The sequence below is a fragment of the Schistocerca americana genome, unplaced genomic scaffold (genome assembly GCF_021461395.2).
Source record: "Schistocerca americana isolate TAMUIC-IGC-003095 unplaced genomic scaffold, iqSchAmer2.1 HiC_scaffold_35, whole genome shotgun sequence".
Classification (NCBI taxonomy): Eukaryota; Metazoa; Arthropoda; class Insecta; order Orthoptera; family Acrididae; genus Schistocerca; species Schistocerca americana.
The window spans coordinates 1815300-1887388 of record NW_025726071.1 but is presented as its reverse complement, the minus strand read 5'-3'; positions in this window follow the sequence as shown (position 1 = coordinate 1887388).

The following is a 72089-nucleotide window of genomic DNA, read 5'->3' as shown; positions in this document are numbered from 1 at the left end:
GTAAACCAGAAGTGAAGCATCGGAAACTATTACTAGTGGCACAGGAATGGTTCAAAACATAGCCAGTAGGAAGAGACAGTCTTCTTGTACTTAAGTCGGCATTGTACCTTTTGTATTTAATACCGATGCAATTTCTGTGATTCATCGTCGATAAGAAGGTCCAAGGGATTCAGCAAACCTGAAGTGAGGCATCGGAAACTATAACTAGTGTCACAGGAATGGCTCAAAACATAGTCAGTAAGAAGAGTCAGTCTTCTTGTACTTAAGTCGGCATTGTGCCTTTTGTATTTAATTCCGATGAAATTTCTGTGTTCCATCGTCAATAAGAAGGTCCAAGCGATACAGTTAGCCTGAAGTGAGGAATCGGAAGCAATAACTAGTGTCACAGGAATTGTTCAAACATAGACAGTAAGAAGAGTCAGTATCCTTGTACTTAAATAGGCATTGTGCCTTTTGTATTTAATTCCGATGCAATTTCTGTGTTTCATCGTCAATAAGAACGTCAGAGGGATACAGTAAACCTGAAGTGAAGCATCGGAATCTATAACTAGTGTCACAGGAATGGTTCAAAACATAGACAGTAAGATGAGTCAGTCTACAAGTACATAAGTCGGCATTGTGGCTTTTCTATTTAATTCCGATGCAATTTCTGTGATTCATCGTCAGTAAGAAGATCCAAGGGATACAGTAAACCTGACGTGAAGCATCGGAATCTATAACTAGTGTCACAGGAATGGTTGAAAACATAGACAATAGAAAGGGTCAGTCTTCTTGTACTTAAGTCGGCATTGTCCAGTTTGTATTTAATTCTGATGCAATTTGTGTGTTTTAACGTCTATAAGAAGGTCAGAGAGATACAGTAAACCTGAAGTGAAGCATCGGAATATATAACAATTGTCACAGGGGTGGTTCAAAACATAGACATTAGGAAGAGTCGGTCTTCTTGTACTTACGTCGGCATTTTGCCTTTTGTATTTAATTCCGATGCAATTTCTGTGTTTCATGGGCAATAAGAAGGTCCAAGTGATACAGTATACCTGAAGTGAGACATCGGAATCCATAACTAGTGTCACAGTAATGGTTCCAAACATAGACAGTAAGAAGAGTCAGTCTTCTTGTACTTAAGTCGGCATTGTGCCTTTTCTATTTAATTACGATGCAATTTCTGTGTTTCGTCGTCAATAAGAACGTCAGAGGGATACAGTAAAACCGAAGAGAAGCATTGGAAACAATAAGTGGTGTCACAGGAATGGTTCAAAACATAGTCAGTAAGAAGAGTCAGTCTTCTTGTACTTAAGTCCGCATTGTGCCTTTCGTATTCAATTCCGACGAAATTTAGGTGTTTCATCATCAATAAGAAGGTCCAAGGGATACAGTAAATCTCAAGTGAAGCATCGGAATCTATAACTAGTGTAGCAGGAATGGTTCAAAACATAGTCAGTAAGAAGAGTCAGTCTATATGTACTTAAGTCAGCATTGTGCCTTTTGTATTTAATTCCGATGCATTTTCTGTGTTTCATCGTCAATAAGAAGGTCAGAGGGATACAGTAAGCCTGAAGTGAAGCATCGGAATCTATAACTAGTGTCACAGGAATAATTCAAAACATAGTCAGTAAGAAGAGTCAGTCTTCTTGTACTTAAGTCGGCATTGTGCCTTTCGTATTCAATTCCAACGCAATTTCGGTGTTTCATCGTCAATAAGAAGGTCCAAGGGATACAGTAATCCAGAAGTGAAGCTTCGGAATCTATAACTAGTGTCACAGGATTGGTTCAAAACATTGACAGTAAGAAGAGTCAGTCTTCCTGTACTTAAGTCGGCATTGTGCCTTTTCTATTTAATTCCGGTGCAATGTCTGTGTTTCGTCGTCAATAAGAAGGTACAAGTAATACAGTAAACCTGAAGTGAAGCATCGGAATCTTAAACCGGTCTCACAAGAAAGGTTCAAAACATAGAGATTAAGAGGAGTCAGTCTTCTTGTACTTAAGTCGGCATTGTGCATTTAGTATTTAATTCCGATGCAATTTCTGTGATTCATCGTCAATACGAAGGTTAGAGGGATACAGTAAACCTGAAGTGAAGCATAGGAATCTATATCTAGTGTCACTGGAATGGTTCAAAACGTAGACAGTAAGTAGAGTCAGTCTTCTTGTACTTAAGTCGGCATTGTGCCATTTCTATTTAATTCCGATGCAATATCTGTGTTTTATCTTCAATAGGAAGGTCAGAGGGATATAGTAAACCTGAAGTGAAGCATCGGAATCTATAACTAGTGTCACAGGAAAGGTTCAAATCATAGACAGTAGGAAGAGTCAGTCTTCTTGTACTTAAGTCGGCATTGTGCCTTTTCTATTTAATTCCGATGCAATTTCTGTGTTTCATCGTCAATAGGAAGTTCCATGGGATACAGTAACTTATAGTGAAGCATCGGAATCTAAAACTCGTCTCACAGGAAATGTTCACAACATAGTCAGTAAGAAGAGTCAGTCTTCATGTACTTAAGTCGGCATTGTGCCTTTTGTATATATTTCCGATGCAATTTCTGTGTTTCATCGTCAATAAGAAGGTCAGAAGGATACAGTAAACCTGAAGTGAAGCATCAGAATCTATAACTAGTGTCACAGGAATGGTTCAAAGCATAGACAGTAGGAAGGGTCAGTCTACTTGTACTTAAGTCTGCATTGTGCCTCTTCTATTTAATTCCGATGCAATTTCTGTGTTTCGTCGTCAATAAGAATGTCCAAGGGATATCGAAAAGCCTGAAGTGAAGCATCGGAATCTATAACTAGTGTCACAGGAATAGTTCACGCATAGACAGTAAGAAGAGTCAGTCTTCTTGTACTTCAGCCGGCATTGTGCTTTTTGTATGTAATTCCGATGCAATTTCTGTGTTTCATCGTCAATAAGAAGGTCCAAGGGATACAGTAAACCTGAAGTGAAGCATCGGAATCTATATCTAGTGTCACAGGAATGATTCAAAACATAGACAGTAAGTAGAGTCAGTCTTCTTGTACTTAAGTCGGCATTGTGCCATTTCCATTTAATTCCGATGCAATTTCTGTGTTTCATCTTCAATAGGAAGGTCAGAGGGATATAGTAAACCTGAAGTGAAGCATCGGAATCTATAACTAGTGTCACAGGAAAGGTTCAAAACATAGACAGTAGGAAGAGTCAGTCTTCTTGTACTTAAGAAGGCATTGTGCCTTTTCTATGTAATTCCGATGCAATTTCTGTGTTCCTTCGTCAATAAGAAGGTCCAAGGGATACAGTAAACCTGAAGTGAAGCATCGGAATCTATAACTAGTGTCACTGGAATGGTTCAAAACATAGACAGTAAGATGAGTCAGTCTTCTTGTACATTAGTCGGCATTGTGCCTTTTGTATTTAATTCCGATGCAATTTCTGTGTTTCATCGTCAATAAGAAGGTGCAAGGGATACAGTAAACCTGAAGTGAAGCATCGGAATCTATAACTAGTGACACAGGAATGGCTCAAAACATAGACAGTAATAAGAGTCAGACTTCATGTACTTAAGTCGGCATTGCGCCCTTTGTATTTAATTCCTGATGGAATTTCTGTGTTTCATCGTCAATAAGAAAGTCAGAGGGATACAGTAAACCTGAAGTGAAGCATCGGAATCTATAACTAGTGTCACAGGAATGGTTCAAAACATAGTGAGTAGGAAGAGTCAGTCTTCTTGTACTTAAGTCGTCATTGTGCCTTTTGTATTTAATTCCGATGCAATTTCTGTGTTTCATCGTCAATAATGAGGTCAGAGAGATACAGGAAGCCTGAAGTGAAGCATCGGAATCTATAACTAGTGTCACAGGAATGGTTCAAAACATAGTCAGTAAGAAGAGTCAGTCTTCTTGTAAATAATTCGGCATTGTGCCTTTTTATTTAATTCCGATGCAATTTCTGTGTTTCATTGTCAATAAGAAGGTCCAAGGGATACAGTAAACCTGAAGTGAAGCATCGGAATATATAACTAGTGTCACAGTAATGGTTAAAAAATAGACAGTAAGAAGGGACAGTCTTCTTGTACTTAAGTCGGCTTTGTGCATTTTGTATTTCATTCCGATGCAATTTCTGTGTTTCATCGTCAATAAGAAGGTCCAAGGGATACAGTAAACATATAGTGAAGCATCGGAATCTAAAACTGGTCCCACAGGAAATGTTCACAACATAGTCAGTAAGAAGAGTCAGTCTTCTTGTACATAATTCGGCATTGTGCCTTTTTATTTAATTCCGATGCAATTTCTGTGTTTTATCGTCAATAAGAAGGTCCAAGGGATACAGTAAACCTGAAGTGAAGCATCGGAATCTACAACTAGTGTCACAGGAATGGTTCAAAACATAGAGAGTAGGAAGGGTCAGTCTTCTTTTACTTAAGTCGTCATTGTGCCTTTTTTATTTAATTCCGATGCAATTTCTGTGTTTCATCGTCAATAAGGAGGTCAGAGGGATACAGTAAGCCAGAAGTGAAGCATCGGAATCTATAACTAGTGTCACAGGAATGGTTCAAAACATAGTCAGTAAATAGAGTCAGTCTTCTTGCACATAATTCGGCATTGTGCCTTTTTATTTAATTCCGATGCAATTTCTGTGTTTCATCGTCAACAAGAAGGTCAGAGGGATACAGTATACCTGAAGTGGAGCATCGGAATCTATAACTAGTGTCACAGGAATGGATTAAAACATAGACAGTAGGAAGAGTCAGTCTTCTTGTACTTGATCGGCATTGTGCCTTTTGTATTTAATTCCGATGCAATTTCTGTGTTCCATCGTCAATAAGAAGGTTAGAGGGATACAGTAAACCAGAAGTGAAGCATCGGAAACTATTACTAGTGGCACAGGAATGGTTCAAAACATAGCCAGTAGGAAGAGACAGTCTTCTTGTACTTAAGTCGGCATTGTGCCTTTTTTATTTAATACCGATACAATTTCTGTGATTCATCGTCAATAAGAAGGTCCAAGGGATTCAGCAAACCTGAAGTGAGGCATCGGAAACTATAACTAGTGTCACAGGAATGGCTCAAAACATAGTCAGTAAGAAGAGTCAGTCTTCTTGTACTTAAGTCGGCATTGTGCCTTTTGTATTTAATTCCGATGAAATTTCTGTGTTCCATCGTCAATAAGAAGGTCCAAGCGATACAGTTAGCCTGAAGTGAGGAATCGGAATCAATAACTAGTGTCACAGGAATTGTTCAAACATAGACAGTAAGAAGAGTCAGTATCCTTGTACTTAAATAGGCATTGTGCCTTTTGTATTTAATTCCGATGCAATTTCTGTGTTTCATCGTCAATAAGAAGGTCAGACGGATACAGTAAACCTGAAGTGAAGCATCGCAATGTATAACTAGTGTCACAGGAATGGTTCAAAACATAGACAGTAGGAAGAGGTAGTCTTCTTGTACTTGAGTCGGCATTGTGGCTTTTGTATTTATTTTAGATGCAATTTCTGTGTTTCATCGTCAATAAGAAGGTCCAAGGGATACAGTAAACATATAGTGAAGCATCGGAATAAAAACTGGTCACACAGGAAATGTTCAAAACATAGTCAATAAGAAGAGTCAGTCTTCTTGTACTTAAGTCGGCATTGTGCTTTTCCATTTAATTCCGATGCAATTTATGTGTTTCATCGTCAATAAGTAGGTCAGAGGGATACAGTAAACCTGAAGTGAAGCATCAGAATCTATAACTAGTGTCACAGGAATGGTTCAAAACATAGACAGTAAGAAGAGTAAGTCCACTTGTACTTATGTCGGCATTGTGCCTTTTGTATTTAATTCCAATGCAATTTCTGTGTTTCATCCTCAATAAGAAGGTCAGAGGGATACAGTAAACCTGAAGTAAAGCATCGGAATCTATAACTAGTGTCACAGGAATAGTTCAAATCAAAGACAGCTGGATGCGTCAGTCTTCTTGTACTTAAGTTGGCATTGTGCCTTTTGTATTTAATTCCGATGCAATTTCTGTGTTTCATCGTCAATAAGAAGGTCAAAGGGATACAGTAAACCTGAAGTGAGGCATCGGAAACTCTAACTAGTGTCACAGGAATGGTTCAAAACATAGTCACTAAGAAGAGTCAGTCTTCTTTTATTTAAGTCGGCGTTGTGCCTTTTGTATTTATTTCCGATGCAATTTCTGTGTTTCATCGTCAATAAGAACGTCAGAGGGATACAGTAAACCTGAGGTGATGCTTCGGAATCTATAACTAGTGTCACAGGAATGGTTCAAAACATAGACAGTAAGAAGTGTCAGTCTTCTTGTACTTAAGTCAGCATTGTGCCTTTTCTATTCAATTCCGATGTAATTTCCGTGTTTCATCGTCAATAAGAAGGTCAGACGGATACAGTAAACCTGAAGTGAGGCATCGGAAATTATAACTAGTGTCACAGGAATGGTTCAAAACATAGTCAGTAAGAAGAGTCAGTCTTTTTGTACTTAAGTCGGCATTGTGCCTTTTGTACTTAATTCCGATGCAATTTCTGTGTTCCATCGTCAATAAGAAGGTCCAAGGGATACAGTACACCTGAAGTGAGGCATCGGAATCTATAACTAGTGTCACAGAGATTGTTCAAATAATAGACAGTAAGAAGAGTCAGTCTTCTGGTTCTTAAGTCAGCATTGTGCCTTTTCTATTTAATTCCGATGTAATTTCTGTGTTTCATCGTCAATAAGAAGGTCAGAGGCATACAGTAAACCTGATGTGAAGCTTCAGAATCTATAACTAGTGTCACAGGAATGGTTCAAAACATAGACAGTGGGAAGAGTCAGTCTTCTTGTAATTGAGTCGGCATTGTGCCTTTTGTATTTAATTCCAATGCAATTTCTGTGTTTCATCGTCAATAAGAAGGTCCAAGGGACACAGTAAACCTGAAGTGAGGCATCGGAAACTCTAACTAGTGTCACAGGAATGGTTCCAAACATAGTCACTAAGAAGAGTCAGTCTTCTTATATTTAAGTCGGCGTTGTGCCTTTTGTATTTATTTCCGATGCAATTTCTGTGTTTCATCGTCAATAAGAAGGTCAGAGGGATACAGTAAACCTGAAGTGAGGCATCGGAATCTATAACTAGTGTCACAGGAATTGTTCAAACATAGACAGTAAGAAGAGTCAGTCTTCTTGTACTTAAGTCGGCATTGTGCCTCTTGTATTTAATTCCGATGCAATTTCTGTGATTCATCGTAATTAAGAAGGTCCAAGGGATACAGCAGACCTGAAGTGAAGCATCGTAGTCTATAACTAGTGTCACAGGAATGGTTCAAGACATAGACAGTAAGAAGAGACAGTTTTCTTGTACTTAAGTCAGCATTGTGCTTTTTCTATTCAATTCCGATATAATTTCTGTGTTTCATCGTCAATAAGAAGGTGCAAGCGATACAGTAAGCCTGAAGTGAGGCATCGGAATCAATAACTAGTGTCACAGGAATTCTTCAAAAATAGACAGTAAGAAGAGTCAGTCTCCTTGTACTTAAATCGGCATTATGCATTTTGTATTTGATTCCGAGGCAATTTCTGTGTTTCATCGTCAATAAGAATGTCCAAGGGATACAGTAAACCTGAAGTGAAGCTTCGGAATCTATAACTAGTGTCACAGGAATGGTTCAAAACATAGCCAGTAAGAAGTGTCAGTCTTCTTGTACTTAAGTCAGCATTGTGCCCTTTCTATTCAATTCCGATGTAATTTCTGTGTTTCATAGTCAATAAGAAGGTCAGAGGGATACAGTAAACCTGAAGAGAAGCATCGGAATCTATAACTAGTGTCACAGGAATGGTTCAAAGCATAGACAGTAGGAAGAGTCAGTCTTCTTGTACTTAAGTCGGCATTGGGCCTTTTGTATTTAATTCCGATGCAATTTCTGTGTTTCATCGTCAATAAGAAGGTCAGAGGGATACAGTAAACCAGAAGTGAGGCATCGGAAGTTATAACTAGTGTCACAGGAATGGTTCAAAACATAGTCAGTAAGAAGAGTCAGTCTTCTTGTACTTAAGTCAGCATTGTGCCTTTTGTATTTAATTCCGATGCAATTTCTGTGTTCCATCGTCAATAAGAAGGTCCAAGGGATACGGTACACCTGAAGTGAGGCATCGGAATCTATAACTAGTGTCACGGGAATTGTTCAAAACATAGACAGTAAGAAGAGTCAGTCTTCTGGTTCTTAAGTCAGCATTGTGCCTTTTCTATTTAATTCCGATGTAATTTCTGTGTTTCATCGTCAACAAGAAGGTCAGAGGCATACAGTAAACCTGATTTGAAGCATCGGAATCTATAACTAGTGTCACAGGAATGGTTCAAATCATAGACAGTAGGAAGAGTCAGTCTTCTTGTAATTGAGTCGGCATTGTGCCTTTTGTATTTAATTCCAATGCAATTTCTGTGTTTTTTCGTCAATAATAAGGTCAGAGGGATACAGTAAACCTGAAGTGAAGCATCGGAATCTATAAGTAGTGTCACAGGTATGGTTCAAAACATAGACAGTAAGAAGAGTCAGTCTTCTTGTACTTAAGTCAGCATTGTGCCTTTTCTATTCCATTCCGATGTAATTTCTGTGTTTCATCGTCAATAGGAAGGTCAGAGGTATACAGTAAACCTGAATGAAGCATCGGAATCTATAACTAATGTCACAGGAATGGTTCAATACATAGACTGTAGGAAGGTTCAGTCTTCTAGTACTTGAGTCGGCATTGTGCCATATGTATTTAATTCCAATGCAATTTCTGTGATTCATCGTCAATAAGAAGGTCAGAGGGATACAGTAAACCTGAAGTGAGGCATCGGAATCTATAACTAGTGTCACAGGAATTGCTCACACATAGACAGTAAGAAGAGTCAGTCTTCTTGTAGTTAAGTCCGCATTGAGCCTCTTGTATTTAATTCCGATGCAATTTCTGTGTTCCTTCGTCAATAAGTAGGTCTAAGGGATACAGTACATCTAAAGTGAGGTATCGGAATCCATAACTAGTGTCACAGGAATTGTTCAAACATAGACAGTAAGAAGAGTCAGTCTTCTAGTACTGAAGTCGGCATTGTGCCTTTTGTATTTAATTCCGATGCAATTTCTGTGTTTGATCGTCAATAAGAAGGTCCAAGCGATACAGTAAACCTGTAGTGAAGCATCGGAATCTGTAACTTGTGTCATAGGAATGGTTCAAAACATAGACAGTAAGAAGAGTCAGTCTTCTTGTAGTTAAGTCAGCATTGTGCCTTTTCTATTTAATTCCGATGTAATTTCTGTGTTTGATCGTCAATAAGAAGGTCAGAGGGATACAGTAAACATGAAGTGAAACATCGGTATCTATAACTAGTGTCACAGGAATGGTTCAAAACATAGACAGTAGGAAGAGTCAGTCTTCTAGTACTTAAGTCGGCATTGTGCCTTTTGTATTTAATTCCGATGCAATTTCTGTGTTTCATCGTCGATAAGAAGGTCCAAGGGATACAGTAAACCTGAAGTGAGGCAGCGGAAACTATAACTAGTATCACAGGAATGGTTCAAACATAGTCAGTAAGAAGAGTCAGTCTTCTTGTACTTAAGTCGGCAATGTGCCTCTTGTATTTAATTCCGACGCAATTTCTGTGTTCCATCGTCAATAAGAAGGTCCAAGGGATACAGTAAACCTGAAGTGAGGCATCGGAATCTATAACTAGTGTCACAGGAATGGTTCCAAACATAGACAGTAGGAAGAATCAGTGTACTTGTACTTAAGTCGGCATTGTGCCTTTTCTATTTAATTCCGATGCAATTTCTGTGTTTCATCGTCAATAAGAAGGTGAGAGGGATACAGTAAACCTGAAGTGAAGCATCGGAATCTATAACTAGTGTCACAGGAATAGTTCAAATCCCAGACAGTAGGAAGCGTCAATCTTCTTGTACTTAAGTTGGCATTGTGCCTTTTGTATTTAATTCCGATGCAATGTCTGTGTTTCATCGTCAATAAGAAGGTCCAAGGGATACAGTAAAACTGAAGTGAGGCATCGGAAACTCTAACTAGTGTCACAGGAATTGTTCAAACATAGACAGTAAGAAGAGTCAGTCTTCTTGTACTTTAGTCGGCATTGTGCCTTTTGCATTTAATTCCGATGCAATTTCTGTGTTTCATCGTCAATAAGGAGGTCCAAGGGATACAGTAAACCTGAAGTGAAGCATCGGAATCTATAACTAGTGTCACAGGAATGGTTCAAAACATACACAGTAAGAAGGGACAGTTTTCTTGTACTTAAACAAGCATTGTGCTTTTTCTACTCAATTCCGATATAATTTCTGTGTTTCATCGTCAATAAGCAGGTCAGAGGAATACACCTGAAGTGAAGCATTGGAATCTATAACTAGTGTCACAGGAATGGTTCAAAACATAGACAGTAGGAAGAGTCAGTCTCCTTGTAGTTAAGTCCGCATTGAACCTTTTATAATTAATTCCGATGCAATTTCTGTGTTTCATCGTCAATAAGAAGGTCCAACGGATTCAGTAAACCTGAAGTGAGGCATCGGGAACTATAACTAGTGTCACAGGAATGGTTCAAAAATAGTCAGTAAGAAGAGTCAGTCTCCTTGTACTTAAGTCGGCATTGTGCCTCTTGTATTTAATTCCGATGCAATTTCTGTGTTCCTTCGTCAATAAGTACGTCTAAGGGATACAGTACACCTAAAGTGAGGCATCGGAATCCATAACTAGTGTCACAGGAATTGTTCAAACATAGACAGTAAGAAGAGTCAGTCTTCTAGTACTTAAGTCGGCATTGTGCCTTTTGTATTTAATTCCGATGCAATTTCTGTGTTTCATCGTCAATAAGAAGGTCCAAACGATACAGTAAACCTGTAGTGAAGCATCGGAATCTGTAACAAGAGTCATAGGAATGGTTCAAAACATAGACAGTAAGAAGAGTCAGTCTTCTTGTAGTTAAGTCAGCATCGTGCCTTTTCTATTTAATTCCGATGTAATTTCTGTGTTTGATCGTCAATAAGAAGGACAGAGGGATACAGTAAACCTGAAGTGAAACATCGGAATCTATAACTAGTGTCACAGGAATGGTTCAAATCATAGACAGTAGGAAGAGTCAGTCTTCTTGTACTTGAGTCGGCATTGTGCCTTTTGTATTTAATTCCGATGCAATTTCTGTGTTTCATCGTCAATAAGAAGGTCCAAGGGATACAGTAAACCTGAAGTGAAGCATCGGAATCTACAACTAGTGTCACAGGAATGGTTCAGAACATAGACAGTAAGAAGGGACAGTTTTCTTGTACTTAAACAAGCATTGTGCTTTTTCTATTCAATTCCGATATAATTTCTGTGTTTCATCGTCAGTAAGCAGGTCAGAGGAATACACCTGAAGTGAAGCATTGGAATCTATAACTAGTGTCACAGGAATGGTTCAAAACATAGACAGTAGGAAGAGTCAGTCTGTTTGTACTTGAGTCGGCATTGTGCCTTTCGTATTTATATCCAATGCAATTTCTGTGTTTCATCGTCAATAAGTAGGTCCAAAGGGTACAGTAAACACATAGTGAAGCATCGGAATCTAAAACTGGTCTCACAGGAAATGTTCACAACATGGTCAGTAAGAAGTGTCAGTCTTCTTGTACTTAAGTCGGCATTGTGCCTTTTCTATCTATTTCCGATGCAATTTCTGTGTTTCATCGTCAATAAGAAGGTCAGAGGGATACAGTAAAACTGAAGTGAAGCATCGGAATCTATAACTAGTGTCACAGGAATGTTTCAAAACATAGACAGTTGGAAGAGTCAGTCTTCTTGTACTTGAGTCGGCATTGTGCCATCTGTATTTAATTCCGAAGCAATTTCTGTGTTTCATCGTCAATAAGAAGGTTAGAGGGATTCAGTAAACCTGAAGTGAAGCATCGGAATCTATAACAAGTGTCACAGGAATGATTCAATACATAGACAGTAGGAAGAGTCAGTCTTCTTGTACTTATGTCGGCATTGTGCCTTTTCTATTTAAATCCGATGTAATTTCAGTGTTTCATCGTCAATAAGAAGGTCAGAGGGATACAGTAAGCCTGAAGAGAAGCATCGGAATCTATAACTAGTGTCACAAAAATGGTTCAAAGCATAGACAGTAGGAAGAGTCAGTCTTCTTGTACTTAAGTCGGCATTGTGCCTTTTGTATTGAATTCCGATGAAATTTCTGTGTTTCATCGTCAATAAGAAGGTCAGAGGGATACAGTAAACCTGAAGTGAGGCATAGGAAATTATAACTAGTGTCACAGGAATGGTTCAAAACATAGTCAGTAAGAAGAGTCAGTCTTCTTGTACTTAAGTCGGCATTGTGCCTTTTGTATTTACTTCCGATGCAATTTCTGTGTTCCATCGTCAATAAGAAGGTCCAAGGGATACAGTAAACTTGAGGTGAGGCATCGGAATCTATAACTAGTGTCACAGGAAATGTTCAAAACATAGACAGTAAGAAGAGTCAGTATTCTGGTTCTTAAGTCAGCATTGTGCTTTTTCTATTTAATTCCGATGTAATTTCTGTGTTTCATCGTCAATAAGAAGGTCAGAGGCATACAGTAAACCTGAAGGGGAAGCATCGGAGTCTATGACTAGTGTGACAGGAGTAGTTCAAGTCATAGACAGTAGGAAGAGTCAGTCTTCTTGTAATTGAGTCGGCATTGTGCCTTTTGTATTTAATTCCAATGCAATTTCTGTGTTTCATCGTCAATAAGAAGGTCAGAGGGATACAGTAAACCTGAAGTGAAGCATCGGAATCTATAACTAGTGTCACAGGTATGGTTCAAAACATAGTCAGTAAGAAGAGTCAGTCTTCTTGTACTTAAGGCAGCATTGTGCCTTTTCTATTCCATTCCGATGTAATTTCTGTGTTTCATCGTCAATAAGAAGGTTAGAGGGATACAGTAAACCTGAAGTGAAGCATCGGAATCTATAACTAGTGTCACAAGAATGGTTCAATACATGGACTGTAGGAAGGTTCAGTCTTCTAGTACTTGAGTCGGCATTGTGCCATATGTATTTAATTCCAATGCAATTTCTGTGTTTCATCGTCAATAAGAAGTTCAGAGGGATACAGTAAACCTGAAGTCAGGATTGGAATCTATAACTAGTGTCACAGGAATTGCTCAAACATAGACAGTAAGAAGAGTCAGTCTTCTTGTACTTATGTCGGCATTGTGCCTTTTGTATATAATTCCGATGCAATTTCTGTGTTTCATCGTCAATAAGAAGGTCCAAGGGATACAGTAAACCTGAAGTGAAGCATCGGAATCTATAACTAGTGTCACAGGAATGGTTCAAAACATAGACAGTTATAAGAGTCAGTCTTCTTGTAGATAAGTCAGCATTGTGCCTTCTCTATTTAATTCCGATGTAATTTCTTTGTTTCATCGTCAATAAGAGGGTCAGAGGGATACAGGAAACCTGAAGTGAAGCATCGGAATCTGTAACTGGTGTCACTGGAATGATTCAAAACATAGACAGTAGGAAGAGTCAGTCTTCCTGTACTTTAGACGGCATTGTGCCTTTTGTATTTAATTCCGATGCAATTTCTGTGATTCATCGTCAATAAGATGGTCAGAGGGATACAGTAAACCTGCAGTGAAGCATCGGAATCTATAACTAGTGTCACAGGAATGGTTCAAAACATAGACAGTAGGAAGAGTCAGTCTTCTTGTACTTAAGTCGGCATTGTGCCTCTTGTATTTAATTCCGATGCAATTTCTGTGTTCCTTCGTCAATAAGTAGGTCTAAGGGATACAGTACACCTAAAGTGAGGCATCGGAATCCATAACTAATGTCACAGGAATTGTTCAAACATACACAGTAAGAAGAGTCAGTCTTCTAGTACTTAAGTCGGCATTGTGCCATTTGTATTTAATTCCGATGCAATTTCTGTGTTTCATCGTCAATAAGAAGGTCCAAGCGATACAGTAAACCTGTAGTGAAGCATCGGAATCTGTAACTAGTGTCACAGGAATGGTTCAAATCATAGACTGTAGGAAGAGTCTGTCCTCTTGTACTTAAGTCGGCATTGTGCCTTTTCTATTTAATTCCGATGCAATTTCTGTGTTTCTTCGTCGATAAGAAGGTTCAAGGGATACAGTAAACCTGAAGTGAGGCAGCGGAAACTATAACTAGTATCACAGGAATGGTTCAAACATAGTCAGTAAGAAGAGTCAGTCTTCTTGTACTTAAGTCGGCATTGTGCCTCTCGTATTTAATTCCGATGCAATTTCTGTGTTCCATCGTCAATAAGACGGTCCAAGGGATACAGTAAACCTGAAGTGAGGCATCGGAATCTATAACTAGTATCGCAGGAATGGTTCAAACATAGTCAGTAAGAAGAGTCAGTCTTCTTGTACTTCAGTCGGCATTGTGCCTTTTGTATTTAATTCCGATGCAATATCTGTGTTTCACCGTCAATAAGAAGGTCAGAGGCATACAGTAAACCTGAAGGGGAAGCATCGGAATCTATAACTAGTGTCACAGGAATGGTTCAAATCATAGACAGTAGGAAGAGTCAGTCTTCTTGCAATTGAGTCGGCATTGTTCCTTTTGTAGTTAATTCCGATGCAATTTCTATGTTTCATCGTCAATAAGAAGGTCCAACGGATACAGTAAACCTGAAGTGAGGCATCGGGAACTATAACTAGTGTCACAGGAATGGTTCAAAAATAGTCAGTAAGAAGAGTCAGTCTCCTTGTACTTAAGTCGGCATTGTGCCTCTTGTATTTAATTCCGATGCAATTTCTGTGTTCCTTCGTCAATACGTAGGTCTAAGTAATACAGTACACCTAAAGTGAGGCATCGGAATCCATAACTAGTGTCACAGGAATTGTTCAAACATAGACAGTAAGAAGAGTCAGTCTTCTAGTACTTAAGTCGGCATTGTGCCTTTTGTATTTAATTCCGATGCAATTTCTGTGTTTCATCGTCAATAAGAAGGTCCAAGCGATACAGTAAACCTGTAGTGAAGCATCGGAATCTATAACTAGAGTCATAGGAATGGTTCAAAACATAGACAGTAGGAAGAGTCTGTCCTCTTGTACTTAAGTCGGCATTGTGCCTTTTCTATTTAATTCCGATGCAATTTCTGTGTTTCATCGTCGATAAGAAGGTCCAAGGGATACAGTAAACCTGAAGTGAGGCAGCGGAAACTATAACTAGTATCACAGGAATGGTTCAAACATAGTCAGTAAGAAGAGTCAGTCTTCTTTTACTTAAGTCGGCATTGTGCCTCTCGTATTTAATTCCGATGCAATTTCTGTGTTCCATCGTCAATAAGAAGGTCCAAGGGATACAGTAAACCTGAAGTGAGGCATCGGAATCTATAACTAGTATCGCAGGAATGGTTCAAACACAGTCAGTAAGAAGAGGCAGTCTTCTTGTACTTCAGTCGGCATTGTGCCTTTTGTATTTAAATCCAATGCAATTTCTGTGTTTCACGTCAATAAGAAGGTCATAGGGATACAGTAAACCTGAAGTGAGGCATCGGAATCTATAACTAGTATCGCAGGAATGGTTCAAACATAGTCAGTAAGAAGAGTCAGCCTTCTTGTACTTAAGTCGGCATTGTGCCTTTTCTATCTATTTCCGATGCAATTTCTGTGTTTCATCGTCAATAAGAGGGTCAGAGGGATACAGTAAACCTTAAGGGGAAGCATCGGAATCTATAACTAGTGTCACAGGAATGGTTCAAATCATAGACAGTAGGAATAGTCAGTCTTCTCGTAATTGAGTCGGCATTGTGCCTTTTGTATTTAATTCCAATGCAATTTCTGTGTTTCCCGTCAATAAGGTCAGAGGGATACAGTAAACCTGATGTGAAGCATCGGAATCTATAACTAGTGTCACAGGAATGGTTCAATACATGGACTGTAGGAAGGTTCAGTCTTCTAGTACTTGAGTCGGCATTGTGCCATATGTATTTAATTCCTATGCAATTTCTGTGTTTCATCGTCAATAAGAAGGTCAGAGGGATACAGTAAACCAGAAGTGAGGCATCGGAATCTATAACTAGTGTCGCAGGAATTGCTCAAACATAGACAGTAAGAAGAGTCAGTCTTCTTGTACTTAAGTCGGCATTGTGCCTTTTGTATATAATTCGGATGCAATATCTGTGTTTCATCGTTAATAAGAAGGTCCATGCGATACAGTAAACCTGTAGTGAAGCATCGGAATCTATAACTAGAGTCATAGGAGTGGTTCAAAACATAGACAGTAAGAAGAGTCAGTCTTCTTGTAGTTAAGTCAGCATTGTGCCTTTTCTATTTAATTCCGATGTAATTTCTGTGTTTCATCGTCAATAAGAAGGTCAGAGGGATACAGTAAACCTGAAGTGAAACATCGGAATCTATAACTAGTGTCACAGGAATGGTTCAAAACATAGAGAGTAGGAAGAGTCTGTCCTCTTGTACTTAAGTCGGCATTGTGCCTTTTGTATTTAATTCCGATGCAATTTCTGTGTTTCATCGTCGATAAGAAGGTCCAAGGGATACAGTAAACCTGAAGTGAGGCAGCGGAAACTATAACTAGTATCACAGGAATGGTTCAAACATAGTCAGTAAGAAGAGTCAGTCTTCTTGTACTTAAGCCGGCATTGTGCCTCTCGTATTTAATTCCGATGCAATTTCTGTGTTCCATCGTCAATAAGAAGGTCCAAGGGATACAGTAAACCTGAAGTGAGGCAACGGAATCTATAACTAGTATCGCAGGAATGGTTCAAACATAGTCAGTAAGAAGAGTCAGTCTTCTTGTACTACAGTCGGCATTGTGCCTTTTGTATTTAATTCCGATGCAATTTCTGTGTTTCATCGTCAATAAGATGGTCAGAGGCATACAGTAAACCTGTAGGGGCAGCATCGGAATCTATAACTAGTGTCACAGGAATGGTTCAAATCATAGACAGTAGGAAGAGCCAGTCTTCTTGTAATTGAGTCGGCATTGTGCCTTTTGTATTTAATTCCAATGCAATTTCTGTGTTTCATCGTCAATAAGAAGGTCCAAGGGATACAGTAAACCTGAAGTGAAGCATCGGAATCTATAACTAGTGTCACAGGAATGGTTCAAAGCATAGACAGTTAAAAGAGTCAGTCTTCTTGTAGATATGTCAGCATTGTGCCTTCTCTATTTAATTCCGATGTAATTTCTGTGTTTCATTGTCAATAAGAGGGTCAGAGGGATACAGGAAACCTGAAGTGAAGCATCGGAATCTGTAACTAGTGCCACAGGAATGATTCAAAACTTAGACAGTAGGAAGAGTCAGTGTTCTTGTACTTTAGACGGCATTGTGCCTTTTGTATTTAATTCCGATGCAATTTCTGTGATTCATCGTCAATAAGAACGTCAGAGGGATACAGTAAAATCTGCAGTGAAGCATCGGAATCAATAACTAGTGTCACAGGAATGGTTCAAAACATAGACAGTAGGAAGAGTCAGTCTTCTTGTAGTTAAGTTGGCATTGAGCCTTTTGTAATTAATTCCGATGCAATTTCTGTGTTTCATCGTCAATATGAAGGTCCAACGGATACAGAAAACCTGAAGTGAGGCATCGGGAACTATAACTAGTGTCACAGGAATGGTTCAAAAATAGTCAGTAAGAAAAGTCAGTCTCCTTGTACTTATGTCGGCATTGTGCCTCTTGTATTTAATTCCGATGCAATTTATGTGTTCCTTCGTCAATAAGTAGGTCTAAGGGATACAGTACATCTAAAGTGAGGCATCGGAATCCATAACTAGTGTCACAGGAATTGTTCAAACATAGACAGTAAGAAGAGTCAGTCTTCTAGTACTTAAGTCGGCATTGTGCCTTTTGTATTTAATTCCGATGCAATTTCTGTGTTTCATCGTCAATAAGAAGGTCCAAGCGATACAGTAAACCAGTAGTGAAGCATCGGAATCTATAACTAGAATCATAGGAATGGTTCAAGCATAGACAGTCGGAAGAGTCTGTCCTCTTGTACTTACGTCGGCATTGTGCCTTTTCTATTTAATTCCGATGCAATTTCTGTGTTTCATCGTCAATAAGAAGGTCCAAGGGATACAGTAAACCTGAAGTGAAGCATCGGAATCTATAACTAGTGTCACAGGAATGGTTCAAACATAGTCAGCAAGAAGAGTCAGTCTTCTTGTACTTAAGTCGGCATTGTGCCTCTCGTATTTAATTCCGATGCAATTTCTGTGTTCCATCGTCAATAAGAAGGTCCAAGGGATACAGTTACCCTGAAGTGAGGCATCGGAATCTATAACTAGCATCGCAGGAATGGTTCAAACATAGTCAGTAAGAAGAGTCAGTCTTCTTGTACTTCAGTCGGCATTGTGCCTTTTGTATTTAATTCCGATGCAATTTCTGTGTTACATCGACAATAAGAAGGTCAGAGGGATACAGTAAACCTGAAGTGAAGCATCGGAACCTATAAGTGGTGTCACAGGAATGGTTCAAACATAGTCAGCAAGAAGAGTCAGTCTTCTTGTACTTAAGTCGGCATTGTGCCTCTCGTATTTAATTCCGATGCAATTTCTGTGTTCCATCGTCAATAAGAAGGTCCAAGGGATACAGTTACCCTGAAGTGAGGCATCGGAATCTATAACTAGTATCGCAGGAATGGTTCAAACATAGTCAGTAAGAAGAGTCAGTCTTCTTGTACTTAAGTCGGCATTGTGCCTTTTGTATTTAATTCCGATGCAATTTCTGTGTTTCATCGTCAATAAGAAGGTCCAAGCGATACAGTAAACCAGTAGTGAAGCATCGGAATCTATAACTAGAATCATAGGAATGGTTCAAGCATAGACAGTCGGAAGAGTCTGTCCTCTTGTACTTACGTCGGCATTGTGCCTTTTCTATTTAATTCCGATGCAATTTCTGTGTTTCATCGTCAATAAGAAGGTCCAAGGGATACAGTAAACCTGAAGTGAAGCATCGGAATCTATAACTAGTGTCACAGGAATGGTTCAAACATAGACAGTAAGAAGAGTCAGTGTTCTTGTACTTAAATCGGTATTGTGGCATTTGTATTTAATTCAGATGAAACTTCTGTGTTTCATCGTCAATAAGAAGGTCCACCTGATACAGTTAACCTGAAGTGAAGCATCGCAATCTATAACTAGTGTCACAGGAATGGTTCAAAACATAGACAGTAAGATGAGTCAGTCTTCTTGTACATAAGTCGGTATTGTGCCGTTTCTATTTAATTCCGACGCAATTTTAGTGATTCATCGTCAATAAGAAGGTACAAGGAATACAGTAAACCTGAAGTGAAGCTTCGGAATCTATAACTGGTGTCACAGGAATGGTTCAAAGCATAGACTGTAAGAAGAGTCAGTCTTCATGTACTTAAGACGGCGTTGTGCCTTTTCTATTTAATTCCGATGCAATTTCTGTGTTTCATCTTCAATTGGAAGGTCAGAGGGATACAGTAAACCTGACGTGAAGCATCGGAATCTATAACTAGTGTCACAGGAATGGTTCAAAACATAGACAGTAAGAAGAGTAACTCATCTTGTACCTAAGTCGGCTTTGTGCCTTTTCTATTTAATTCCGATGCAATTTCTGTGTTTCATCGTCAATAAGACGGTCCAAGGGTTGCAGTAAAACTGAAGTGAGGCATCGGAAACTATAACTAGTGTCACAGGTTTAGTGCAAAACATAGTCAGTAAGAAGATTCAGTCTACTTGTGCTTAAGTCGGCATTGTGCCTTTTGTATTTAATTCCGATGCGATTTCTGTGTTTTATCGTCAATAAGAAGGTCCAAGGGGTACAGTAAACCTGAAGTGAGGCATCGTAATCTATAACTAGAGTCACAGGAATAGTTCAAACATAGACAGTAAGAAGAGTCAGTCAACTTGTACTTAAGTCGGCATTGTGCCTATTGTATTTAATTCCGATGCAATTTCTGTGTTTTATCGTCAATACGATGGTCCAAGGGATACAGTAAACCTGAAGTGAAGCATCGGAATCTATAACTAGTGTCACAGGAATGGTTCAAAACATAGACAGTAAGGAGAGTCGGTCTTCTTGTACTTAAGTGAGCATTGTGCCTTTTCTATTTAATTCCGATGTAATTTCTGTGTTTCATCGTCAATAAGAAGGTCAGAAAAATACAGTAAACCTGAAGTGAAGCATCGGAATCTATAACTAATGTCACAGGAATGGTTCAAAACATAGACGGTAGGAGGAGTCAGTCTTCTTGTACTTGAGTCGGCATTGTGCCTTTTGTATTTAATTCCAATGCAATTTCTGTGTTTCATCGTCAATAAGAAGGTCAGAGGGATACAGTAAACCTGAAGTGAAGCATCGGAATCTATAACTAGTATCACAGGAATGATTCAAATCATAGACAGTAGGAGGAGACAGTCTTCTTGTACCTTAGTCGGAATTGTGCCTTTTCTATTTAATTCCGATGCAATATCTGTGTTCCATCGTCAATAAGAAGGTCCAAGGGATACAGTAAACCTGAAGTGCGGCATCGGAATCTATAACTAGTGTCACAGGAATGGTTCAAAACGTAGTCAGTAAGAAGAGTCGGTCTCTTTGTACTGAAGTCCTCAGTGTGCCTTTTGTAATTAATTCCGATGCAATTTTTGTGTTTCATCGTCAATACGAAGGTCCAACGGATACAATAAACCTGAAGTGAGGCATCGGAAACTATAACTAGTGTAACAGGAATGGTTCAAAACATAGTCAGTTAGAAGAGTCAGTCTTCTTGTACTTAAGTCGGCATTGTGCCTATTGTATTTAATTCAGATGCTACTTCTGTGTTTCATCGTCAATAAGAAGGTCCAACTGATACAGTAAACCTGAAGTGAAGCATCAGAATCTATAACTAGTGTCACAGTAATGGTTCAAAACATAGACAGCAAGAAAAGTCAGTCTTCTTGTACTTAAGTCGGCATTTTGCCTTTTGTATTTAATTCCGATGCAATTTCTGTGTTTCATCGTCAACAAGAAGGTCCAACGGATACAGTAAACCTGAAGTGAGGCATCTGAATCTATAACTAATGTCACAGGAATGGTTCAAACCATAGTCACTAAGAAGAGGCAGTCTTCTTGTACTTAAGTCGGCATTGTGCCTTTTGTAATTAATTCCGATGCAATTTCTGTGTTTATTTTGTCAATAAGAAGGACCAAGGGATACAGTAATCCTGAAGTGAAGCATCGGAATCTATTAGTAGTGTCACAGGAATGATTCAAACCATAGACTGTAGGAAGAGTCAGTCTTCTCGTACTTAAGACGGCATTGAGCCTTTTCTACTTAATTCAAATGCAATTTCTGTGTTTCATCGTCAATAAGCAGGTCAGAGGGATACAGTAAACCTGAAGTCAAGAATCGGAATCTGTAATTAGTGTCACAGGAATGATTCAAAACATAGACAGTAAGAAGAGTCAGTCTTCTTGTACTTAAGTCGGCATTGTGCCTTTTGCATTTAATTCCGATGCTACTTCTGTGTTTTATCGTCAATAAGAAAGTCGAACTGATACAGTAAACCCGAAGTGAAGCATCGGAATCTATAACTAGTGTCACAGTAATGGTTCAAAACATAGACAGTAGGAAGAGTCAGTCTTCTTGTACTTAAGTCGGCATTGTGCCTTTTCTATTTAATTCCGATGCAATTTCTGTGTTTCATCGTCAATAAGAAGGTCAGAGGGATACAGTAAACATGAAGTGAAGCATCGGAATCTATAACTAGTGTCACAGGAATGGTTCAAAACATAGACAGTAAGATGAGTCAGTATCCTTGTACATAAGTCGGCATTGTGCCTTTTCTATTTAATTCCGATGTAATTTCTGTGTTTCATCGTCAATAAGAGGGTCAGAGGGATACAGTAAACCTGAAGTGAAGCATCGGAATCTATAACTAGTGTCACAGGAATGATTCAAAACATGGACAGTACGAAGAGTCAGTCTTCTTGTACTTTAGTCGGCATTGTGCCTTTTGTATTTAGTTCCGATGCAATTTCTTTGTTTCATCGTCAATAAGAAGGTCAGAGGGATACAGTAAACCTGCAGTGAAGCATCGGAATCTATATCTAGTGTCGCAGGAATGGTTCAAAACATAGACTGTAGGATGCGTCAGTCTTCTTGTTCTTAAGTCGGCATTGTGCCTTTTGTATTTAATTCCGATGCATTTTCTGTGTTTCATCGTCAATAAGAAGGTCCAACGGATACAGTAAACCTGAAGTGAGGCATCGGATTCTATAACTAATGTCACAGGAATGGTTCAAACCATAGTCACTAAGAAGAGTCAGTCTTCTTGTACTTAAGTCGGCATTGTGCCTTTTGTAATTAATTCCGATGCAATTTCTGTGTTTATTTTTTCAATAAAAAGGTCCAAGGAATACAGTAAACCTGAAGTGAAGCATCGGAATCTATAACTAGTGTCACAGGAATGGTTCAAAACATAGACAGTAAGAAGAGTCAGCCTTTTTGTACTTACGTCGGCATTGTGCCTTTCCTATTTAATTCCGATGCAATTTCTGTGTTTCATCGTCAATAAAACAGTCCAAGGGTTACAGTAAACCTGAAGTGGGGCTTCGGAAACTATAACTAGTGTCACAGGAATGGTGCAAAACATAGTCAGTAAGAAGAGTCAGTCTACTTGTACTTAAGTCGGCATTGTGCCTTTGTATTTAATTCCGATGCAATTTCTGTGTTTCATCGTCAATAAGAAGGTCCAAGGGATACAGTAAACCTGAAGTGAAGCATCGGAATCTATAACTAGTGTCACAGGAATGGTTCAAAACATAGACAGTAAGAAGAGTCGGTCTTCTTGTACTTAGGTGAGCATTGTGCCTCTTCTATTTAATTTCGATTTAATTTCAGTGTTTCATCGTCAATACGATGGTCCAAGGGATACAGTAAACCTGAAGTGAAGCATCGGAATCTATAACTAGTGTCACAGGAATGGTTCAAAACATAGACAGTAAGAAGAGTCGGTCTTCTTGTACTTAGGTGAGCATTGTGCCTCTTCTATTTAATTTCGATTTAATTTCTGTGTTCCAACGTCAATAAGAGGGTCAGGAAGATACAGTAAACCTGAAGTGAAGCATCGGAATCTATAACTAAAGTCACAGGAATGGTTCAAGGCATAGACAGTAGGAGGAGTCAGTCTTCTTGTACTTGAGTCGGCATTGTGCCTTTTGTATTTAATTCCAATGCAATTTCTGTGTTTCATCGTCAATAAGAAGGTCAGAGGGATACAGTAAACCTGAAGTGAAGCATCGGAATTTATAACTAGTATCACAGGAATGATTCAAAACATAGACAGTAGGAAGAGTCAGTCTTCTTGTAACTTAATCGGCATTGTGCCTTTTGCTATTTAATTCCGATGCAACATCTGTGTTCCATCGTCAATAAGAAGGTCCAAGGGATACAGTAAACCTGAAGTGAGGCATCGGAATCTATAACTAGTGTCACAGGAATAGTTCAAAACGTAGTCAGTAAGAAGAGTCAACTTCTTGTTCTTAAGTCCTCAGTGTGCCTTTTGTATTTAATTCCGATGCAATTTCTGTGTTTCAGCGTCAATTAGAAGGTCCAAGGGATACAGTAAACCTGAATTGAGGCATCGGAATCTATAACTAGTGTCACAGGAATGGTTGAAAACATAGTCAGTAGGAAGAGTCAGTCTTCTTGTACTTAAGTCGGCATTGTGCCTTCTCTATTTAATTCCGATGCAATTTCTGTGTTTCATCGTCAATAAGAAGATCCAGGGGATACAGTAAACCTGAAGTGAGGCATCGGAATCTATAAGTAGCGTCACAGGAATTGTTCAAATATCGACAGTAAGAAGAGTCAGTCTTCTTGAACTTAAGTCTGCATTGTGCCTTTTGTATTTAATTCCGATGCAATTTCTGTGTTTTATCGTCAGTACGAAGGTCCACGGGATACAGTAATCCTGAAGTGAAGCATCGGAATCAATAACTAGTGTCTCAGGAATGGTTCAAATCATAGACAGTAAGAAGAGTCAGTCTTCTTGTACTTAAGTCAGCATTGTGCTTTTTCTATTTAATTCCGATGTAATTTCTGTGTTTCATCGTCAATAAGAAGGTTAGAGGGATACAGTAAACCTGAAGTGAACCATCGAAATCTATAACTAGTGTCACAGGAATGGTTCAAAACATAGACAGGAGGAAGAGTCAGTCTTCTTGTACTTAAGTCGTCATTGTGCCTTTTGTATTTAATTCCGATGCAATTTCTGTGTTTCATCGTCAATAAGAAGGTCAGAGGGATACAGTAAACCTGAAGTGAAGCATCGGAATCTATAACTAGTATCACAGGAATGATTCAAGACATAGACAGTAGGAAGAGTCAGTCTTCTTGTACCTCAGTCGGCATTGTGCCTTTTCTATTTAATTCCGATGAAATATCTGTGTTGCATCGTCAATAAGAAGGTCCAAGGGATACAGTAAACCTGAAGTGAGGCATCGAAATCTATAACTAGTGTCACAGGAATGGTTCAAAACGTAGTCAGTAAGAAGAGTCAGTCTTCTTGTACTGAAGTCCTCAGTGTGCCTTTTGTATTTAAATCCGATTTAATTTCTGTGTTTCATCGTCAATAAGACGGTCCAAGGGATACAGTAAACCTGAAGTGTGGCATCGGAATCTATAACTAGTGTCTTAGGAATTGTTCAAACATCGACAGTGAGAAGAGTCAGTCTTCTTGTACTTAAGGCGGCATTGTGCCTTTTGTATTTAATTCCGATGCAATTTCTGTGTTTTATCGTCAGTAAGAAGGACCATGGGATACAGTAAACCTGAAGTGGAGCATCGGAATCAATAACTAGTGTCACAGGAATGGTTCAAAACATAGACAGTAAGAAGAGTCAGTCTTCTTGTACTTAAGTCAGCATTGTGCTTTTTCTATTTAATTCCGATGTAATATCTGTGATTCATCGTCAATAAGAAGGTCAGAGGGATACTGTAAAGCTGAAGTCAAGCATCGGAATCTGTAATTAGTGCCACAGGAATGATTCAAAACACAGACAGTAACAAGAGTCAGTCTTCTTGTACTTAAGTCGGCATTGTGCCTTTTGTATTTAATTCCGATGCTACTTCTGTGTTTCATCGTCAATAAGAAGGTCCAACTGTTACAGTAAACCTGAAGTGAAGCATGGGAATCTATAACTAGTGTCACAGTAATGGTTCAAAACATAGACAGTAAGAAAAGTCAGTCTTCTTGTACTTAAGTCGGCATTGTGCCTTTTGTATTTAATTCCGATGCAATTTCTGTGTTTCATCGTCAATAAGAAGGTCAGAGGGATACAGTAAACAAGAAGTGTAGCATCGGAATCTGTAACTAGTGTCACAGAAATGGTTGAAAACATAGACAGTAAGATGAGTCAGTCTTCTTGTACATAAGTCGGCATTGTGCCTTTTCTATTTAATTCCGATGTAATTTCTGTGTTTCATCGCCAATAAGAGGGTCAGAGGGATACAGTAAACCTGAAGTGAAGCATCGGAATCTATAACTAGTGTCACAGGAATGATTCAAAACATGGACAGTAGGAAGACCTCCCGACTTAGCAGCATTAGTGGCAGAACAACTGAGAGAAAATTTGGAATACATTTCACATAAATTTTCTCAGCATGTTATATTCTTAGGTGGAGTTTTCAATTTACCAGATATAGACTGGGACACTCAGACGTTTAGGACGGGTGGTAGGGACAGAGCATCGAGTGACATTATACTGAGTGCATTATCCGAAAATTACCTCGAGCAATTAAACAGAGAACCGACTCGTGGAGATAACATCTTGGACCTACTGATAACAAACAGACCCGAACTTTTCGAATCTGTATGTACAGAACAGGGCATCAGTGATCATAAGGCCGTTGCAGCATCCCTGAATATGGAAGTTAATAGGAATATAAAAAAAGGGAGGAAGGTTTATCTGTTTAGCAAGAGTAATAGAAGGCAGATTTCAGACTACCTAACAGATCAAAACGAAAATTTCTGTTCCTACACTGGCAATGTTGAGTGTTTATGGAATAAGTTCAAGGCAATCGTAAAATGCGTTTTAGACTGGTACGTGCCGAGTAAAACTGTGAGGGACGGGAAAAACCCACCGTGGTACAACAACAAAGTTAGGAAACTACTGCGAAAGCAAAGAGAGCTCCACTCCAAGTTTAAACGCAGCCAAAACCTCTCAGACAAACTGAAGCTAAACGATGTCAAAGTTAGCGTAAGGAGGGCTATGCGTGAAGCGTTCATTGAATTCGAAAGTGAAATTCTATGAACCGACTTGACAGAAAATCCTAGGAAGTTCTGGTCTTACGTTAAATCAGTAAGTGGCTCGAAACAGCATATCCAGACACTACGGGATGATGATGGCATTGAAACAGAGGATGACACGCGTAAAGCTGAAATACTAAACACCTTTTTCCAAAGCTGTTTCACAGAGGAAGACCGCACTGCAATTCCTTCTCTAAATCCTCGCACAAACGAAAAAATGGCTGACATCGAAATAAGTGTCCAAGGAATAGAAAAGCAACTGGAATCACTCAATAGAGGAAAGTCCGCTGGACCTGACGGGATACCAATTCGATTCTACACAGAGTACGCGAAAGAACTTGCCCCCCTTCTAACAGCCGTGTACCGCAAGTCTCTAGAGGATCGGAGGGTTCCAAATGATTGGAAAAGAGCACAGATAGTCCCAGTCTTCAAGAAGGGTCGTCGAGCAGATGCGCAAAACTATAGACCTATATCTCTTACGTCGATCTCTTGTAGAATTTTAGAACATGTTTTTTGCTCGCGTATCATGTTATTTCTGGAAACCCAGAATCTACTATGTAGGAATCAACATGGATTCCGAAAACAGCGATCGTGTGAGACCCAACTCGTCTTATTTGTTCATGAGACCCAGAAAATATTAGATACAGGCTCCCAGGTAGATGCTATTTTTCTTGACTTCCGGAAGGCGTTCGATACAGTTCCGCACTGTCGCCTGATAAACAAAGTAAGAGCCTACGGAATATTAGACCAGCTGTGTGGCTGGATTGAAGAGTTTTTAGCAAACAGAACACAGCATGTTGTTATCAATGGAGAGACGTCTACAGACGTTAAAGTAACCTCTGGCGTGCCACAGGGGAGTGTTATGGGACCATTGCTTTTCACAATATATATAAATGACTTAGTAGATAGTGTCGGAAGTTCCATGCGGCTTTTCGCGGATGATGCTGTAGTATACAGAGAAGTTGCAGCATTAGAAAATTGTAGAGAAATACAGGAAGATCTGCAGCGGATAGGCACTTGGTGCAGGGAGTGGCAACTGACCCTTAACATAGACAAATGTAATGTATTGCGAATACATAGAAAGAAGGATCCTTTATTGTATGATTATATGATAGCGGAACAAACACTGGTAGCAGTTACTTCTGTAAAATATCTGGGAGTATGCGTACGGAACGATTTGTAGTGGAATGATCATATAAAACTAATTGTTGGTAAGGCGGGTACCAGGTTGAGATTCATTGGGAGAGTGCTTAGAAAATGTAGTCCATCTACAAAGGAGGTGGCTTACAAAACACTCGTTCGACCTATACTAGAGTATTGCTCATCAGTGTGGGATCCGTACCAGGTCGGGTTGACGGAGGAGATAGAGAAGATCCAAAGAAGAGCGGCGCGTTTCGTCACTGGGTTATTTGTTAACCGTGATAGCGTTACGGAGATGTTTAATAAACTCAAGTGGCAGACTCTGCAAGAGAGGCGCTCTGCATCGCGGTGTAGCTTGCTCGCCAGGTTTCGAGAGGGTGCGTTTCTGGATGAGGTATCGAATATATTGCTTCCCCCTACTTATACTTCCCGAGGAGATCACGAATGTAAAATTAGAGAGATTAGAGCGCGCACGGAGGCGTTCAGACAGTCGTTCATCCCGCGAACCATACGCGACTGGAACTGGAAAGGGAGGTAATGACAGTGGCACGTAAAGTGCCCTCCGCCACACACCGTGGGTGGCTTGCGGAGTATCAATGTAGATGTAGATGTAGATGTAGAAGAGTCAGTCTTCTTGTACTTTAGTCGGCATTGTGCCTTTTGTATTTAATTCCGATGCAATTTCTGTGTTTCATCGTCAATAAGAAGGTCAGAGGGATACAGTAAACCTGAAGTGAGGCATCGGAATCGATAACTAGTGTCACAGGAATGGTTCAAACCATAGTCAGTAAGAAGAGTCAGTCTTCTTGTACTTAAGTCGGCATTGTGCCTTCTGTATTTAATTCCGATGCAATTTCTGTGTTCCATCGTCAATAAGAAGGTCAAAGGAATACAGTAAACTGGAAGTGAAGCACCGGAATCTATAACTAGTGTCACAGGAATGGTTCAAACCATAGACAGTAAGAAGAGCCATACTTCTTGTACTTGAGTCGGCATTGTGCCTTTTGTATTTAATTCCGATGCAATTTCTGTGTTTCAACGTCAATAAGACGGTCAGAAGGGATACAGTAAACCTGAAGTGAAGCATCGGAATCAATAACTAGTGTCACAAGAATGGTTCAAAACATCGACAGTAGAAAGAGTCAGTCTTCTTGTACTTAAGTCGGCATTGTGCCTTTTGTATCTAATTCCGATGCAATTTCAGTGTTTCATCGTCAATAAGAAGGTCAGAAGGATACAGTAAAACAGAAGTGAAGCATCGGAATCTATAACTAGTGTCACAGGAATGGTTCAAAACATAGACAGTAAGAAGAGTCAGTCTTTTTGTACTTACGTCGGCATTGTGCCTTTCCTATTTAATTCCGATGCAATTTCTGTGTTTCATCGTCAATAAGACGGTCCAAGGGATACAGTAAACCTGAAGTGAGGCTTCGGAAACGATAACCAGTGTCACAGGAATGGTGCAAAACATAGTCAGTAAGAAGAGTCAGTCTACTTGTACTTAAGTCGGCATTGTGCCTTTTGTATTTAATTCCGATGCAATTTCTGTGTTTCGTCGTCAATAAGAAGGTCCAAGGGATACAGTAAACCTTAAGTGAGGCATCGGAATCTATAACTAGTGTCACAGGAATTGTTCAAACATAGATAGTAAGACGAGTCAGTCTTCTTGTACTTAAGTCGGCATTGTGCCTTTTCTATTTAATTCCGATGCAATTTCTGTGTTTCAACGTCCATAAGAAGGTCAGAAAGATACAGTAAACCTGAAGTGAAGCATCGGAATCTATAACTAAAGTCACAGGAATGGTTTAAAGCATAGACAGTAGGAGGAGTCAGTCTTCTTGTACTTGAGTCGGCATTGTGCCTTTAGTATTTAATTCCAATGCAATTTCTGTGTTTCATCGTCAATAAGAAGGTCAGAGGGATACAGTAAACCTGAAGTGAAGCATCGGAATCTATAACTAATATCACAGGAATGATTCAAAACATAGACAGTAGGAAGAGTCAGTCTTCTTGTACCATAATCGTCATTGTGCCTTTTGCTATTTAATTCCGATGCAATATCTGTGTTCCATCGTCAATAAGAAGGTCCAAGGGATACAGTAAACCTGAAGTGAGGCATTGGAATCTATAACTAGTGTCACAGGAATGGTTCAAAACGTAGTCAGTAAGAAGAGTCAGTCTTCTTGTACTTAAGGCCACAGTGTGCCTTTTGTATTTAATTCCGATGCAATTTCTGTGTTTCAGCGTCAATAAGAAGTTCCAAGGGATACAGTAAACCTGAAACGAGGCTTCGGAATCTATAACTAGTGTCACAGGAATGGTTCAAAACATAGTCAGTAAGAAGAGTCAGTCTTCTTGTACTTAAGTCGGCATTGTGCCTTTTCTATTTAATTCCGATGCAATTCCTGTGTTCCATCGTCAATAAGAAGATCCAAGGGATATAGTAAACCTGAAGTGAGGCATCGGAATCTGTAACTAGTGTCATAGGAATTGTTCAAACATCGACAGTAAGAAGAGTCAGTCATCTTGTACTTAAGTCTGCATTGTGCCTTTCGTATTTAATTCCGATGCAATTTCTGTGTTTCAGCGTCAATAAGAAGGTCCAAGGGATACAGTAAACCTGAAACGAGGCATCGGAATCTATAACTAGTGTCACAGGAATGGTTCAAAACATAGTCAGTAAGAAGAGACAGTCTTCTTGTACTTAAGTCGGCATTGTGCCTTTCCTATTTAATTCCGATGCAATTTCTGTGTTTCATCGTCAATAAGAAGATCCAAGGGGTACAGTAAACCTGAAGTGAGGCATCGGAATCTGTAACTAGTGTCACAGGAATTGTTCAAACATCGACAGTAAGAAGAGTCAGTCATCGTATACTTAAGTCTGCATTGTGCCTTTTGTATTTAATTCCGATGCAATTTCTGTGTTTTATCGTCAGTAAGAAGGTCCACGGGATTCAGTAAACCTGAAGTGAAGCATCGGAATTTATAACTAGTATCACAGGAATGATTCAAAACATAGACACTAGGAAGAGTCAGTCTTCTTGTACCTCAGTCGGCATTGTGCCATTTCTATTTAATTCCGATGCAATATCTGTGTTACATCGTCAATAAGAAGGTCCAAGGGATACAGTAAACCTGATGTGAGGCATCGAAATCTATAACTAGTGTCACAGGAATGGTTCAAAACGTAGTCAGTAAGAAGAGTCAGTCTTCTTGTACTGAAGTCCTCAGTGTGCCTATTGTATTTAAATCCGATGCAATTTCTGTGTTTCATCGTCAATAAGACGGTCCAAGGGATACAGTAAACCTGAAGTGAGGCATCGGAATCCATAACTAGTGTCACAGGAATGGTTCAAATCATAGTCAGTAGGAAGAGTCAGTCTTATTGTACTGAAGTCAGCATTGTGCCTTTTGTGTTTAATTCTGTGGCAATGTCTGTGTCTCATCGTCAATAAGAAGGTCACAGGGATACAGTAAACCTGAAGTGAAGCATCGGAATCCATAACTAGTGTCACAGGAATGGTTCAAAGCATAGACAGTAGGAAGAGTCAGTCTTGTTGTACTTAAGAAGGCATTGTTCCTTTTGTATTTAATTCCGATGCAATTTCTGTGTTTCATCGTCAATAGGAAGGTCCAAGGGATACAGTAAACCTGAAGTGAGGCATCGGAAACTATAACTAGTGTAACAGGAATGGTTCAAAACATAGTCAGTTAGAAGGGTCAGTCTTCTTGTACTTAAGGCGGCATTGCGCCTTTTGTATTTTATTCCGATGCAATTTCTGTGTTTTATCGTCAGTAAGAAGGTTCATGGGATACAGTAAACCTGAAGTGGAGCATCGGAATCAATAACTAGTGTCACAGGAATGATTCATACATAGACAGTAGGAAGAGCCAGTCTTCTTGTACTTTAGTCGGCATTGTGCCTTTTCTATTTAATTCCGATGCAATTTCTGTATTTCATCGTCAATAAGAACGTCAGACGGATACAGTAAACCTGAAGTGAAGAATCGGAATCTATTAGTAGAGTCACAGGAATGGTTCAAAACATAGACACTAGGAAGAGTCAGTTTTCTTCTACTTAAGTCGGCATTGTGCCTTTTGTATTTAATTCCGATGCAATTTCTGGGTTTCTTCGTCAATAAGAAGGTCCAGGGGATACAGTAAACCTGAAGTGATGCGTCGGAATCTATAACTAGTGTCACAGGAATGGTTCATAATATAGTCACTAAGAAGAGTCAGTCTTCTTGTACTTAAGCCGGCATTGTGCCTTTTCTATTTAATTCCGATGCAACATCTGTGTTTCATCGTCAACAAGAAGGTCCAGGGATGCAGTACCCCTGAAGTGAAGCATCGGAATCTATAAGCAGTGTCACAGGGATGGTTCAAAACATAGACAGTAAGAAGAGTCAGTCTTCTTGTACTTACATCGGCATTGTGCCTTTTCTATTTAATTCCCATGGAATTTCTGTGTTTCATCGTCAATAAGAAAGTCAGAGGGATACAGTCAACCTGAAGTGAAGCATCGGAATCTATAACTAGTGTCACAGGAATTGTTCAAACATAGACAACAACAAGAGTCAGTCTTCTTGTACTTAAGTCGGCATTGTGCCTTTTGTATTCAATTCCGATGCAACTTCTGTGTTTCATCGTCAATAAGAAGGTCCAACTGATACAGTAAATCTGATGTGAAGCATCGCAATCTATAACTAGTGTCACAGGAATGGTTCAAAACATAGACAGTAAGAAGAGTCAGTCTTCTTGTACTTAAGTCGGCATTGTGCATTTGTATATAATTCCGATGCAATTTCTGTGTTTCATCGTCAACAATAAGGTCAGAGGGATGCAGTAAACCTGAAGTCAAGCATCGGAATCTATAACCAGTGTCACAGGAAAGGTTCAAACCATAGACAGTAAGATGAGTCAGTCTTCTTGAACGTAAGTCGGCATTGGGCCTTTTCTATTTAATTCTGATGCAATTTCTGTGATTCATCGTCAATAAGAAGGTACAAGGGATACAGTAAACCTGAAGTGAAGCATCGGAATCTATAACTAGTGTCACAGGAATGGTTCAAAGCATAGACAGTAAGAAGAGTCAGTCTTCTTGTACTTAAGTCGGCGTTGTGCCTTTTCTATTTAATTCCGATTCCATTTCTGTGTTCCATCTTCAACAGGAAGGTCAGAAGGATACAGTAAACCTGAAGTGAAGCATCGGAATCTATAACTAATGTCACAGGAATGGTTCAAAACATAGGCAGTAAGAAGAGTCAGTCTTTTTGTACTTACGACGGCATTGTGCCTTTCCTATTTAATTCCGATGCAATTTCTGTGTTTCATCGTCAATAAGACTGTCGAAGGGTTACAGTAAACCTGAACTGAGGCTTCGGATACTATAACTGGTGTCACAGGAATGGTGCAAAACATAGACAGTCAGAAGAGTCAGTCTACTTGTACTTAAGTCGGCATTGTGCCTTTGTATTTAATTCCCATGCAATTTCTGTGTTTCATCGTAAATAAGAAGGTCCAAGGGATACAGTAAACCTGAAGTGAGGCATCGGAATCTATAACTAGTGTCACAGGAATTGTTCAAACATAGACAGTAAGAAGAGTCAGTCTTCTTGTACTGAAGTCCTCAGTGTGCCTTTTGTATTTAAATCCGATGCAATTTCTGTGTTTCATCGTCAATTAGACGGTCCAAGGGATACAGTAAACCTGAAGTGAGGCATCGGAATCCATAACTAGTGTCACAGGAATGGTTCAAATCATAGTCAGTAAGAAGAGTCAGTCTTCTTGCACTGAAGTCGGCATTGTGCCTTTTGTATTTAATTCTGAGGCAATTTCTGTGTCTCATCGTCAATACGAAGGTCAGAATGATACAGTAAACCTGAAGTGAAGCATCGGAATCCATAACTAGTGTCACAGGAATGGTTCAAAATATAGACAGTAGGAAGAGTCAGTCTTGTTGTACTTAAGTAGGCATTGTTCCCTTTGTATTTAATTCCGATGCAATTTCTGTGTTTCATCGTCAATAAGAAGGTCCAAGGGATACAGTAAACCTGAAGTGAGGCATCGGAAACTATAACTAGTGTAACAGGAATGGTTCAAAGCATAGTCAGTTAGAAGGGTCAGTCTTCTTGTACTTAAGTCGGCATTGTGCCTTTTGTATTAAATTCCTATGCAATTTCTGTGTTTCATCGTCTATAAGAAGATCCAAGGGATACAGTAAACCTGAAGTGAGGCATCGGAATATATAACTAGTGTCACAGGAATTGTTCAAACATCGACAGTGACAAGAGTCAGTCTTCTTGTACTAAAGGCGGCATTGCGCCTTTTGTATTAATTCCGATGCAATTTCTGTGTTTTATCGTCAGTAAGAAGGTCCATGGGATACAGTAAACCTGAAGTGGAACATCGGAATCAATAACTAGTGTCACAGGAATGGTTCTAAACATAGACAGTAAGAAGAGTCAGTCTTCTTGTACTTAAGACAGCATTGTGCTTTTTCTATTTAATTCCGATGTAATATCTGTGATTCATCGTCAATAAGAAGGTCAGAGGGATACAGTAAACCTGAAGTCAAGCATCGGAATCGGTAATTAGTGTCACAGGAATGATTCAAAACATAGACAGTAACAAGAGTCAGCATTCTTGTACTTAAGTCGGCATTGTGCCTTTTGTTTTTAATTGCGATGCTACTTCTGTGTATCATCGTCAATAAGAAGTTCCAACTGATACAGTAAACCTGAAGAGAAGCATCGGAATCTGTAACTAGTGTCACAGGAATGGTTCAAAACATAGACAGTAAGATGAGTCAGTCTTCTTGTACATAAGTCGGTATAGTGCCTATTCTATTTAATTCCGATGTAATTTCTGTGTTTCATCGTCAATAAGAGGGTCAGAGGGATACAGTAAACCTGAAGTGAAGCATCGGAATCTACAACTAGTGTCACAGGAATGATTCAAAACATGGACAGTAGGAGGAGTCAGTGTTCTTGTACTTTAGTCGGCATTGTGCCTTTTGTATTTAATTCCGATGCAATTTCTGTGTCTCATCGTCAATAAGGAGGTCAGAGGGATACAGCAAACCTGAAGTGAGGCATCGGGATCTATAACTAGTGTCACAGGAATGGTTCAAACCATAGTCAGTAAGAAGAGTCAGTCTTCTTGTACTTATGTCGGCATTGTGCCTTTTGTAATTAATTCCGATGCAAATTCATTGTTTCATTGTCAATAAGAAGGTCCAAGGGATACAGTAAACCTGAAGTGAAGCATCGGAATCTATTACTAGTGTCACAGGAATGATTCAAACCATAGACAGTAGGAAGAGTCAGTCCTCTTGTACTTAAGTCGGCATTGAGCCATTTCTACTTAATTCATATGCAATTTCTGTGTTTCATCGTCAATAAGAAGGCAGAGGGATACAGTAAACCTGAAGTGAAGCATCTGAATCATAACTAGTGTCACAGGAATGATTCAAACATAGACAGTAGGAAGAGCCAGTCTTCTTGTACTTTAGTCGGCATTGTGCCTTTTCTATTTAATTCCGATGCAATTTCTGTGTTTCATCGTCAATAAGAACGTCAGAGGGATACAGTAAACCTATAGTGAAGAATCGGACTCTATTAATAGTGTCACAGGAATGGTTCAAAACATAGACACTAGGAAGAGTCAGTTTTCTTCTACTTAAGTCGGCATTGTGCCTTTTGTATTTAATTCCGATGCAATTTCTGGGTTTCTTCGTCAATACGAAGGTCCAAGGGATACAGTAAACCTGAAGTGAGGAATCGGAATCTATAACTAGTGTCACCGGAATGGTTCAAAATATAGTCAGTAAGAAGAGTCAGTCTTCGTGTACTTATGCCGGCATTGTGCCTTTTCTATTAAATTCCGATGCAATTTCTGTGTTTCATCGTCAACAAGAAGGTCCAGGGATGCAGTACACCTGAAGTGAAGCATCGGAGTCTATAAGCAGTGTCACAGGGATGGTTCAAAACATAGACAGTAAGAAGAGACAATCTTCTTGTACGTAAGTCAGCATTGTGCCTTTCGTATTTATTTCCGATGCAATTTTGGTGTTACATCGTCAACAGGAAGGTCCAAGGGATACAGTAAACCTGAAGTGAAGCATCGGAATCTATAACTAGTGTCACAGGATCGGTTCAAAACATAGACAGTAAGAAGAGTCAGTCTTCTTGTACTTAAGTCGGCATTGTGCCTTTTGTATTTAATTCCGATGCAACTTCTGTGTTTCATCGTCAATAAGAAGGTCCAACTTATACAGTAAATCTGATGTGAAGCATCGCAATCTATAACTAGTGTCACAGGAATGGTTCAAAACATAGACAGTAAGAAGAATCAGTCTTCTTGTACTTAAGTCGACATTGTGCCTTTTGTATATAATTCCGATGCAATTTCTGTGTTCCATGTCAACAATAAGGTTAGAGGGATACAGTAAACCTGAAGTGAAGCATCGGAATCTATAACCAGTGTCACAGAATGGTTCAAAACATAGACAGTAAGATGAGTCAGTCTTCTTGTACATAAGTCGACATTGGGCCTTTTCTATTTAATTCCGATGCAATTTCTGTGATTCATCGACAATAAGAAGGTACAAGGGATACAGTAAACCTGAAGTGAAGCATCGGAATCTATAACTAGTGTCACCGGAATGGTTCAAAGCATAGACAGTAAGAAGAGTCAGTCTTCATGTACTTAAGTCGGCGTTGTGCCTTTTCTACTTAATTCCGATGCAATTTCTGTGTTTCATCTTCAAGAGGAAGGTCAGAAGGATACAGTAAACCTGAAGTGAGGCATCGGAATCTATAACTAGTGTCACAGGAATGGTTCAAAACATAGAAAGTAAGAAGAGTCAGTCTTTTTGTACTTACGTCGGCATTGTGCCTTTCCTATTTAATTCCGATGCAATTCCTGTGTTTCATCGTCAACAAGAGGGTCAGAATAATACAGTAAAAGTGAATTGAAGCATCGGAATCTATAACTAAAGTCACAAGAATGTTTCAAAACATAGACAGTAGGAGGAGTCAGTCTTCTTGTACCTTAATCGGCATTGTGCCCTTTGCTATTTGATTCCGAAGCAATATCTGTGTTCCATCGTCAATTAGAAGGTCCAAAGGATACAGTAAACCTGAAGTGAGGCATCGGAATCTATAACTAGTGTCACAGGAATGGTTCAAAACGTAGTCAGTAAGAAGAGTCAGTCTTCTTGTACATATGTCCACAGTGTGCCTTATGTATTAATTTCCGGTGCAATTTCTGTGTTTCAGCGTCAATACGAAGGTCCAAGGGATACATTAAACCTGAAACGAGGCATCGGAATCTATAACTAGTGTCACAGGAATGGTTCAAAACATAGTCAGTAAGAAGAGTCAGTCTTCTTGTACTTAAGTCGGCATTGTGCCTTAACTATTTAATTCCGATGCAATTTCTGTGTTTCATCGTCAATAAGAAGATCCAAGGGATACAGTAAACCTGAAGTGAGGCATCGGAATGTATAACTAGTGTCACAGGAATTGTTCAAACATCGACAGTAAGAAGAGTCAGTTTTCTTGTACTTAAGTCTGCGTTGTGCCTTTTGTATATAATTCCGATGCAATTTCTGTGTTTTATCGTCAGTAAGAAGGTCCACGGGATACATTAAACCTGAAGTGAAGCATCGGAATCAATATCTAGTGTCACAGGAATGGTTCAAAACATAGACAGTAAGAAGAGTCAGTCTTCTTGTACCTAAGTCGGCATTGTGCCTTTTGCTATTTGATTCCGATGCAATATCTGTGTTCCATCGTCAATTAGAAGGTCCAAAGGATACAGTAAACCTGAAGTGAGGCATCGGAATCTATAACTAGTGTCACAGGAATGGTTCAAAACGTAGTCAGTAAGAAGAGTCAGTCTTCTTGTCCTTATGTCCTCAGTGTGCCTTATGTATTTAATTCCGGTGCAATTTCTGTGTTTCAGCGTCAATACGAAGGTCCAAGGGATACATTAAACCTGAAACGAGGCATCGGAATCTATAACTAGTGTCACAGGAATGGTTCAAAACATAGTCAGTAAGAAGAGTCAGTCTTCTTGTACTTAAGTCGGCATTGTGCCTTAACTATTTAATTCCGATGCAATTTCTGTGTTTCATCGTCAATAAGAAGATCCAAGGGATACAGTAAACCTGAAGTGAGGCATCGGAATGTATAACTAGTGTCACAGGAATTGTTCAAACATCGACAGTAAGAAGAGTCAGTTTTCTTGTACTTAAGTCTGCGTTGTGCCTTTTGTATATAATTCCGATGCAATTTCTGTGCTTTATCGTCAGTAAGAAGGTCCACGGGATACATTAAACCTGAAGTGAAGCATCGGAATCAATATCTAGTGTCACAGGAATGGTTCAAAACATAGACAGTAAGAAGAGTCAGTCTTCTTGTACCTAAGTCGGCATTGTGCCTTTTTCGTTTAATTTCGATGCAATTTCTGTGTTTCATCGTCAATAAGAAGGTCCAAGGGATGCAGTACACCTGAAGTGAAGCATCGGAATCTATAACTAGAGTCACAGGAATGGTCCAAAACATAGACAGTAAGAAGAGTCAGTCTTCTTGTAGTGAAGTCAGCATTGTGCCTTTTCTATTTAATTCCGATGTAATTTCTGTGTTTGATCGTCAATAAGAAAGTCAGAGGGATACAGTAAACCTGAAGTGAAGCATCGGAATCTATAACTAGTGTCACAGGAATGGTTCAAAACATAGACAGTAGGAAGAGTCAGTCTTCTTGTACTTAAGTCGGCATTGTTCCTTTTGTATTTATTTCCGATGCATTTTCTGTGTTTCATCGTCGATAAGAAGGTCCAAGGGATACAGTAAACCTGAAGTGAAGCATCGGAATCTATAGCTAGTGTCACAGGAATTGTTCAAACATAGACAGTAAGAAGAGTCAGTCTTCTTTAACTTAAGTCGGCATTGTGCCTTTTGTATTTAATTCCGATGCAACTTCTGTGTTTTTTCGTCAATAAGAAGGTCCAACTAATACAGTAAAAATGAAGTGAAGCATCGAAATCTATAACTAGTGTTACAGGAATGGTTCAAAACATAGACAGTAAGAGGAGTCAGTCTTCTTGTACTTAAGTCGGCATTGTGCCTTTTGTATATAATTCCGGTGCAATTTCAGTGTTTCATCGTCAATAAGAAGGACCAAGGGATACAGTAAACCAGAAGTGAAGCATCGGAATCTATAACTACTGTCACAGGAATGGTTCAAAATATAGTCAGTAAGAAGAATCAGTCTTCTTGTACTAAAGGCGGCATTGTGCCTTTTGTATTCAATTCCGATGCAATTTCTGTGTTTCATCGTCAATAACATGGTCCAAGGGATACATTAAACCTGAAGTGAAACATCGGAATCTATAACTAGAGTCACAGGAATGGTTCAAAACAAAGACAGTAAGTAGAGTCAGTCTTCTTGTAGTTAAGTCAGCATTGTGCCTCTTCTATTTAATTCCGATGTAATTTCTGTGTTTCATCGTCAATACGAACGTCAGAGTGATACAGTAAACCTGAAGTGAAGCATCGGAATCTATAGCTAGTGTCGCAGGAATTGTTCAAACATAGACAGTAAGAAGAGTCAGTCTTCTTGTACTTAAGTCGGCATTGTGCCTTTTGTATTTAATTCCGATGCAACTTCTGTATTTCATCGTCAATAAGAGGGTCCATCTGATACAGTAAACCTGAAGTGAAGCATCGAAATCTATAACTAGTGTCACAGGAATGGTTCAAAACATAGACAGTAAGAAGGGTCAGTCTTCTTGTACTTAAGTCGGCATTGTGCCTTTTGTATATACTTCCGATGCAATTTCTGTGTTTCAGCGTCAACAATAAGGTCAGAGGGATACAGTAAACCTGAAGTGAACCATCGGAATCTATAACTAGTGTCACAGGAATGGTTCAAAACATAGACAGTAAAATGAGTCAGTATTCTTGTATTTAAGTCGGCAATGTGCCTTTGGTATTTAATTTCGATGCAATTTCTGAGTTTCATCGTCAATACGATGGTCCAAGGGATACAATAAACCTGAAGTGAAGCATCGGTATCTATAACTAGTGTCACAGGAATGTGTCAAAATATAGACAGTAAGAAGAGTCAGTCTTCTTGTACTTAAGTGTGCATTGTGCCTTTTCTATTTAATTGCGATGTAATTTCTGTGTTTCATCGTCAACAAGAAGGTCAGAAAGATACAGTAAACCTAAAGTGATGCATCGGAATCTATAGGTAATGTCACAGGAATTGTTCAAAACATAGACAGTAGGAGGAGTCAGTCTTCTTGTACTTAAGTCGGCATTGTGCCTTTTGTATTTAATTCCAATGCAATTTCTGTGTTTCATCGTCAATAAGAAGGTCAGACGGATACAGTAAACCTGAAGTGAAGCATCGGAATCTATAACTAGTATCACAGGAATGATTCAAATCATAGACAGTAGGAAGAGTCATTCTTCTTGTACCATAGTCGGCATTGTGCCTTTTCTATTTAATTCCGATGCAATATCTGTGTTCCATCGTCAATAAGAAGGTCCAACGGATACAGTAGACCTGAAGTGAGGCATCGGAATCTATAACTAGTGTCACAGGAATGGTTCAAAACGTAGTCAGTAAGAAGAGTCAGTATTCTTGTACTTAAGCCCTCAGTGTGCCTTTTGTATTTAATTCCGATGCAATTTCTGTGTTTCATCGTCAATAAGAATGTCCAAGGGATACAGTAAACCTGAAGTGATCCATCGGAATCTATAACTAGTGTCACAGGAATGGTTCAAAACATAGTCAGTAAGAAGCGTCAGTCTTCTTGTACTGAAGTCGGCATTGTGCCTTTTGTATTTAATTCCGATGCAATTTCTGTGTTTCATCGTCAATAAGAAGGTCAGAGGGATACAGTAAACCTGCAGTGAAGCATCGGAATCTATAAATAGTGTCGCAGGAATGGTTCAAAACATAGACAGTAGGAAGAGTCAGTCTGGTTGTACTTAAGTAGGCATTGTTCCTTTTGTATTTAATTCCGATGCAATTTCTGTGTTTCATCGTCAATAAGAAGGTCCAAGGGATACTGTAAACCTGATGTGAGGCATCGGAAACTATAACTAGTGTAACAGGAATGGCTCAAAACATAGTCAGTAACAAGAGACAGTCTTCTTGTACTTAAGTCGGCATTGTGCCTTTTGTTTTTAATTCCGACGCAATTTCTGTGTTTCGTCGCCAATAAGAAGGTCAGAGGGATACAGTAAACCTGAAGTGAAGCATCGGAATCTATAACTAGTGTCACAGCAATGGGTCAAAACATAGACAGTAAGAAGTGTCAGTCTTCTTGTACTTAAGTCGGCATTGTGCCTTTTGTATATAATTCCGATGCAATTTCTGTGTTTCATCGTCATTAAGAAGGTCCAAGGAATACAGTAAACCTGAAGTGAAGCATCGGAATCTATAACTAGTGCCACAGGAATGATTCAAACATAGACAGTAGGAAAAGTCAGTCTTCTTGTAATTTAGTCGGCATTGTGCCTTTTCTATTTAATTCCGATGCAATTTCTGTATTTCATCGTCAATAAGAAGGTCAGAGATATACAGTAAACCTGAAGTGAAGCATCGGAATCTATAACTAGTGTCACAGGAATGGTTCAAAACATAGACAGTAAGAAGAGTCAGTCTTCTTCTACGTAAGTGAGCATTGTGCCTTTTCTATTTAATTCCGATGTAATTTCTGTGTTTCATCGTCAATAAGAAGGTCAGAAAGATACATTAAACCTGAAGTGAAGCATCGGAATCTATAACTAAGGTCACAGGAATGGTTCAAAACAAGGTCAGTTAGAAGAGTCAGTCTTCTTGTACTGAAGTCGGCATTGTGCCTTTTGTATTTAATTCCGATGCAATTTCTGTGTTTCATCGTCAATAACAAGGTCAGAGGGATACAGTAAAACCTGAATTGAAGCATCGGAATCTATAACTAGTGTCACAGGAATGGTTCAAATCATAGACGGTAGTAAGAGTCAGTCTTGTTGTACTTAAGTTGGCATTGTTCCTTTTGTATTTAATTCCGATGCAATTTCTGTGTTTCATCGACAATAAGCATGTCCAAGGGATACAGTAAACCTGAAGTGAGGCATCGGAAACTATAACTAGTGTAACAGGATTGGTTCAAAACATAGTCAGTAAGAAGAGTCAGTCTTCTTGTACTTATGTCGGCATTGTGCCTTTTGTTTTTAATTCCGATCAATTTCTGTGTTTCATCGTCAATAAGAAGGTCCAAGGGATACAGTAAACCTGAAGTGAGGCATCGGAATCTATAACTAGTGTCACAGGAATTGTTCAAACATAAACAGTAAGAAGAGTCAGTCTTTTTGTACTTGAGTCGGCTTCGTACCTTTTGTATTTAATTCTAATGCAATTTCTGTCTTTCATCGTCAAAAAGAAGGTCAGAGGGATACTGTAAACCTGAAGTGAAGCCTCGGAATCTATAACTAGTGTCACAGGAATGATTCAAACATAGACAGTAGGAAGAGTCAGTCTTCTTGTACCTCAGTCGGCATTGTGCCTTTTCTATTTAATTCCGATGCAATTTCTGTGTTTCATCGTCAATAAGAGGGTCAGAGGGATACAGTAAACCTGAAGTGAAGCATCGGAATCTATAACTAGTGTCACAGGAATGGTTCTAAAACATAGGCAGTAAGAAGAGTCAGTCTTCTTGTACTTAAGTCAGCATTGTGAATTTTCTATTTAATTCCGATGTAATTTCTGTGTTTCATCGTCAATACGAAGGTCAGAAAGATACAGTAAACCTGAAGTGAAGCTTCGGAATCTATAACTAATGCACAGGAATGGTTCAAAACATAGACTGTAAGATGAGTCAGTGTTCTTGTACATAAGTCGGCATTGTGCCTTTTCTATTTAATTCCGATGCAATTTCTGTGTTTCATCTTCAATAGGAAGGTCAGAGGGATACAGTAAACCTGAAGTGAAGCATCGGAATCTATAACTAGTGACACAGGAATGGGTCAAAACATAGACGGTAAGAAGAGTCAGTCTTCTTGTACTTAAGTTCGCATTGTGCTTTTTGTATTTAATTCCGATGCAATTTCTGTGTTTCATCGTTAATGAGAAGGTCCAAGAAATACAGTAAACCTGAAGTGAGGCATCGGAAACAAAAACTAGTGTCACAGGAATGGTACAAAACATCGTCAGTAAGAAGAGTCAGTCTTCTTGTACTTATGTCGGCTTTGTGCCTTTTGTATTTAATTACGATGCAATATCTGTGTTTCATTGTCAATAAGAAGGGCCAAGGGATACAGTAAACCTGATGTGAGGCATCGGAATCTATATCTAGTGTCACAGGAATTGTTCAAACTTAGACAGTAAGAAGAGTCAGTCTTCTTGTACTTAAGTCGGCATTGTGCCTTTTGTATTCAATTCTGATGCAATTTCTGTGTTTCATCGTCAATAAGAAGATTCAAGGGATACAGTAAACCTGAAGTGAAGCATCGGAATCTATAACTAGTGTCACAGGAATGGTTCGAAACATAGACTGTAAGAAGAGTCAGTCTTCTTTTACTTAAGTCAGCATTGTGCATTTTCTATTTAATTCCGATGTACTATCTGTGTTTCCTCGTCAATAAGATGGTCAGAGGGATACAGTAAACCTGAAGTGAAGCATCGGAATCTATAACTAATTTCACAGGAATTGTTCATAACATAGACAGTAGGAAGAGTCAGACTTCTTGTACTTGAGTCGGCATTGTACCTTTTATATATAATTTCAACGCAATTTCTGTCTTTCATTGTCAATACCAAGGTCAGAGGGATACAGTAAACCTGATGTGAAGCATCGGAATCTATAACTAATGTCACAGGAATGATTCAAACATAGACAGTAGGAAGAGTCAGTCTTATTGTACTTCAGTCGGCATTGTGCCTTTTCTATTTAATTCCGATGCAATTTCTCTGTTTCATCGACAATAAGAAGGTCAGAGGGATACAGTAAACCTGAAGTGAAGCATCGCAATCTATAACTAACGTCACAGGAATGGTTCAAAACATAGACAGTAAGAAGAGTCAGTCTTCTTGTACTGAAGTCGGCATTGTGCCTTTTCTGTTTAATTCCGATGCAATTTATGTGTTTCATCGTCAATAAGAAGGCAGAGGGATACAGTAAACCTGAAGCGAAGTATCGGAATCTATAACTAGTGTCACAGTAATGGTTCAAAACATAGTCACTAAGAAGAGTCAGTCTTCTTGTACTTAAGTTAGCATTCTGCCTTTTGTATTTAATTCCGATGCAATTTCAGTGTTTCATCGTCAATAACAAGGTCAGAGGGTACAGTAAACCTGAAGTAAAGCATCGGAATCTATAACTAGTGTCACAGAAATGGTTCAAAACAATCAGGAAGAAGAGTCAATCTTCTTGTACTTAAGTCGGCATTGTGCATTTTGTATTTAATTCCGATGCAATTTCTGTGTTTCATCGTCAATAAGAAGGTCCAAGGGATACAGTAAACCAGAAGTGAAGCATCGGAATCTATAACTAGTGTCACAGGAATGGTTCAAACATAGACAGTAAGAGGAGTCAGTCTTCTTGTACTTAAGTCGACATTGTGCCTTTTGTATTTAATTCCGATGCAATTTCTGTGTTTCATCGTCAAAAAGAAGGTCAGAGGGATACAATAAACCTGAAGTGAAGCATCGGAATCCATATCTAGTGTCACAGGAATGGTTCAAAACATAGAGAGTAGGAACAGTCACTCTTCTTGTACTTAAGTCGGCATTGTGCCTTTTCTATTTAATTCCGATGCAATTTCTGTGTTTCATCGTCAAAAAGAAGGTCAGAGGGATACAGTAAACCTGAAGTGTAGCATCGGAATCTATAACTAGTGTCACAGGAATGGTTCAAATAATAGACAGTAGGAAGAGTCAGTCTTCTTGTAGTTCAGTCGGCATTGTGCCTTTTCTATTTAATTCCGATGCAATTAGTGCGTTTCATCGTCAATAAGAAGGTCAGAGGGATACAGTAAACCTGAAGTGAAGCATCGGAATCTCTAACTAGTGTCACTGGAATGGTTCAAAACATAGTCAGTCAGAAGAGTCAGTCTTCTTGTACTTAAGTCGGCATTGTGCATTTTGTATTAAATTCCGATGCAATTTCTGTGTTTCATCGTCAATAAGAAGGTCCAAGGGATACAGTAAACATGAAGTGAAGCATCGGAATCTACAACTATTGTCAAAGGAATGGTTCAAAACAGTCAGTAAGAAGTGTCAGTCTTCTTGTACTTAAGTCGGCATTGTGCATTTTGTATTTAATTCCGATGCAATTTCTGTGTTTCATCGTCAATAAAAAGGTCCAAGGGATACAGTAAACATGAAGAGAAGCATTGGAATCTACAACTATCGTCACAGGAATGGTTCTAAACATAGTCAGTAAGAAGAGTGAGCCTTCTTGTACTTAAGTCGGCATTGTGCCTTTTGTATTTACTTCCTACGCAATTTCTGTGTTTCATCGTCAAAAAGAATGTAAGAGATATACAGTAAACCTGAAGTGAAGCATCGGAATCTATAACTAGTGTCACAGGAATGGTTAAAACATAGACAGTAGGAAGAGTCAGTCTTCTTGTACTTAAGTCGGCATTGTGCCTTTTTTATTAAATTCCGATGCGATTTCTGTGTTTCATCGTCGTTAAGAAGGTCGGAGGGATACAGTAAACTTGAAGTGAAGCATCGGAATCTATAACTAGTGGCACAGGAATGGTTCAAAACATAGACAGTAAGAAGTGTCAGTCTTCTTGTACTTAAGTCGGCATTGTGCCTTTTCCATTTAATTCCGAAGCAATTTCTGTATTTCGTCGCCAATAAGATGGTCCAAAGGATACAGTAAACCTGAAATGAAGCATCGGAATCTATAACTAAAGTCACAGGAACCGTTCAAAACATAGACTGTTGGAAGAGTCAGTCTTCTTGTACTTAAGTCGGCATTGTGCCTTTTGTTTTTAATTCCGATGCAATTTCTGTGTTTCATCGTCAATAAGAAGGTCAGAGGGATACAGTAAACCTGAAGTGAGGCATCGGAAACTATAACTAGTGTCACAGGAAGTGTTCAAATCAGTCTGTAAGAAGAGTCAGTCTTCTTGTACCTAAGTTGGCATTGTGCCTTTTGTATTTACTTCCGACGCAATTTCTGTGTTTCATCGTCAAAAAGAATGTAAGAGATATACAGTAAACCTGAAGTGAAGCATCGGAACCTATAACTAGTGTCACAGGAATGGTTCAAAACATAGACAGTAAGGAGGGTCAGTCTTCTTGTACTTAAGTCGGCATTGAGCCTTTTGTATTTAATTCCGATGCAATTTCTGTGTTTCATCGTCAATTAGAAGGTCCAAGGGATACAGTAAACCTGATGTGTAGCATCGGAATCTATAACTAGTGTCACAGGAATGGTTCAAACATAGTCAGTAAGAAGGGTCAGTCTCCTTGTACTTAAGTTGGCATTGTGCCTTTTGTATTTAATTCCGATGCAATTTCTGTGTTTCATCGTCAATAAGAAGGACAGAGGGATACAGTAACCCTGAAGTGAAGCATCGGAATCTATAACTAGTGTCACAGGAATGGTACAAATCAGTCAGTAAGAAGAGTCAGTCTTCTTGTACTTATGACGGCATTGTGCATTTTGTATTTAATTCCGATGCAATTTCTGTGTTTCATCGTCAATAAGAAGGTCCAAGGGATACAGTAAACCTGAAGTGAAGCATCGGAATCTATAACAAGTGTCACAGGAATGGTTCAAAACATAGATAGTAGGAACAGTCAGTCTTCTTATACGTAAGTCGGCATTGTGCCTTTTCTATTTAATTCCGATGCAATTTCTGTGTTTCATCGTCAAAAAGACGGTCAGAGGGATACAGTAAACCTGAAGTGAGCATCAAAATCTATAACTAGTGTCACAGGAATGGTTCAAAACATAGACTGTAAGAAGGGCCAGTCTCTTTGTACTTAAGTCGGCATTGTGCCATTTTCATTTTAATTCCGATGCAATTAGTGTGCTTCATCGTCAATAAGAAGGTCCAAGGGATACAGTAAACCTGAAGTGGAGCATCAGAATCTATAACTAGTGTCACAGGAATGGTTCAAAACATAGACAATAAGAAGAGTCAGTCATTTTGTACTTAAGTCGGCATTGTGCCTTTTCTACGTAATTCCGATGCAATTAGTGCGTTTCATTGTCAATAAGAAGGTCAGAGGGATACAGTAAACCTGAAGTGAAGCATCGGAATCTCTAACTAGTGTCACAGGAGTGGTTCAAACATAGTCAGTAAGAAGAGTCAGTCTTCTTGTACTTAAGTCGGCATTGAGCCTTTTGTATTTAATTCGGATGCAATTTCTGTGTTTCATCGTCAATAAGAAGGTCCAAGGGATACAGTAAACCTGAAGTGAAGCATTGGAATCTGTAACTAGCGTCACAGGAATGGTTCAAAACATAGACACTATGAAGAGTCAGTCTGCTTGAACTTAAGACAGCATTGTGCCTTTTATATTTAATTCCGATGCAATTTCTGTGTTTCATCTTCAATAAGAAGGTCAGAGGGATACAGTGAACCTGAAGTGATGCATCGGAATCTATAACTAGAGTCACAGGAATAGTTCAAAACATAGACAGTGGGAAGAGTCAGTCTTCTTTTACTTACGTCGGCCATGTGCCTGTTCTATTTAATTCCGATGCAATTTCTGTGTTTCGTCGCCAATAACAAGATCCAAAGGCTACAGTAATCCTGAAGTGAAGCATCGGAATCCATAACTAATGTCACAGGCATCGTTTAAAACATAGACGGTAGGAAGAGTCAGTAATCTTTTACTTAAGTCGGCATTGTGCCGTTGGTATTTTGTTCCGATGCAATTTCTGTGTTTCATCGTCAATACGAAGGCCCTAGGGATACAGTAAACCTGAAGTGAAGCATCGGAATCTACAACTAGTGTCACAGGAATGGTTCAAAACATAGTCAGTAAGAAGAGTCAGTCTTCTTGTACTTAAGTCGGCATTGTGCCTTTTGTATTTAACTCCGAAGTAATTTCTGTGTTTCATCGTCAATACGAAGGTCCAAGGGATACAGTAATCCTGAAGCGAAGCATCGGAATCTATAACTAGTGTCACAGGAATGGTTCAAAACATAGTCACTAAGAAGAGTCAGTCTTCTTGTACTTAAGTTAGCATTCTGCCTTTTGTATTTAATTCCGATGCAATTTCTGTGTTTCATCGTCAATAACAAGGTCAGAGGGATACAGTAAACCTGAAGTGAAGCATCGGAATCTATAACTAGTGTCACAGAAATGGTACAAAACAGTCAGTAAGAAGAGTCAGTCTTCTTGTACTAAAGTCGGCATTGTGCATTTTGTATTTAATTCCGATGCAATTTCTGTGTTTCATCGTCAATAAGAAGGTCCAAGGGATACAGTAAACCAGAAGTGAAGCATCGGAATCTATAACTAGTGTCACAGGAATGGTTCAAACATAGACAGTAAGAGGAGTCAAACTTCTTGTACTTAAGTCGACATTGTGCCTTTTGTATATAATTCCGATGCAATTTCTGAGTTTCATCGTCAAAACGAAGGTCAGAGGGATACAGTAAACCTGAAGTGAAGCATCGGAATCTATAACTAGTGACACAGGAATGGTTCAAAACATAGAGAGTAGGAGCAGTCACTCTTCTTGTACTTAAGTCGGCATTGTGCCTTTTCTGTTTAATTCCGATGCAATTTCTGTGTTTCATCGTCAAAAAGGAGGTAAGAGGGATACAGTAAACCTGAAGTGAAGCATCGGAATCTATAACTAGTGTCACAGGAATGGTTCAAATAATAGACAGTAGGAAGAGTCAGCCTTCTTGTACTTCAGTCGGCATTGTGCCTTTTCTATTTAATTCCGATGCAATTAGTGCGTTTCATCGTCAATAAGAAGGTCAGAGGGATACAGTAAACCTGAAGTGAAGCATCGGAATCTCTAACTAGTGTCACAGGAATGGTTCAAAACATAGTCAGTAAGAAGAGTCAGTCTTCTTGTACTTAAGTCGGCATTGTGCATTTTGTATTTAATTCCGATGCAATTTCTGTGTTTCGTCGTCAATAAGAAGGTCCAAGGGATACAGTAAACATGAAGTGAAGCATCGGAATCTACAACTATTGTCACAGGAATGGTTCAAAACAGTCAGTAAGAAGTGTCAGTCTTCTTGTACTTAAGTCGGCATTGTGCATTTTGTATTTAATTTCGATGCCATTTCTGTGTTTCATCGTCAATAAGAAGGTCCAAGGGATACAGTAAACATGAAGTGAAGCATTGGAATCTACAACTATTGTCACAGGAATGGTTCTAAACATAGTCAGTAAGAAGAGTGAGCCTTCTTGTACTTAAGTCGGCATTGTGCCTTTTGTATTTACTTCCGACTCAATTTCTGTGTTTCATCGTCAAAAAGAATGTAAGAGATATACAGTAAACCTGAAGTGAAGCATCGGAATCTATAACTAGTGTCACATTAATGGTTAAAACATAGACAGTAGGAAGAGTCAGTCTTCTTGTACTTAAGTCGGCATTGTGCCTTTTTTATTAAATTCCGATGCAATTTCTGTGTTTCATCGTCATTAAGAAGGTCGGAGGGATACAGTAAACTTGAAGTGAAACATCGGAATCTATAACTAGTGTCACAGGAATGGTTCAAAACATAGACAGTAAGAAGTGTCAGTCTTCTTGTACTTAAGTCGGCATTGTGCCTTTTCCATCTAATTCCGATGCAATTTCTGTATTTCGTCGCCAATAAGAAGGTCCAAAGGATACAGTAATCCTGAAATGAAGCATCGGAATCTATAACTAATGTCACAGGAACCGTTCAAAACATAGACTGTTGGAGGAGTCAGTCTTCTTGTACTTAAGTCAGCAATGTGCCTTTTGTTTTTAATTCCGATGCAATTTCTGTGTTTCATCGTCAATAAGAAGGTCAGAGGGATACAGTAAACTTGAAGTGAAGCATCGGAAACTATAACTAGTGTCACAGGAAGTGTTCAAATCAGTCTGTAAGAAGAGTCAGTCTTCTTGTACTTAAGTCGGCATTGAGCTTTTTGTTTTTAATTCCGATGCAATTTCAGTGTTTCATCGTTAATAAGAAGGTCCAAGGGATACAGTAAACCTGAAGTGAAGCATCGGAATCTATAACAAGTGTCACAGGAATGGTTCAAATCATAGACAGTAGGAAGAGTCAGTCTTCTTGTATTTAAGTCGGCATTGTGCATTATGTATTTAATTCTTATTCAATTTCTGTGATTCATCGTCAAAAAGAAGTTCAGAGGGATACAGTAAACCTGAAGTGAAGCATCGGAACCTATAACTAGTATCACAGGAATGGTTCAAAACATAGACAGTAAGGAGGGTCAGTCTTCTTGTACTTAAGTCGGCATTGTGCCTTTTGTATTTCATTCCGATGCAATTTCTGTGTTTCATCGTCAATTAGAAGGTCCAAGGGATACAGTAAACCTGAAGTGTAGCATCGGAATCTATAACTAGTGTCACAGGAATGGTTCAAAACATAGACAATAAGAAGAGTCAGTCTTCTTGTACTTATGTCGGCATTGTGCCTTTTGTATTTAATTCCGATGCAATATCTGTGTTTCATCGTTAATAAGGAGGTCCTAGCGATAGAGTAGACCTGAAGTGAAGCATCGGAATCTATAACTAGTGTCACAGGAATGATTCAAAACATAGTCAGAAAGAAGAGTCAGTCTTCTTGTACTTAAGTCGGCATTGTGCCTTTTGTAATTAGTTCCGATGCAATTTCTGTGTTTCATCGTCAATAAGAAGGTCCTAGGGATAGAGTAATCCTGAAGTGAAGCATCGGAATCTATAACTAGTGTCACAGGAATGTTTCAAAACATAGTCAGAAAGAAGAGTCAGTCTTCTTGTACTTAAGTCGGCATTGTGCCTTTTGTATTTAACTCCGAAGCAATTTCTGTGTTTCATCGTCAATACGAAGGTCCAAGGGATACAGTAAACCTGAAGCGAACCATCGGAATCTATAACTAGTGTCACAGGAATGGTTCAAACATAGTCAGTAAGAAGAGTCAGTCTCCTTGTACTTAAGTTGGCATTGTGCATTTTGTATTTAATTCCGATGCAATTTCTGTGTTTCATCGTCAATAAGAAGGTCAGAGGGATACAGTAAACCTGAAGTGAAGCATCGGAATCTCTAACTAGTGTCACAGGAATGGTTCAAAACATAGTCAGTATGAAGAGTCAGTCTTCTTGTACTTAAGTCGGCATTGTGCATTTTGTTTTTAATTCCGATGCAATTTCTGTGTTTCATCGTCAATAAGAAGGTCCAAGGGATACAGTAAACATGAAGTGAAGCATCGGAATCTACAACTATTGTCACAGGAGTGGTTCAAAACAGTCTGTAAGAAGTGGCAGTCTTCTTGTACTTAAGTCTTCATTGTGCATTTTGTATTTAATTCCGATGCAATTTCTGTGTTTCATCGTCAATAAGAAGGTCCAATTGATACAATAAACATGAAGTGAAGCATTGGAATCTACAACTATTGTCACAGGAATGGTTCTAAACATAGTCAGTAAGAAGAGTGAGCCTTCTTGTACTTAAGTCGGCATTGTGCCTTTTGTATTTACTTCCGACTCAATTTCTGTGTTTCATCGTCAAAAAGAATGTAAGAGATATACAGTAAACCTGAAGTGAAGCATCGGAATCTATAACTAGTGTCACAGGAATGGTTAAAACATAGACAGTAGGAAGAGTCAGTCTCCTTGTACTTAAGTCGGCATTGTGCCTTTTTTATTAAATTCCGATGCAATTTCTGTGTTTCATTGTCATTAAGAAGGTCGGAGGGATACAGTAAACTTGAAGTGAAGCATCTGAATCTATTACTAGTGTCACAGGAATGGTTCAAAACATAGACAGTAAGAAGTGTCAGTCTTCTTGTACTTAAGTCGGCATTGTGCCTTTTCCATTTAATTCCGAAGCAATTTCTGTATTTCGTCGCCAATAAGAAGGTCCAAAGGATACAGTAAACCTGAAATGAAGCATCGGAATCTATAACTAATGTCACAGGAACCGTTCAAAACATAGACTGTTGGAGGAGTCAGTCTTCTTGTACTTAAGTCGGCATTGTGCCTTTTGTTTTTAATTCCGATGCAATTTCTGTGTTTCATCGTCAATAAGTAGGTCAGAGGGATACAGTAAACTTGAAGTGAAGCATCGGAAACTATAACTAGTGTCACAGGAAGTGTTCAAATCAGTCTGTAAGAAGAGTCAGTCTTCTTGTACTTAAGTCGGCATTGAGCTTTTTGTTTTTAATTCCGATGCAATTTCTGTGTTTCATCGTTAATAAGAAGGTCCAAGGGATACAGTAAACCTGAAGTGAAGCATCGGAATCTATAACAAGTGTCACAGGAATGGTTCAAATCATAGACAGTAGGAAGAGTCAGTCTTCTTGTATTTAAGTCGGCATTGTGCATTATGTATTTAATTCTTATTCAATTTCTGTGATTCATCGTCAAAAAGAAGTTCAGAGGGATACAGTAAACCTGAAGTGAAGCATCGGAACCTATAACTAGTGTCACAGGAATGGTTCAAAACATAGACAGTAAGGAGGGTCAGTCGTCTTGTACTTAAGTCGGCATTGTGCCTTTTGTATTTCATTCCGATGCAATTTCTGTGTTTCATCGTCAATTCGAAGGTCCAAGGGATACAGTAAACCTGAAGTGTAGCATCGCAATCTATAACTAGTGTCACAGGAATGGTTCAAAGCATAGACAATAAGAAGAGTCAGTCTTCTTGTACTTATGTCGGCATAGTGCCTTTTGTATTTAATTCCGATGCAATTTCTGTGTTTCATCGTCAATAAGAAGGACAGAGGGATACAGTAACCCTGAAGTGAAGCATCGGAATCTATAACTAGTGTCACAGGAATGGTACAAATCAGTCAGTAAGAAGAGTCAGTCTTCTTGTACTTATGACGGCATTGTGCATTTTGTATTTAATTCCGGTGCAATTTCTGTGTTTCATCGTCAATAAGAAGGTCCAAGGGATACAGTAAACCTGAAGTGAAGCATCGGAATCTATAACAAGTGTCACTGGAATGGTTCAAAACATAGACAGTAGGAACAGTCAGTCTTCTTATACATAAGTCGGCATTGTGCCTTTTCTATTTAATTCCGATGCAATTTCTGTGTTTCATCGTCAAAAAGACGGTCAGAGGGATACAGTAAACCTGAAGTGAAGCATCGGAATCTATAACTAGTGTCACAGGAATGGTTCAAAACATAGACAGTAAGGAGGGTCAGTCTTCTTGTACTTAAGTCGGCATTGTGCCTTTTGTATTTCATTCCGATGCAATTTCTGTGTTTCATCGTCAATTAGAAGGTCCAAGGGATACAGTAAACCTGAAGTGTAGCATCGGAATCTATAACTAGTGTCACAGGAATGGTTCAAAGCATAGACAATAAGAAGAGTCAGTCTTCTTGTACTTATGTCGGCATTGTGCCTTTTGTATTTAATTCCGATGCAATATCTGTGTTTCATCGTCAATAAGGAGGTCCTAGCGATAGAGTAGACCTGAAGTGAAGCATCGGAATCTATAACTAGTGTCACAGGAATGTTTCAAAACATAGTCAGAAAGAAGAGTCAGTCTTCTTGTACTTAAGTCGGCATTGTGCCTTTTGTATTTAACTCCGAAGCAATTTCTGTGTTTCATCGTCAATACGAAGGTCCAAGGGATACAGTAAACCTGAAGCGAACCATCGGAATCTATAACTAGTGTCACAGGAATGGTTCAAACATAGTCAGTAAGAAGAGTCAGTCTCCTTGTACTTAAGTTGGCATTGTGCATTTTGTATTTAATTCCGATGCAATTTCTGTGTTTCATCGTCAATAAGAAGGTCAGAGGGATACAGTAAACCTGAAGTGAAGCATCGGAATCTCTAACTAGTGTCACAGGAATGGTTCAAAACATAGTCAGTATGAAGAGTCAGTCTTCTTGTATTTAAGTCGGCATTGTGTATTATGTATTTAATTCTTATTCAATTTCTGTGATTCATCGTCAAAAAGAAGTTCAGAGGGATACAGTAAACCTGAAGTGAAGCATCGGAACCTATAACTAGTGTCACAGGAATGGTTCAAAACATAGACAGTAAGGAGGGTCAGTCTTCTTGTACTTAAGTCAGCATTGTGCCTTTTGTATTTCATTCCGATGCAATTTCTGTGTTTCATCGTCAATTAGAAGGTCCAAGGGATACAGTAAACCTGAAGTGTAGCATCGGAATCTATAACTAGTGTCACAGGAATGGTTCAAAGCATAGACAATAAGAAGAGTCAGTCTTCTTGTACTTATGTCGGCATTGTGCCTTTTGTATTTAATTCCGATGCAATATCTGTGTTTCATCGTCAATAAGGAGGTCCTAGCGATAGAGTAGACCTGAAGTGAAGCATCGGAATCTATAACTAGTGTCACAGGAATGATTCAAAACATAGTCAGAAAGAAGAGTCAGTCTTCTTGTACTTAAGTCGGCATTGTGCCTTTTGTAATTAGTTCCGATGCAATTTCTGTGTTTCATCGTCAATAAGAAGGTCCTAGGGATAGAGTAATCCTGAAGTGAAGCATCGGAATCTATAACTAGTGTCACAGGAATGTTTCAAAACATAGTCAGAAAAAAGAGTCAGTCTTCTTGTACTTAAGTCGGCATTGTGCCTTTTGTATTTAACTCCGAAGCAATTTCTGTGTTTCATCGTCAATACGAAGGTCCAAGGGATACAGTAAACCTGAAGCGAACCATCGGAATCTATAACTAGTGTCACAGGAATGGTTCAAACATCGTCAGTAAGAAGAGTCAGTCTCCTTGTACTTAAGTTGGCGTTGTGCATTTTGTATTTAATTCCGATGCAATTTCTGTGTTTCATCGTCAATAAGAAGGTCAGAGGGATACAGTAAACCTGAAGTGAAGCATCGGAATCTCTAACTAGTGTCACAGGAATGGTTCAAAACATAGTCAGTATGAAGAGTCAGTCTTCTTGTACTTAAGTCGGCATTGTGCATTTTGTTTTTAATTCCGATGCAATTTCTGTGTTTCATCGTCAATAAGAAGGTCCAAGGGATACAGTAAACATGAAGTGAAGCATCGGAATCTACAACTATTGTCACAGGTGTGGTTCAAAACAGTCAGTAAGAAGTGTCAGTCTTCTTGTACTTAAGTCGGCATTGTGCATTTTGTATTTAATTCCGATGCAATTTCTGTGTTTCATCGTCAATAAGAAGGTCCAAGGGATACAGTAAACATGAAGTGAAGCATTGGAATCTACAACTATTGTCACAGGAATGGTTCTAAACATAGTCAGTAAGAAGAGTGAGCCTTCTTGTACTTAAGTCGGCATTGTGCCTTTTGTATTTACTTCCGACTCAATTTCTGTGTTTCATCGTCAAAAAGAATGTAAGAGATATACAGTAAACCTGAAGTGAAGCATCGGAATCTATAACTAGTGTCACAGGAATGGTTAAAACATAGACAGTAGGAAGAGTCAGTCTTCTTGTACTTAAGACGGCATTGTGCCTTTTTTATTAAATTCCGATGCAATTTCTGTGTTTCATCGTCATTAAGAAGGTCGGAGGGATACAGTAAACTTGAAGTGAAGCATCTGAATCTATTACTAGTGTCACAGGAATGGTTCAAAACATAGACAGTAAGAAGTGTCAGTCTTCTTGTACTTAAGTCGGCATTGTGCCTTTTCCATTTAATTCCGAAGCAATTTCTGTATTTCGTCGCCAATAAGAAGGTCCAAAGGATACAGTAAACCTGAAATGAAGCATCGGAATCTATAACTAATGTCACAGGAACCGTTCAAAACATAGACTGTTGGAGGAGTCAGTCTTCTTGTACTTAAGTCGGCATTGTGCCTTTTGTTTTTAATTCCGATGCAATTTCTGTGTTTCATCGTCAGTAAGTAGGTCAGAGGGATACAGTAAACTTGAAGTGAAGCATCGGAAACTATAACTAGTGTCACAGGAAGTGTTCAAATCAGTCTGTAAGAAGAGTCAGTCTTCTTGTACTTAAGTCGGCATTGAGCTTTTTGTTTTTAATTCCGATGCAATTTCTGTGTTTCATCGTTAATAAGAAGGTCCAAGGGATACAGTAAACCTGAAGTGAAGCATCGGAATCTATAACAAGTGTCTCAGGAATGGTTCAAATCATAGACAGTAGGAAGAGTCAGTCTTCTTGTATTTAAGTCGGCATTGTGCATTATGTATTTAATTCTTATTCAATTTCTGTGATTCATCGTCAAAAAGAAGTTCAGAGGGATACAGTAAACCTGAAGTGAAGCATCGGAACCTATAACTAGTGTCACAGGAATGGTTCAAAACATAGACAGTAAGAAGGGTCAGTCTTTTTGTACTTAAGTCGGCATTGTGCCATTTTCATTCTAATTCCGATGCAATTAGTGTGCTTCATCGCCAATAAGAAGGTCCAAGGGATACAGTAAACCTGAAGTGGAGCATCGGAATCTATAACTTGTTTCACAGGAATGGTTGAAGGCATAGACAATAAGAAGAGTCAGTCATTTTGTACTTAAGTCGGCATTGTGGCATTTTCATTTTAATTCCGATGCAATTAGTGTGTTTCATCGTCAATAAGGAGGTCAGAGGGATACAGTTAACCTGAAGTGAAGCATCGGAATCTGTAACTAGCGTCACAGGAATGGTTCAAAAGATAGACACTAAGAAGAGTCAGTCTACTTGTACTTAAGACGGCATTGTGCCTTTTCTATTTAATTCCGATGCAATTTCTGTGTTTCATCTTCTATAAGAAGATCAGAAGGATATAGTGAACCTGAGGTGAGGCATCGGAATCTATAACTAGTGTCACAGGAATGGTTCAAATCATAGACAGTAGGAAGAGTCAGTCTTCTTTTACTTATGTCGGAATTGTGCTTTTTCTATTCAGTTCCGATGCAATTTCTGTGTTTCATCGTCAATAAGAAGGTCCTAGAGATACTGTAAACCTGAAGTGAAGCATCGGAATCTACAACTAGAGTCAGAGGAATGATTCAAAACATAGTCAGTAAGAAGAGTCAGTCTTCTTGTACTTAAGTCGGCATTGTGAATTTTTGTATTAAATTCCAATGCGATTTCTGTGCTTCATCGTCAATAAGAAGGTCCAAGGGTTACAGTAAACCTGAAGTGAAGCATCGGAATCCATAACTAGTGTCACAGGAATGCTTCAGAACATAGTCAGTAACAAGAGTCAGTCTTCTTGTACTTAAGTCGGCATTGTGCTTTTGTAATTAATTCCGATGCAATTTCTGTGTTTCATCGTCAATAAGAAGGTCCAAGGGATACAGTAACCCTGAAGTGAAGCATCGGAATGTGTAACTAGCGTCACAGGAATGGTTCAAACATAGACACTAAGAAGAGTCAGACTGCTTGTACTTAAGACAGCATTGTGCCCTTTCTATTTAATTCCGATGCAGTTTCTGTGTTTCATCGTCAATAAGAAGGTCAGAGGGATACAGTGAACCTGAGGTGAAGCATCGCAATCTGTAACTAGTGTCACAGGAATAGTTCAAAACATAGACAATAGGAAGAGTCAGTCGTCTTGTACTTAAGTCGGCATTGTGCCTTTTCTATTTAATTCCGATGCAATTTCTGAGTTTCGTCGCCAATAAGAAGGTCCAAAGGATACAGCAAACCTGAAGTGAAGCATCGGAATCCATAACTAATGTCACAGGAATCGTTCAAAACATAGACAGTAGGAAGAGTCAGTCTCCTTGTACTTAAGTCGGCATTGTGCCTTTTGTATTTAGTTCCGATGCAATATCTGTGTTTCGTCGTCAATAAGAAGGTCCTAGGGATACAGTAAAGCTGAAGAGAAGCATCGAAATCTACAACTTGTGTCACAGGAATGGTTCAAATCACAGTCAGTAAGAAGATTCAGTCCTCTTATACTTAAGTCGGCATTGTGCCTTTTGTATTTAATTCCTATGAAAAATCTGTGTTTCATCGTTAATAAGAAAGTCAGAGGGATACTGTAAACCTGAAGTGAAGCATCGGAATCTACAACTAGTCACACAGGAATGGTTCAAATCATAGTCAGTAAGAAGAGTCAGTCTTCTTGTACTTAAGTCGGCATTGTGCCATTTCTATTTAATTCCGATGCAATTACCGTGTTTCATCATCAATACGAAGGTCTAAGGGATACAGTAAACCTGAAGTGAAGCATCGGAATCTATAACTAGTGTCACAGGAATGGATCAAGATATAGTCAGTAAGAAGAGTCAGTCTTCTTGTACTTAAGTCGGCATTGTGCCTTGTGTATTTAATTCCGATGCAATGACTGTGTTTCATCGTCAATAAGAATGTCCAAGGGATACAGTAAAATTGAAGTGAAGCATCGGAATCTATAACAAGTGTCACAGGAATGGATCAAGGTATAGTCAGTAAGAAGAATCAGTCTTCTTGTACTTAAGTCGGCATTGTGCATTTTGTATTTAATTCCGATGCAATTTCTGTGTTTCATCGTCAATATGAAGGTCCAAGGGATACAGTAAACCTGAAGTGAAGCATTGGACTGTGTAACTAGCGTCACAGGAATGGTTCAAACATAGACACTTAGATGAGTGTGACTGCTTGTACTTAAGACGGCATTGTGCCTTTTCTATTTATTTCCGATGCAATTTCTGTGTTTCACCGTCAATAAGAAGGACAGAGGGATACAGTGAACCTGAGGTGTAGCATCGGAATTTGTAACTAGTGTCACAGGAATAGTTCAAAACATAGACAGTAGGAAGAGTCAGTCTTCTTGTACTTAAGTCGGCATTGTGCCTTTTCTATATATTTCCGATGCAATTTTTGTGTTTCGTCGCCAATAAGAAGGTCCAAAGGATACAGCAAACCTGAAGTGAAGCATCGGAATCCATAACTAATGTCACAGGAATCGTTCAAAACATAGACAGTAGGAAGAGTCAGTCTTCTTGTACTTAAGTCGGCATTGTTACTTTTGTATTTAGTTCCGATGCAATATCTGTAGTTCATGGTCAATAAGAAGGTCCTAGGGTTACAGTGAAGCTGAAGTGAAGCATCGGAATCTACAACTAGTGTCACAGTAATGGTTCAAAAGTATAGTCAGTACGAAGAGTCAGTCTTCTTGTACTTAAGTCGGCAATGTGCTTTTGGTATTTAATTCTGATGCAATTTCTGTGTTTCATCGTCAATAAGAAGGTCCAAGGGATACAGTAAACCTGAAGTGAAGCATCGGAATCTATAACTAGTGTCACAGGAATGGTTCAAAGCATAGACAGTAGGAAGAGTCAGTTTTCTTGTACTTAAGTCGGCATTGTGCTTTTTGTATATAATTTCGATGCAGTTTCTGTGTCTCATCGTCAATAAGAATGTCCAAGGGATACAGTAAACCTGAAATGAAGCATCGGAATCTGTAACTAGTGTCACACTAATGGTTCAAAACATAGACAGTAGCAAGATTCAGTCTACATGAACTTAAGACGGCATTGTGCCTTTTGTATTTATTTCCGATGCAGTTTCTGTGTCTCATCGTCAATACGAGGGTCAGAGGGATACAGTAAACCTGAAGTGAAGCATCGAAATCTCTATCTAGTGTCACAGCAATGGTTCAACACATAGTCGGTAAGAAGAGTCAGTCTTCTTGTACTTAAGTAGGCATTGTGCCTTTTGTATTTAATTCCGATGCAATTACTGTGTTTCATCGTCAATATGAAGGTCCAAGGGATACAGTAAACCTGAAGTGAAGCCGCGGAATCTGTAACTGGCGTCACAGGAATGGTTCAAAACATAGACACTAAGAAGAGACAGTCTGCTTGTACTTAAGACGGCAATGTTCGTTTTCTATTTAATTCCGATGCAATTTTTTTGTTTCATCGTCAATAAGAAGGTCCGAGGGACACAGTGAACCTGAGGTGAAGCATCGGAATCTATAACTAGTGTCTCAGGAATGGTGCAAAATATAGACAGTAGGAAGAGTCAGTTTTCTTGTACTTAAGTCGGCATTGAGCCTTTTCTATGTAATTCCGATCCAATTTCGGTTCAAAGCATAGGCAGTAAGAAGTGTCAGTCTTCTTGCCCCTAAGTCGGCATTGTGCCTTTTGTATTTAATTCCGATGCAATTTCTGTGTTTCATCGTCAATAAAAAGGTCCAAGGGATACAGTAAACCTGGAGTGAAGCATCAAAATCTATAAGTAGTGTCACGGGAATGGTTCAAAACATAGAGAATAAGAAGAGTCAGCCTTCTTGTACTTAAGTCGGCATTGTGCCTTTAGTATTTAATTCCGATGCAATTTCTGTGTTTCATCGTCAATAGGAAGGTCCATGGGATACAGTAAACCTGAAGTGAAGCATCGGAATCTATAACTAGTGTCACAGGAATGGTTCAAAACATAGTCAGTAGGAAGAGTCAGTCTTCATGTACTTATATGGGCATTGTGCCTTTTGTTTTTAATTCCGATGCAATTTCATTATATCATCGTCAATAAAAAGTTCCAAGGGAAACAGTAAACCTGAAGTGAAGCATCGGAATCTATAACTAGCGTCACAGGAATGGTTAATACATAGACAGTAACAAGAGTCAGTCTTCTTATACATATGTCGGCAATGTGCCTTGTGTATTTAATTCCGATGCAATTTCTGTGTTTCATTGTCAATAAGAAGGCCAGAGGGATACAGTAACCCTGAAGTGAAGCATCGTAATCTGTAACTAGTGTCACAGAAATGGTTCAAAACATAGACAGTAAGAAGAGTCAGTCTTCGTGTACTTAAGTAGGCATTGTGCATTTTGTATTTAATTCCAATGCAATTTCTGTGTTTCTTCGTCAATAAGAAGGTCAGAGGGATACAGTAAACCTGAAGTGAAGCATCGGAATCTATAACTAGTGTCACAGGAATGGTTCAAAACAAAGACAGTAAGAAGAGTCAGTCTTCTTGTACTTGAGTCGACATTGTGCCTTTTTTATTACATTCCGATGCAATTTCTGTGTTTCATCGTCAATAAGAAGGTCCAAGGGATACAGTAAACCTGGTGTAAAGCATCGGAATCTATAACTAGTGTCACAGGATTGGTTCACAGCATAGACAGTAAGAAGAGTCAGTATTCTTGTACTTAAGTCGGCATTGCGCCTTTTGTATTTATTTCCGATGCAATTTCTGTGTTTCATCGTCAATAAAAGGGTCCAAGGGATTCAGTAAACCTGAAGTGAAGCATCGCAACTTATAACTAGTGTCACAGGAATGGTTCAAAACATAGACAGTAGGAAGAGTCAGTCTTCTTGTACTTAAGTCGGCATTGTGCCTTTTGTATTTAATTCCGATGCAATTTCTGTGTTTCATCGTCAATAAAAAGGTCAGAGGGATACAGTAAACCTGAAGTTAAGCATCGGAATCTAAAACTAGTGTCACAGGAATGGTTCAAAACATAGACAGCAAGAAGAGTCAGTCTTCTTGCACTTAAGTCTGCATTGTGCCTTTTCTATTTATTTCCGATGCTATTTCTGTGTTTCATCGCCAATAAGAAGGTCAGAGGGATACAGCAAACCTGAAGTGAAGTTTCGGAATCTATAACTAGTGTCACAGGAATGGTTCAAAGCGTAGGCAGTAAGAAGAGTCAGTCTTCTTGTCCTTAAGTCGGCATTGTGCCTTTTCTATTTAATTCCGATGCAATTTCGGTGTTTCATCGTCAATAAGAAGGTCCAAGGGATACAGTAAACATGGAGTGAAGCATCTTAATCTATAACTACTGTCACAGGAATGGTTCAAAACATAGACAGTAAGAAGAGTCAGCCTTCTTGTACTTCAGTCGGCATTGTGCCTTTTGTATTTAATTCCGATGCAATTTCTGTCTTTCATCGTCAATAAGAAGGTCCAAGGGATACAGTAAACCTGGTGTAAAGCATCGGAATCTATAACTAGTGTCGCAGGAATGGTTCAAAACAAAGACAGTAAGAAGAGTCAGTCTTCTTGTACTTGAGTCAGCATTGTGCCTTTTGTATTACATTCCGATGCAATTTCTGTGTTTCATTGTCAATAAGAAGGTCCAAGGGATACAGTAAACCTGGTGTAAAGCATCGGAATCTATAACTAGTGTCACAGGATTGGTTCACAGCATAGACAGTAAGAAGTGTCAGCCTTCATGTACTTAAGCCGGCATTGTGCCTTTTGTATTTAATTCCGATGCAATTTCATTGTTTCATCGTAAATAAGATGTTCCAAGGGAAGAAGTAGACCTGAAGTGAAGCATCGGAATCTGTAACTAGTATCAATGGAATGGTTCGAACATAGAAAGTAGGAAGTGTCAGGCTTCTTGTACTTAAGTCGGCATTGTGCCTTTTGTTTTTAATTCCGACCCAATTTCTGTGTTTCATAGTCAATAAGAAGGTCCAAGGGATACAGTAAACCTGAAGTGAAGCATCGGAATCAGTATCTAGTGTCACAGTAATGGTTCAAACATAGAAAGTAAGAAGAGTCAGTCTTCTTGTACTTAAGTTGGCATTGTGCCTTTTGTATTTAATTCCGATGCAATTTCTGTGTTTCATCGACGATAAGGTCAGAGGGATACAGTAAACCTGAAGTGAATTATCGGAATCTATAACTAGTGTCACAGGAATGGTTCAAAACATTGACAGTAGGTAGAGTCAGTCTTCTTGTACTTAAGTCGGCATTGTGCCTTTTGTATTTAATTCCGATGCAATATCTGTGTTTCATCGTCAATAAGAAGGTCAGAGGGATACAGTAAAGCTGAAGTGAAGCATCGGACTACAAAATTAGTGTCACAGGAATGGTTCAAAGCATAGACAGTAGGAAGAGTCAGTCAACATGTAATTAAGTCGGCATTGTGCATTTTGTATTTAATTCCGATGCAATTTCGGTTTTTCATCGTCAATAAGAAGGTCCAAGGGATACATTAATCCTGAAGTGAAGCACCGGAATCTATAACTAGTGTCACAGGAATGGTTCAAAACATAGTCAGTAAGAAGAGTCAGCCTTCTAGTACTTAAGTCGGCATGGTGCCTTTTCTATTTGATTCCGATGCAATTTCTGTGTTTCATCGTCAATAAGAAGGTCCAAGGGATACACTAAACCTGGAGTGAAGCATTGGAATCTGTAACTAGTGTCACAAGAATGGTTCAAACATAGACAGTAAGAAGAGTCAGTCTTCTTGTCCTTAAGTCGGCATTGTGCCTTTTGTATTTAATTCCGATGCAATTTCTTTGTTTCATCGTCAATAAGAAGGTCCACGGGATACAGTAAACCTGGAGTGTAGCATCGGAATCTATAACTAGTGTCACAGGAATGGTTCAAAACATAGACAGTAAGAAGAGTCAGTCTTCATGTACCTAAGTCAGCATTGTGCATTTTCTATTTAATTCCGATGCAATTTCTGTGTTTCATCGTCAATAAGACGGTCCAAGGGATACAGTAAACCTGAAGTGAAGCATCGGAATCTACAACTAGTGTCACAGGAATGGTTCAAAACATAGTTAGTAAGAAGAGTCAGTCTTCATGTACTTAAGTCGGCATTGTGCCTTTTGTATTAATTCCGGTGCAATTTCTGTGTTTCATCGTCAATAAGAAGGTCCAAGGGATACAGTAAACCTGAAGTGAAGCATCCTAATCTGTAACTAGAGTCACAGGAATGGTTCAAAACCTAGTCAGTAAGAAGAGTCAGTCTTCTTGTACTTAAGTCGGCATTGTGCCTTTTCTATTTAATTCCGATGCAATTTCAGTGTTTCATCGTCAATAAGAAGGTCCAAGTGATACAGTAAACCTGGAGTGAAACATCGGAATCTATAACTAGTGTCACAGGAATGGTTCAAAACATAGACAGTAAGAAGAGTCAGTCTTCTTGTACTTAAGTCGCCATTGTGCCTTTCCTATTTAATTCCGATGCAATTTCTGTGTTTCATCGTCAATAAGAAAGTCAGAGGGATACAGTAAACCTGAAGTGAAGCATCGGAATCTATAACTAGTGACACAGGAATGGTTCACAACATAGGCAGTAAGATTGATACAGTCTTCTTGTACTTATGTCGGCATTGTGCCTTTTGTATTTAATTCCGATGCAATTTCTGTGGTTCATCGTCAATAAGAAGGTCCAAGGGATACAGTAAACCTGGAGTGTAGCATCGGAATCTATAACTAGTGTCACAGGAATGGTTCAAAACATAGTCAGTAAGTAGAGTCGGTCTTCATGTACTTAAGTCGGCATTGGCCTTTTGTATTTAATTCCGGTGCAATTTCTGTGTTTCATCGTCAATAAGAAGGTCAGAGGGATACAGTAAACCTGAAGTGAAGCATCCGAATCTATAACTAGTGTCACAGGAATGGTTCAAAACATAGTCAGTAAGAAGAGTCGGTCTTCATGTACTTAAGTCGGCATTGGCCTTTTGTATTTAATTCCGATGCAATTTCTATGTTTCATCGTCAATAAGAAGGTCCAAGGGATACTATGAATCTGGAGTGAAGCATCGGAATCTATAACTAGTGTCACAGGAATGGTTCAAAACATAGTCAGTTCGTTCTCCTGTGAGTCCAGATATTCGAATCCGACGCAAAACGGACTGCTTATTGTAACGATCAGAGCCTCCTAATGATGATGGAACACTCAAATTGCGTCGAGATTCAATACATTGTCCGTCAGCCGACCTGTCTCCAAGCGTCCATTGCTCCCTCGGGCACCTTATGGTCATTCTCCTGTGAGTCTACATTTTCGATTCCGACACATAACTGATAGTTAATTGTAACGTTCAGGGCCTCCTAATGACGATGGAATAGTCAAATTGCGTCGAGATTCAATACATCGTTATCCAGCCGACTTGTCTCCAAGGGGATATCGCTGCCTTGGGCACCACATGGTCAAACTCCGGTGATTCTACATTTTCGAATCCGACGCAAAACTGATAGTTAGTTGTAACGTTCAGGGCCTCCTAATGACGAAGGTGCACTCAAATTGCGTCGCGATTCAATACATCGTCCTCCAGCGGACTGTCTCCAAGGGGATAATGATGCCTCGGGCACCTTATGGTCCGTCTCCAGTAAGTCTAGATTTTCGAATCCGACGAAAAACTGATAGTTAATTGTAACATTCAGGGCCGCCTAATGACGATGGAACACTCAAATTGCGTCGCGATCCAATACACCGTCCTCCAGCCGACTTGTATCCAAGGGGATATCGCTGCCTTGGGCACCACATGGTCCATCTCCGGTGATTCTACATTTTCGAATCCGACGCATAAATGATAGTTAATTGTAACGTTCAGGACCTCCTAATGACGATGGAACACTCAAATTACGTCGAGATTCAATACATCGTGCTTCAGCCGACTTGTCTCCAAGAGTCCATTGCTCCCTTGGGCACCTTATGGTCGATCCCCTGTGAGTCTAGATTTTGGAATCCGACGCATAACTGTTAGTTAATTGTAATGTTCAGGGCATCCTAATGACGATGGAACACTCAAATTGCGTCGAGATTCAATACATCGGCCTCCAGCCGACTTGTCTCCAAGGGGACATTGCTGCCTCGGGCACCATATGGTCCGTCTCCTGTGATTCTATATTTTCGGTTCCGACGCGAAACTGATAGTTAATTGTAAGGTTCAGGGCCTCCTAATGACGATGGAACACTCAAACTGCGTCGAGGTTCAATACTTCGTCCTTCAGCCGACTTGTCTCCAAGGAGTATTGCTGCGTCGGTTTTTTGATTCCGACGCAAAAATTATAGTTAATTGTAACGTTGAGCGACTCCTAATGACGATGGAACACTGAAATTGCGTCGAGATTCAATACATCGGCCTCCAGCCGACTTGTCTCCAAGGGTCTATTGCTGCCTCGGCCCCTTATGGTCGTTCTCCTGTGAGTCTAGATTTTCGAATCCGACGCTTAACTGATAGTTAATTACAACGTTCAGCGCCTCTTAATGACGATGGAACACTCAAATTGCGTCGAGATTTAATACATCGGCCTCCAGCCGACTTGTCTCCAAGGGTCTATTGCTGCCTTGGGCACCTTATGGTCGTTCTCCTGTGAGTCTAGAGTTTCGAATCCGACGCAAAACTGATAGTTAATTGTAACGTTCAAGGCCTCCTAATGACGATGGAACAATCAAATTGCGTCGCGGTTCAATACATCGTCCTCCAGACGACTTGTCTCTAACGGGTATTGCTGCCTCGGGGTCCATGTGGTCCGTCTCCTGTGAGTCTAGATTTTCGAATCCGACGCATAACTGATAGTTAATTGTAACGCTCATTGCCTCCTAATGACGATGGAACACTCAAATTGCGTCGAGATACAATACAACGTCCTTCAGCCGACTTGCCTCCAAGCGTCCATTGCTCCCTCGGGCACCTTATGGTCATTCTCCTGGGAGTCTACATTTTCGATTCCGACACATAACTGATAGTAAATTCTAACGTTCAGGGCCTCCTAATGACGATGGAACACTCTAATTGTGTCGAGATTCAATACCTTGTTATCCAGCCGACTTTCCTCCAAGGGGATATCGCTGCCTTGAGCACCACATGGTCAATCTCCGGTGATTCTACATTCTCGAATCCGACGCAAAACTGATAGTTAATTGTAAAGTACAGGGCCTCCTAATTACGATGGTGCACTCAAATTGCGTCGCGATCCAATACATCGTCCTCCAGCTGACTTGTCTCCAAGGGTCTATTGCTGCCTCGGGCACCTTATGATCGTTCTCCTGTGAGACTAGATTTTCAAACCCGACGCAAAACTGATAGTTAATTGTAACTTTCAGGGCCTCCTAATGTTGATAGAATACTCAGATTGCGTCGTGATTCAATTCATCGTATTCCAGCATACTTCCTCCATGGGGATATGGCTGCCTCGGGCACCTTATGGTCGTTCTCCTGTGAGTCAAGATTTTCGAATCCGACGCGAAACTGATAGTTAATTGTAACGTTCAGGGCCTCCTAATGACGATAGAATACTCAAATTGCGTTGAGGTTAATACATCGTCCACCAGCCGACTTGTCTCCAAGGGGTATTGCTGCCTCGGGCACCATATGGTCCGTCTCCTGTGAGTCTAGATTTTCGAATCCGACGCAAAAATGATAGTTAATTGTAACGTTCAGGGCCTCTAAATGACGATGGAACACTCAAATTGCGTCGAGAGTCATTACATCGTCTTCCAGCTGAATTGTCTACAAGGCGATATTGCTGCCTCGGGCTCCATGTGGTCCGTCTCATGTGAATCTACATTTTTGAGTCCGACGCGAAACTTATAGTTAATTGCAACGTTCAGGGCCTCCTAATGACGATGGAACACTCCAATTGCATCGAGATTCAATACATCGGCCTCCAGCCGACTTGTCTCCAAATGTCTATTGCTGCCTCGGGCACCTTGTGTTCGTTCTCCTGTGAGTCTAGATTCTCGAATCCGACGAGAAACTGATAGTTAATTGCAACGTTCAGGGCCTCCTAATGACGATGGAACACTCAAATTGCGTCGAGATTCAATACATCGTCCTTCAGCCGACTTGTCTCCAAGAGTCTATTGCTGCCTCGGACACCTTATGGTGGTTCTCCTGTGAGTCTAGATTTTCGAATCCGACGCATTACTGATAGTTAATTGCAACGATCAGTGCCTCCTAATGACGATGGAACACTCGAATTGCGTCGAGATTCAATACATCGGCCTCCAGCCGACTTGTCTCCAAATGTCTATTGCTGCCTCGGGCACCTTGTTGTCGTTCTCCTGTGAGTCTAGATTTTCGAATAAGACGCATAACTAATAGTTACTTGTAACGTTCAGCGCCTCCTAATGACGATGGAACACTCAAACTGCGTCGAGGTTCAATACATCGTCCTCCAGCCGACTTGACACCATATGGTCCGTCTCAAAAATGATAGTTTATTGCAACGTTCAGCGCCTCCTAATGACGATGGAACACTCAAATTGCGTCGAGATTCAATACATCGGCCTCCAGCCGACTTGTCTCCAAGGGTATATTGCTGCCTCGGGCACCTTATGATCGTTCTCCTGTGGGTCTAGATTTTCGAACCCGACGCAAAACTGATAGTTAATTGTAACGTTCAGGGCCTCCTAATGTCGATAGAATACTCAGATTGCGTCGTGATTCAATTCATCGTATTCCAGCAGACTTCCTCCATGGGGATATGGCTGCCTAGGGCACCTTATGGTGGTTCTCCTGTGAGTCTAGATTTTCGAATCCGACGCATAACTGATAGTTAATTGCAACGATCAGTGCCTCCTAATGACGATGGAACACTCAAACTGCGTCGAGGTTCAATACATCGTCCTCCAGCCGACTTGACACCATATGGTCCGTCTCAAAAATGATAGTTTATTGCAACGTTCAGCGCCTCCTAATGACGATGGAACACTCAAATTGCGTCGAGATTCAATACATCGGCCTCCAGCCAACTTGTCTCCAAGGGTAAATTGCTGCCTCGGGCACCTTATGGTCGTTCTCCTGTGAGTCCAGATTTTCGAATCCGACGCTTAACTGATAGTTAATTGCAACGTTCAGCGCCTCCTAATGACGATGGAACACGCAAATTGCGTCGAGATTCAATACATCGGCCTCGAGCCTACTTGTCTCCAAGGGGACATTGCTGCCTCAGGCACCTTATGGTCCGTCTCCTGTGAGTCTAGATTTTCGAATCCGACGCATAACTATTAGTTAATTGCAACGTTCAGCGCCTCCTAATGACGATGGAACACTCAAATTGCGTGGAGATTCAATACACCGGCCTCCAGCCGACTTGTCTCCAAGGGTCTATTGCTGCCTCGGGCACTTTATGGTCGTTCTCCTGTGAGTCTAGATCTTCGAGTCCGACGCAAAACTGATAGTTAATTGTAACGTTCAGGGCCTCCTAATGACGATGGAACACTCAAATTGCGTCGCGGTTCAATACATCGTCCTCCAGACGACTTGTCTCTAAGGGGTATTGCTGCCTCGGGGTCCATGTGGTCCGTCTCCTGTGAGTCTAGATTTTCGAATCCGACGCATAACTGATAGTTAATTGTAACTCTCATCGCCTCCTAATGACGATGAAACACTCAAATTGCGTCTAGATACAATACAACGTCCTTCAGCCGACTTGCCTCCAAGCGTCCATTGCTCCCTCGGGCACCTTATGGTCATTCTCCTGGGAGTCTACTTTTTCGATTCCGACACATAACTGATAGTAAATTGTAACGTTCAGGGCCTCCTAATGACGATGGAACACTCAAATTGTGTCGAGATTCAATACCTCGTTATCCAGCCGACTTTCCTCCAAGGGGATATCGCTGCCCTGGGCACCACATGGTCAATCTCCGGTGATTCTACATTCTCGAATCCGACGCAAAACTGATAGTTAAATGTAAAGTACAGGGCCTCCAAATTACGATGGTGGACTCAAATTGCGTCGCGATCCAATACATCGTCCTCCAGCTGACTTGTCTCCAAGGGTCTATTGCTGCCTCGGGCACCTTATGATCGTTCTCCTGTGAGTCTAGATTTTCGAACCCGACGCAAAACTGATAGTTAATTGTAACGTTCAGGGCCTCCTAATGTCGATAGAATACTCAGATTGCGTCGTGATTCAATTCTTCGTATTCCAGCAGACTTCTTCCATGGGGATATGGCTGCCTCGGGCACCTTATGGTCGTTCTCCTGTGAGTCAAGATTTTCGAATCCGACGCGAATCTGATAGTTAATTGTAACGTTCAGGGCCTCCTAATGTCGATAGAATACTCAGATTGCGTCGTGATTCAATTCATCGTATTCCAGCAGACTTCCTCCATGGGGATATGGCTGCCTCGGGCACCATATGGTCCGTCTCCTGTGAGTCTAGATTTTCGAATCCGACGAAAAATGATAGTTAATTGTAACGTTCAGGGCCTCTAAATGACGATGGAACACTCAAATTGCGTCGAGAGTCAATACATCGTCTTCCAGCCGAATTGTCTACAAGGCGATATTGCTGCCTCGGGCTCCATGTGGTCCGTCTCATGTGAATCTAGATTTTTGAGTCCGACGCGAAACTTATAGTTAATTGCAACGTTCAGGGCCTCCTAATGACGATGGAACACTCAAATTGCGTCGAGATTCAATACATCGTCCTTCAGCCGACTTGTCTCCAAGAGTCTATTGCTGCCTCGGACACCTTATGGTGGTTCTCCTGTGAGTCTAGGTTTTCGAATCCGACGCATAACTGATAGTTAATTGCAACGATCAGTGCCTCCTAATGACGATGGAACACTCAAATTGCGTCGAGATTCAATACAATGGCCTCCAGCCGACTTGTCTCCAAATGTCTATTGCTGCCTCGGGCACCTTGTGGTCGTTCTCCTGTGAGTCTAGATTTTCGAATCCGACGCATAACTGATAGTTAATTGCAAAGTTCAGGGCCTCCTAATGACGATGGAACACTCAAATTGCGTCGAGATTCAATACATCGTCCTCCAGCCGATTTGTCTCCAAGGGGATATCGCTGCCTCGGGCACTACAAGGTCCGTCTCCGGTGATTCTACATTTTCGAACCCGACGCAAAACTGATAGTTAATTGTAACGTTCATGTCCTCCTAATGACAATGGAATACTCAAATTGCGTCGAGATTCAATACATCGACCTCCAGCCGACTTCTCTCCATGGGGATATTGCTGCCTCTGGCACCTTGTGGTCGTTCTCCTGTGAGTCTAGATTTTCGAATCCGACGCGAAACTGATTGTTAATTGTAACGCTCAGGGCTTCCTAATGACGATGGAACACTCAAAATGCGTCGAGATTCAATACATCGTCATTCAGCCGATTTGTCTCCAAGGGTCTATTGCTGCCTCGGGCACCTTATGATCTTTCCCCTGTGAGTCTACATTTTAGAATCCGACGCATAACTGATAGTTATTCTTAATGCTCACGGCCTCCTAATTACGATGGAACACTCAAATTGCGTCGAGATTCAATAAATCGGCCTCCAGCCGAGTTGTCTCCAAGGGGACATTGTTGCCTCGGGCACCATATGGTCCGTCTCCTGTGAGTCTAGATTTTCGATTCCGACGCGAAACTTATAGTTAATTGTAACGTTCAGGGCCTCCTAATGACGATGGAACACTCTAATTGCGTCGAGGTTCAATACATCGTCCTCCAGCCGACTTCTCTCCTTGGGGATATTGCTGCCTCGGGCACCTTACGGTCGTTCTCCTATGAGTCTAGATTTTCGAATCCGACGCGGAACTGATAGTTAATTGTAACGTTCAGGGCTTCCTAATGACGACGGAACCCTCAAATTTCGTCGAGATTCAATACATCGTCATTCAGCCGATTTGTCTCCAAGGGTCTATTGCTTCCTCGGGTACCTTATGGTCGTTCCCCTGTGAGACTAGATTTTAGATTCCGACGCATAACTGATGGCTAATTGTAATGTTCAGGGCTTTCTAATTGCGATGCAACACTCAAATTGCGTCGAGAATCAATACATCGGCCTCGAGCCGACTTGTCTCCAAGGGTACATTGCTGCCTCGGCACCATATGGTCCGTCTCCTGTGAGTCAAGATTTTCGAATCCGATGCAAAACTGATAGTTAATTGTAACATTCAGGGCCTCCTAATGACGATAGAACACTCAAATTGCGTCGAGATTCAATACATCGTCCTCCAGCCGACTTCTCTCCTTGGGGATATTGCTGCCTCGGGCACCTTGTGGTCGTTCTCCTGTGAGTCTGAATTTTCGAATCCGACGCGAAACTGATTGTTAATTGTAACGTTCAGGGGTTCCTAATGACGATGGAACACTCAAAATGCGTCGAGATTCAACACATCGTCATTCAGCCGATTTGTCTCCAAGGGTCTATTGCTGCCTCGGGCCCTTATGGTCTTTCCCCTGTGAGTCTAGATTTTAGAATTCGACGCATAACTGATAGTCAATTGTAATGTTCTGGGCCTCCTAATTACGATGGAACACTCAAATTGCGTCGAGATTTAATAAATCGGCCTCAAGCCAACTTGTCTCCAAGGTTCTATTGCTGCCTCGGGCACCTTATGGTCGTTCTCCTGTGAGTCTAGATTTTCGAATCCGACGCGAAACTGATAGTTACTTGTAACGTTCAGGGCCTCCTAATGACGATGGAACACTCAAATTGCGTCGAGATTCAACACATCGGCCTCCAGCCGACTTGTCTCCAAGGGTCTATTCCTGCCTCGGGCACCTTATCGTCGTTCTCCTGTGAGTCCAGATATTCGAATCCGACGCATAACGGACTGCTAATTGGAACGTTCAGAGCCTCCTAATGATGATGGAACACTCAAATTGCGTCGAGATTCAATACATCGTCCTCCAGCCGACTTATCTCCAAGCGTCCATTGCTCCCTCGGGCACCTTATGGTCATTCTCCTGTGAGTCCACATTTTCGATTCCGACACATAACTGATAGTTAAATGTTACGTTCAGGGCCTCCTAATGACGATGGAACACTCAAATTGCTTCGCGGTCCAATACATCGTCCTCCAGCCGACTTTTCTCCAAGGGTCTATTGCTGCCTCGGGCACCTTATAATCGTTCTCCTGTGAGTCTCGATTTTCGAATCCGACGCAAAACTGATAGTTAATTGCAATTTTCAGGGCCTCCTAATGACGATGGAACACTGAAATTGCGTCGAGCCTCAATACATCGTCCTACAGCCGACTTGTCTCCAAGGGGATATCGCTGCCTCAT